Genomic DNA, 71,089 nt, shown 5'->3' with positions numbered 1-71,089 from the left:
TGAGAGACTAGAGAAGGCACATTAGCAAGTGTAACATGAAAAGGAGAAAGAAATCCTTCCGGCTATTAATAACTATTAAGCTCCAATCTCTGAATTTTCTCCCGTTGAACGGATGGGACGAAAATAAGTATAAAAATGTTTGAGGAAAAAAATCCGACAATAATAATTTTAATTTATGGCACACAGATGGTACGTGAAAGTTATCACTTAACTCTACTTTGCTCCCGCAATTGCACATACTTGTGTGCAATATAGCAAAATGCAAAATGAACATGCAAAAGCTCAAACGTATCTCAGTCGATTTTTTCTCTTTCGTCGCAATTTTTAGCGTTCATTTTATTTTTTAATGTTCACATGTTCTCATTTGCATTCCAAAATCAGGACGTACCAACCAGTCTATGTATATGCATGAGTTACTATTATTCTGTGTTTTGAACGCGATTATCAAAACCGACTCGATTTCGTCGTCCCTCTTCCGTGCCCAACTGAATGAAGTAAATAGTTTCAAAATCACGGCGGAAAAAAAATTGTATTGAGGAGATTTCAAACGAAATTTTCAGACACCGGATTCCTGAGCATATTAATTTCGCACCATGCACAGGATTTCCTGCTAGTTTTGCGAGGTTTTTTCCTTCACATTCATTTCACATCATACCATTTACTCGGAGCGTGCACGTGATTTTTTTTTGTAAATTTTTATATATGAAATGGAACACATAAGTAAGAATTATGCTTGAACTTTCTTACAATGGAATCATAAAAATGTATACAGCATTTTGGGTAGAATAGAGTCATTTGTTTTTCACTTGAAATTCGGGTTGTATCAACGAAATCCAGCGGGGAGTCGCTACTATAATTAATACAAAAAATTGTATTTAATTCTTTCGGGGAATCGTCATCCGATACGCAATGCATCAAAATGCATGTGCTTTGGGTTTCGCTTATAAATAACTGAATTTGATGTAAATCATCATACTCACTGTATACTTGAATGTGTCCCATTTTTAGTTGGTGATGTGCAGTGTGAAATATTTTGGATTTTAAGAGAAGAAAAAACAATGCAACATCACATTACACTATCAATTAAAAGCGACGGTGGTAAATAATTGCAATCTGAATTGCGCATTTTCGAGTTTGATTATAAGAAATGCAAGCAGTTGTAATTTCCAAATATGTCTTTCGATTTTCAATACGACATCTGGCAGACATCCCGAGTGAAATTAGACGTTCGGGATAGTGTGTACACGTTCACTCAGACGTTCATTGAACATTTTCTTATCTAGATTTTACTAAAAAGAATTGCTACGCAGAGAGAGAGTGAGAGTATGTGTAAATGTTACCCCGGTTTCTTTCAACTCTATATGTAATGATAATATGCATCTTACCATTATCTTTACGAAATGTCTGAAGACAATTCAAGTCGGTGCGCTGAATATAACACGAAGAACGATTATCTCGTTAATTTTCACAAAGTGATAGTAGTTCAAATTATGTTACCACATGTAAAATTGTTGTATAAGTAAACAAAACTCAAGTATCACGGATATTTTCTCAGTGAAGCAGAAATAACAGGTTAAACATGAACAACAAAATACATTTTATTCCGATTTAAGTGCATGTGAACGTTAGGATGCTTGCTTATGTACTTCATATATTGAGTTAAAATAGTTTTCATTGTTCACATTTGCTTAGTGATTAGCAATATCATTATTTTGCAGCAACATAGAACAAACAATTAACAATAACAAAGAGTGTGCAACTATTAAGATAAAAGGTCGAAACGACCAAGTTGGTGTTGTCTGTAAACTGATGATATGACTTTGAATATTTTGCAAATTCATTTTCATTCATAATCAACAGAAGCACGATTCAATTTATTTAACTCGTTTTGTCATGTTCTTTCAAACATTCAAAATGAGGCTTGTCGGATTTTTGTCTCTGACCATTAAAGGTATCCAAGCATAAGCGCCATTTGTAAGTTTTGATAATTTCGCTAGATAGTTTATGGCAAAAATAAAATATTTTACATCTGTAAGATGAACTTTTCCGCACTGTGATCCAGAACTTGCATTTTATTACATATCTTTTACCGTAAATATGAATTCATGAGAAAACTGAATCAGACATTAGTTTTGCGATACAAATAAATTTGGATACACTTTTCAATGCATGTATGATATCGTAATGACGTGAAACTTTGAACAGGGTATCTTTTTCACAGACAAGTAACATTCTGAAAGATTGAAGAAATTTCAATAGAATTTAGGGGTAATTCCACAAAAAAATTTCATTTTTGAGCGAAATTCAGCCATAATTCAGGCCATTATCACGCTCCAAGATAAATCTGTGGTGGCAAACTTCATTTTTGAGCCGATTTATATGGAAAATCAGTCATTTTTCATATAGAAAAATATCGATATTTCAATGAGCAATTCCGTCGAAATTTTGTACTACGCCCGAAGAGTTAGCAAGCGGGAAATTGAGATTGGACCTTAATTCACCAAATTCAGCCATAATTCAGGCCATTATCACGCTCCAAAATAAATCTGTGGAGGCAAACATCATTTTTAAGCCGATTTATATGGAAAATCAATCACAGCATGCGCGTGAGGTGCATTTGACACAAAAGTCCCAGAGCGGAAAAATCCGACAAGCCTACTCAAAATATTCAATACAATCCAGATTAAAACAAATTTCCTCTATTCATATGCTTTTTGATAATATTATCTTTGGAAGCTTTTATTTATCTCTTCGATTATGTTATCATATTATCAAATAAAAACGCGGGGAAGAAAGTGACAAACACAGTTCCATGCAATCGCCGATAAGTTTTTTTATTGCAATTTACAAACAAAATAAAATTCTTCTTTAATATTAATACAATGAATATTATCTGCTAGTTTCGGTTATATCGCACTAAAGTTGTGGAATTGCTTCACAATGGCAGAATAAAAATTCATACTGATGTTGTGTCTCTAAGCTTATCACCATTTATCACCTGATATTGTTGATTCGATCATTTCATTTTTGTGAATATCGTTTGCTATCGTCACATCTGAATTCATACGTTCAAAATTTCGTGCCATAATTCCAAATATGAACATATCAATGAACATTAAAACGGCAAACATAATGAATTCGTGCGCTTGTGATTCGAAAAGATTCATTTTTGTAATCAAAACAAGAATCAAATTACCCAATGCAAATGTCAAAAACCAAAAAGATTGTGAGACTGATTTCATACTCGCTGGCGCTTGTTCATAAGAAAATGCAAAGCCGGTTACGGAAAACATAATCTCGCCCATTCCCAAAGATACATATTGAGGTACTTGCCACAACATGCTTACGGAATGTTCAGGTGACGAGGCAATCCAGAATTCAACGGATGCTGTGAATAAAAATGCAATTCCAGCAAAAATTCCGCCAATCGTCATTTTTTGAAGTGGCCGTCGAATGCCAAATTTACTTAGCATTGGATAAACTATGATTTCAAATAGTGGAATATGTATAAGAACCAATAATGGATTTAATGCTTGAATTTGGTCCGGTTTTATGATGTAAAACCCAACGTCACCATTCATTTTATTGGCTTGCAGGGTCCAACGACTTCCTTGTTGCTCCGACAACGTTCGATAGAACGACGCTGGCAAATAAAGCACTAACATTCTCTTCATGATCCTTATGTCAGCAACTAACTGAGCACCGTATTCTTGTATGGAGTAATCAAGGAGCCTTTTATGCGATTTAGCTTCCTTTTCGATCCTCTTCGTGGATATGGCATGCTAAAAAATAAGACCAAAGAATATTTAAAATACGCATCATTGCTAAAGAGCAGCGCATCAAATGTTACTGCTACTTCAAAACCATAATTTACTTTTATGCATTTAAATATGCGCACGATCATATTCTCTGATGAGGTTTCAATGTGCGTGTACGATGATTTACCCATAACAACAAGTACTGCAAAATTTATATAAAAAATGAATTACATATCCTTTGTAAATGTGGTTAAAAGAAATTTTACGGATGGAAATAATCAAGAAGACAACAGGAACTCCAAACGCAAGAGAATAGCAATCATTTTCACCAAAACAATGGAAATCTTCTCTTAGAATTGGAGTTAGCCCAGTTGAAATAAGTGGACCAATATTGAATGTGAAATAAAGTATTGAAAAATACTTGACAACGTTGGCTGCTTGTTCAGGTATTTTAAATTGATCAGCACCAAAAGCTGACATGCATGGTTCAATTGCACCTCTACCGATCGCAATCAGAACTAAACCCACAATTACAGTTAGTTTTGGAGAAAAATCAATGACTGGAATTGCACCGATCAAAATGATAATACATCCGACTAAGTAGACCAATGATAAATAAAAAATGGTTTTGAATTTTCCCAGCCATACGTCGGAGATAATACCACCAAATATGTTTGATAAATCTCCCATGAATGTGAACACATGAAACAATACAGCCGCATCATTTTCAGTGTAATCCAATTTGTATTTTAGGTAAAATACCAAAATTGCTACAAAAAAATATTCGGAAATTATAACTGAATAAAATAAAATTAGCGCAGTGCTACCTCTCAAACCATAGTAATTGAAGAAATCACAGAACTGACTTCCAATGATCAGAAATACACGTTTTGGGTATGTTCGTTTTGATGGTACAGCTGTTTCAAAATTTGATGTTTTCGATATATTCTGTGATCCACATGTATCTAGAAATGTGAAACAGACACATTTAACGACATAGGAAAACTCAAGTAGATAAAACAAAAAACTTAGATAAAATTATGTCTTACCATTTACAATTCGTTCCACTGAACTGGACATTTTTTGAAAAAATATTAATATTTCGAAACTTCACAGTGTCTTGTATTTATTCCATTTCAGAATTGAAAACAAAGCGATTGAAAATTAACTATTTTTTCTTTAAAAAAAACGTTTTACTATCGAAGTGGTTCTCACAACCTAATCACATCATCAAAGTGAATGTGCTTGATTTTGTTGTTATCTTGCTTGTCTCGTTTCATCACATCTTCATTTTTCGCTTAATATCGTAAAAAAATGTTTTGAATTAAGAACTGATAAATCCGTTAATTTGATTACACATTATTATAACTGTTTTATACAATTGAAAAGGTTTCTTATAAAATAAGATGATATGTTTTTTGCAACATTGAAAATGTGAAAATACGATTGGATGTTTCCGTTAATTCGTGCGGTCCGTAAGGCAGTCTAACAGCCTAACTGATTAATTATGTTCATTTATCCGTTTAGTCTTGAAGCATACCTTATTGATGTTTATTTGTGACAAAAATCACTAACCCTTCCAAAATAGTACCTAACAATGGACAGACAATACTTTGAATATACGAATCAATTTTTGATGTAATAAATTCATATTTTGAAGAAATAAACCGCACAGATTAACCCAAACTCCCAATAGTACTTAATTTATCTATTCGAATTACTACGTTATCAATTTATCAAAAAAAGCCACAATTGAATGACAGTTTTGTTGAGGAATAAAGTAAGTCGCAAAACATTTCAATTTTTATTGAGCTAAGGCATCATCGATAAGCTTTTTATTCTAGGGGAAGGCACGATTTCTAGTATTACCTATTTCTCCTCATGTCCGTTTAATATTCTCTAATGTTCCATAATATTCTTTAATAAGCTTACAAATACAGTGACGTTTTGCTAATAAATTTCGGTTTTGCATTGACAGTGGAGCAAACTTCACAGCAAACGTCACCAGTTATGTCATTTGGTTTACTCACGACGATAAATTTTCTCATAAAAGGTTTTGACCGAGGTAAAACTAGAACTATAAAATATAGTTACGAAATTAGTTCGTTCTATAAATGGTGCACTAATGTCTCCAACAACCCAAAAGAAACCTCAACGCTATGCGCGTCAAATCGACGTTATTCGACGCTATTCCATGTGTATATAGAATTCTACATTATGTTTTACAGTGCTGTGCAAGCATGCGGCCTTATACACAGTAACACACGAACTCCGTTTATGTGCGCGCGTTGCCTGTTATGTTTTGTGTATTGAATTGCGACTCAATCACAGTAGACGGCGCAGGCACTGTAAAACATAATGTACAATTTCATATATGTATACACATAGAATAGCGTCGAATAACGTCGATTTGACGCGCATAGCGTTAAGGTTTCATATGGGAAGTTCTAATATCTTCCAATAAATCCGGATTTTTAATTCGTGTCTCCCCCCAAGTTTTTATTGCAATTTACAAGTTCTAGTATTTTCTGCTATATACATCGCACTTAGCATCGCACCAAAGCTATTGAAAGCTTTACAATGGATGAATCTAAGTTCATACTGATGTTGTGTCTCAAAATTTATCACCTGATATTGCTGAGTCGATCATTTTTGCTAAGTCCAAGGAAATTTTATGCCATATAGCTGCTCTTTAGTGGTTAAAAAAGTCATATTTATAGTTAACCGTTACAGGTGAAATAGTCATTTTATCTCCAAAAACGCAAAATTCAGTATTTTTTGATAAATTCAGAATATTCGACATTTACGTCGAGATGCTGCTACCCTTTGCGTAAACTAGTGTACTTTCGTTACTCGCCGGTACTGTAAAGATCTCGACTCTACGTTAATATGTATTTCGAGTAAAAAATGTCGAGTAAATGTACAAAGGACCAATTTTTGAAGAAAAATGTTGATTCGCCCGAAAATTAACTTTAGTTTTGAGAGCGACCAAAATGTTGTAATATGATGACTAGTAATTAACTTTTTTCATAACTCCAATTTTTATGTGCCTTTTTTGCTAGACGTACTTTCTGGGTCCTCTTTCACAAATGAAACACAGATAGAGTTATCGCTAAAAATGTTCTGATACAAACTCAACTCACATAAAACGGTTTACTTTGATGGTGAAATTCCTAGTGAAATTCATTTCATTTAAATGAACAAATAGTAGTCTATGTAGCCTAGTGTCGGCAAAATGATATGAAATGCATAACATGCGTTTTTATTGCGTTCGCGAAATACATACAAATTGCATGCCATGTTGCAATTCAAAAACCTTCTGTTCACAAAAACATTGAATGTAAAGTGTATCTGTAAATCAAAAATGATACAAATACCGACAAGCACATGTTCGGACATACCGTTTGCATCGGTCAATTTCGAAATATATGTGTCATACCAACCAATTGCGTCGGTTAATACACGTTTTCGGTTATTTTGGATTTTTTTTTTTCAAGTAGAAAAAAAAGCATACACAATGATTGATTGATTGATTATTATATCACCGTTGTGACTAAAACAAATAATTTTTCATCGCTCCCCCGATGTATTTGACTGGCGTGCATTCTTTCTCCGTCCACTCGGTAGTGTCACTTCTTTTGGTCTCTCTTGTCCACTTTACAAGCGAATACACACAGACATAAACACACCACACGAGTAAACCCCATTGAATTGAAATGTTGACAAGTTATTTCATATTTTATACGGGGGATTTCTTGTCATCCGTTCGTTCAGCGTTGTGTTCGCTCACGTTTCGTTTGCATTTGTGGCATAAATATTTTATTGATTTAGTGTTGTGAATGTTGTTGTTGTTGTTGATATGATTATTTTTTTATTTCTTGTATGTTATTATTTTTGCCAGAAATGCCGATGTTGCAATGCGATGAAGTTACCACTTTGTTTTTGTTTGGTTCTTTTCAATCCATTTCTGTTTGTTGATGTCGTTGTATAGCATTTGCCGCACAATAGCAACAACAACAACGACAACAAATGCGGTTCCTTCTGTCGACTTTTGTTGAGATTTTTGGTAGTACAAAGAACGATACAAATTCACAAAGTTTGGTGGAAAAAAGTGATATGCTCACTTATCGATTCCCAGTTCGTCGTCACCATAAATGACTTGCTATTTGCTGATAAAGAAATTATTTATTTTCATTCTGTTTCTGTGAGCATTTCGATCTTGGTCGCGCGCGCCCTTTCACTTACACCTATATAAATAATACAGATGTTATTTTCTCATTTATTATTCACTTGGAACATTGCCATCTCATTGCGGCCGTAGTCTTGTCATCGTACGAAAACTTTTCTACATTTGAATATTTCACGTGAATAACTTTTTCAAAATTGTACGAATATTCTTTTTACTCCGCTCGTCGATCATTCTACACAGTTTTTGTGTTGATGATGCTGTTCATTGAATGTATTTGAAAGTATTTGCACCATATTCCATTTATTATTTTTTCAAGCTTCTTCATTTCGGCAACTTTCGACACTTTCACAATTCATCTGTATAATTTGCTCGTGCACACGCACACAAACACATACCACATCGTTCACAAAAGAAATAGCATAATTTCAAAAAAATGCTTTTCGTGGTACACACAGAATTGTGAATATTTTATATCATCATGCAGACGACGGCATATATAACTTTATGACGTTGCCATTGAAAATGCTAAAAAAATTAGAAACAACACTTTTTCTATCAACATTAAAACAAGTTGATATTTGCCGATGTGAAGAACTCAAGTGCTTCCATTCAAGACGTAACGATGTCCATCGATGAAAAATCAATGTGAAAGCATTAAATACCATCAATGATATTTCAGAATAAATAAAATATACGAAGAGAAATTCTGCAAATTAGTGATACTTTTTAAAATTTAATGCGATCTGAAATACCAAATTTGTCGAAAAAAGCACTTTTCACTTTCACGTCAGTGGTAAGTGGATTCCGTAATTCGTCAATTAACAATTTGAAATCAATTGCTTTTTCTTGTTAACATGTTATTTCAAATTGCATTATATTGTGGAAGAAGTGTTTATATTTTTTTTTTTTTTATATCAGTTAAGTATAGAGTGGACGAGTTCAAATCAACTGGGCGAGTTCAAATTTCTAGGAAGGTAATTTTAAGAAATCCATGCTATGTAGTGAAGAAAAATTCTCAGAGAAAGTGAAAAGCTAAAAAAGATCTTCACTATTCCAGAGAAAAAACCTAGCAAATCGAAAGATTTTTCAACAACTCCATTCTAATAAGAGGCCTTTTTGATTCCACTCAGATCAAAATTGATTACGTGGGGAAATTTTGCCTAAAAAAACTCTAGCAAATCGAAAGAATTTTCCAAACTTCAGGAATGTAATCCTGAATCAGAATGAAAGTTCTATAAAATGTGTATTCTAAATTTCGAACGTTATTCAGAAAATGTGCGAACTTGAACATCGTACTGATAACCGGTCAGCTAAAGTTTCATTAAATGTCATTTGGAAACGTTTCAAATTGATAAACAAAGTAACAAGTATTGTTGATCAAATTCAATTTTATTTCCAAAGAATGCGGGGGAGATCGGGGAGTAAGATTCATATTCCTAATGGATTTTAAACTTACACTCATTCACGCGTACATTTTCGAAAGAACACTGTTTCGTTCTGTGCTCGCATTCGAATAACTCGAATAAGATTGTTTTGGAAATATTGTGGTTGTTTTGAAAGCACTATGTTATTGGTATTGTTTACGAAAAGATTACGTCGTCATGTTCAGTTATGGAAACTACAAAAAGAGTGTAAATCGGTCGAAAAAAAAGGGCGAAATCGTGTCGAAAAACGTTGACGTATTCCCATTGCTACGTACCACAGAATATTCTGTATATTGAGAATTTCCACTTCGTTTGGCCCAGAACGCATACAAAAGCACCTTGAATTGACGTGAACAAATCGTTTTCATGTCAACTTGGTTTAACATTGATGTCATGACGTAGAAATTAATTTTTTTTTCTCCTTTTCTCGTTTCAAATCGAGACTATGTCAAGTAAACAGTGTCGACTTAATGCAATATGCACCAGCGGAACTAAAGTGAAAGAAATGTGATTTGTTCATATGATTGTACAATAATATCCTTCGGATGTTTTTATTTCATTCCATTTACTTTTTATATTCACATTTTTTTAGCGGTAAAATGTATCGTATTTTCAAACACATTGTAATAAAGTATAGAAACGAACAAAACTTTTATGAAAATATTTAACGTGGAAAGTTATTTTTCTCTAGTTAATTTACAGTGGAGACAAATTCAATGTTTGCAGCGCACCCGTCGTTGAAATCGTAAGATTATTTTAATTCAAAAGCATATATTTCCTATTTTTTATTATTTGGTTCATTCTCATTTGATGAGAAAATACAATACCGAACGACAGTGTTGTATTGTTTAAAACAACAGAAATCCGACAGAGAAATGAATATGAGAACGAATGTGAGTATTGATATTGAAAATAAAAGCAAAGAAATTTGCAAACAAATTCCACAATTCATTGTTTCAGTGGTCAGTTGGAGTGTGTGTGTAAGTGTGCGTGTGCGATGTATGTATTTTCATTCTTTAAGCAAATGATTATGCTCTGCAATTCTTTGCTTTTCTCGTCCACATTCAATTCAATGGGATCATTTCTGTAATGCATTATTTCACCGCGTTGTCAACAGCGTATTTGCACATCCGCTAAAGTATTTGAAATGGGAAGCTAAAATGACAGAGAGGATGGGATCGACCGTATAAAAATACCATACGTGTGGTTGCAGTCTGTCTTCCTTTTAATCTATTCTGAATCCTTTAATGGCTTGCACGAAGTATGTCAGAAGATTAGTGCGGCAAGGGATAATAATCCTTATCTTTTGTACATAAATACGTGAGGCTTTCCACATGACAGTGAGAATAGGATGTCCTTTGGCATAAGAGAGTGCGGATCTGATTCTTTGTGCTTGTTGCGAACGATTCCATTTTCTGTACGATATATTCTCTCATTCAACTCGATGATTTTGTCGAGAGACGAAATATGAGAATTATTCCATTGCATCTTTAAAATTTTACACTCGCACCACCATTTGAATTGATCGCGCATTGTTGTGCTCAAGAGCTTGTCGCATTTACAGTTTGATGCTGCACTCATTTATATATTAACATAAAAAAACGAAATCCCGTCATACAATTCAATGTGTATGTGTATATGCACTTTCCATCCATACCATATTTACATACAACAAAGATTCGAGCGGTTGACAAGAGCACATCGACCGTGATGCAAACAAAGTGTTAACTATGTACATATTATACATATAAATCTCAATTCAAATCAAAAGTGCATTAGACGATTTGATCACTTCAATAATTCTACATACTTATTTTATACTTATTTTGGCATTATCCTCTCAAAATGTAAATGTTATTCATTTTTATTGACTAAAAAAAATACTAAATATTTACTTAAATCATATGCGAAAAAAAAATCGATCTCATTCAAACAAAAAAGAGTGACAGTAGTTTCGATCATTCAGCAACAGTTTACAATCTAATTTTAATCTATTAACCAAACATTTGCCAGAAGCCAATATTTACATTGACTTTTATCGCCTGTAGTGTTTGCATTTTTTGTTACAAAGCCCATTGGATGTGTCAATACTATTGAACAGATTTTGTATGTACCAATGTTTGCGGATAGTTTTTTGTGCTGGTGAACACTTGACAACCGCATCCATTAAAACGAAGCAATCGTTTTGGTAAGAAATGGGTTTCGTTTGCTTTTCATTGTTAATTTAAGGCAGTTAGTTGTAGTTGTTCATCAAATTTGAATGGTAGCAAAAAACCCCGCAATGGTGCAGTTAGTGTGTTGTGATACAATGTAACGAATTCGATTTCGGTCCGAAAAGCATAATTCAAGTGAAACAAAATTGATTTACGATTCTTTTTAATGTAATTGAAAGTTTGAAATTGACCCAAAAAAAAAAATATTGAGCTGGGGTGGGTGGTGAGTTCGAATCAATTTACAAGTTCATACATTACGTACATCCCAGTACAAATATTAAAAAAGATTGTATACCTTTTTGATGGCGTCAGTTTTTTTCTTCTCTCAAACCATTTTTCTGCTTCAAAGCACTGAAAAAGAAATCTGTAAGGCAACACAATATACTTGAATGTACATAAATTGTGTGTGTGTGTGTGAGGGTAGAAAAAAAATCAAAATATATATTTTGGATGGAAAAGTTGTTCTAACGCGTTTATGTCATGGGCTGACTCCTGCTGTGCAATTACTCGAAAAATTGTTTTACTTGCATACATTTAACGATCTCTATTGTACAAAGTACATATATGTGTGACAGCGACAGCGACGACGATAGCGTCGGCGACTATTATTTTTTTAACCTCATTCTTCATATCGTTGCTTTAGCTTTTCTTGCAGTGCCTAGTAGAAGACGCAACGAAAGTCAACAAGAGTGCCGGCACTATAGCTGAATCCAATCTCAAGTCACAAGAACTTGTTGAGCACTTTTCTTCAAATTATATAAACGTATACATACATAATAATTCATCCAACACCATTATCTTGTCACGTCATTACCTTTTCGTTTGGTGTGTGTGCTGCAATCGCTGAGCCATTCAAGCAAAATGAAATGTGAAAGATGAACAAAAAAAGAACTGAAGTGAAAAAAACCGTAACTTTTTAAAGTAATTATTTATATAAACGGAAGCATGAATATGAAAAACCACTTCCTATTCGCACCGTAGAAGAAAGAAAGAGCGAGAGAGAGAGAGAGAGAGTGAAAACAAATCCTGAAGAAGCTAACACATATCCAAACAAGTGAAGGAAAATACTGATATTTAACACATAAAAACAATTTCCAAATTGATAATTTTCAGCAATGTTTTTTTTTCTCTGTTCAGAATTTCATTCGCGCCTTCATCAACATTTTCGATGATATCGGCGACTATGTTTTCCTCTTATATTTTTTTCTCTCTTCCTTCTTCTCATATTAAAAGCGGGACAAGAAAATGACTTGAAACTTTTTCTATTAAAAATGCATTAAAGCAAAGAATACAAATAAAAAACGCAAACATTGTGAGTACGTTTATTTGTTGTCGCATTTTTATTTACTCTCATTCACTTGCCGCTCTCACACAATTTGCCGGACGGTTTACTTAAAGAGTCCCATGCTCACGCTTAAAGCAACGAATAACAACACACACAAAAAAAATGAATACAAAATGACACAACGTCGTGCATTGTCGTGAATTGAAGAATGTGGACGCTCTTTGAAAAGTCAAATGAATCTGTTTTGTTGGTGCCTTTGTATAAAATCTTAATACCACAATACGAAATCAAGTTATATGAACGCCACTGAAATCCATTTAGACTTCAATGAAAAATAGCTTACTTTACTACTACGACATCATCATAATGATAATACGTATTATGTAATGAAATAAAAAAAGGTACTCTCGCTTGCCCCCTTACACAACAATCAACCGCACATGACGACTAAATTTCTACGCATTTACCATGACATCAAGAGCACTAGAGGGAGTTTTTGTCGAATTGAAAAAGTTTTATCTTATTTATTCAAACAAAAAAGAAATGTTCAACCAATTTCTGTCATAATAAATAATTGACAAATCGATTATGTTTTATAATGTCCATCAAAAGATTTAAGCATATTGTAACTGCGTTGCCATTGTCTCCAATTGAGCGAAAGCATTAGTGTCACAATAATAAGACAATAAAAAAAATCCAATTAATTGTGCACGTCATTGGTTGCACAGGCATAATTGTCAAAAGACCTCTTCGAATATTTGACACAATATTGAATTCAATCCCATGTTTCAACTAAGTTCTAGTTTCACATAACTTTTGTGTATCTTAATCAAAAGTGTAATAATCTAATCCAAATGAAGTGTGGAATATAATCATATATTATAAACGAGGATAATTCATTAAAATTCCACGCTTCTTAATTTGTTTATTACTCCCCCATCACAATGTTCAATTTTGTAAAACTTTTGCCATTAACTTAAAACCAAATTACCGCAAAATTGATTATGATTGAAGAGATTTGGTGGGTTCTTTGTGATTAAAATGTGTCCGACATATAACGTTATACTCTCTTAGAATTTTAACAATCTATATTCAAAGATCATTGTTTAAAATAGTTGTTCAACGTTTGCACTCAATATCTTGTACGTTTTCAAACTTGTAACCATTTGCGTGTTTAAGTGGATGTGAGATTTTTTCAGAGGTGGAAAAAAAATTGCAAATTTTAGGCATTTCCGTAAAACGTGTGGACGTTGCTTCGCCAAAAATTTGTATGCATATCACACTTCGTAGAGCTTGTCTTCTCTGTCATTCATTGAGAAGAATTCAAATACAAAAAAAATCAAGAGAGAGAGAGAGAGAGAGAAGAGGAGAGAAAAACAACTAAAGCCATTACTACCAGAAATCACCAGTGTTGATACGATATGCAACTGCGGCGCAATCATAGTACAAGAAGGGTGGTGTGGTTGGTACAAGTCTGACGAGAATGAGGACAACGACAGCACAGCTGAACCATCGCCACAACAACGACAAAACAAAACTAGAAAAATAACTGGAGAATTCTATTAAAAGTTAATGATGTTGACAAACTAAGCAGAATGGAATTTTAATCAAGTTTTGCATTTAAATTGTAGCTATTAATGTTTGAATTGTCAGGACAACCTGTGTGCCTGCACCAGTGCCTGTATGCCATACGTTTTATACGCTATATTCTTCGCCGTTGTTGTTGGTGTTTCTTTTTTTCTCTCCCTCTCCCATTGCACAGTAAATTTGGAACTATGTTCCTTGTACTTTTTGAATTCTCCAATGTTTAACAATTTGGTTGGACTGGTGACATTCTACGCGAATATTTTGCTATACTTTAATTTCTTTATTTGCTTCCATTGTTTTTTATTTTGTTTCCATTTTTGCATTCACTTTGCTTACATTCAGTGTTACCTTTTGATACTTTAACATTCCATCTTTTTCTTTTGTTTACCCGCATGAAAGTTGCAGACATCAGTACCAAATAATCTTTGGCATTGTTTTCAAACAACAAAAAGTACTGTACGTTTACGTCAAAATATTTATATTTACGAGCACATATTGTTATTATTTTCCAAAAAATAAAATAAAAAATAAATGTTCATCAACTTTTGTTGTTTGCAGGGGTTTCTTTTTAAAATGCATTTATTGAATACATTACACACATTGAAACGAAACACTAAATGCAACAAAAGCATTTGAAGAAAGAAAACCACTTAAAATGAAATAGTTGTGTTAAAACACATTTTTCGTATTTCAATCATTTAAAGAGATTTTCCCTTTCTCTTTCCCTTATCGTTGCCCAACTTCTGGAAAATCATGTATATCTAAATAAAAGACCATAGGACCATGTATTGCTAGATTAAATGTATATGTATAGTTAATGTTTCTTTTAAATATATATCTGCACTGGAATCACAATAACGGTGAGTTATCTTCCGTATGGAAAGGCATACGTCACCAAATGTGCTTAGTGCTTCCACATTTGATGGAATTACTTAGAGCTGGGAAATCGAATTAGAGATCACCGTCATAAATGCATAAAACCGATGCGGGACACAATGAATACACAAAGAAATGTTTGAATTCAATTGATTTATCTAAAAATCTCTATGTAAATGCGATTATGTACATAATTCTCCATTAGTTGTGGTGTGTGTGTGTGTGTGATGGTAACCGATTGCTTCACATTCAATATCTAGTCAAGTTCATAGCGACCGATGATCGGTGAATATTTTTGTTGGTATCCACTGTATAATATACCTTGAGGTAATACATCAATATGTGTTCGTCACACGTACACAAATCCAAAAAACACGAAAGCTGCTTTAATATTTTGCGCATAAATGATGAAATCGAAAATCCTATTTGAAATTCAAAAAATGTTCGACTGAATTGATCTGGACGTATATCGCAACTCTTTTTATATTCAATGTGTTTGTGTGTCTATGTGTATGCATGTTCGTTCGCACATACTTTGATGCAGTCATACATAATGTTATTACCGTACATGAACCAAAATGGATTTTTCTCATTTTCAACCATTGTCAGCAGGCAAATGGCATCACAATGCTGAAGAAAAGAAACTGCTTTCCACAAACCGTGTCCAATATTCCAAACGTGTTCACATTGATAAGTTTTTGTAAATCAAAGAATGTCGCTTTTTCAATTCGACTTTTTAAATCAATAATACTTAAATCTAAAAAGAAGGTGAAGAATGAAGTGAATTTTTTTTCCTTGCTTACCATTCCGGCTGCCATCATTTTTGTTGTAAAATATTAAAAGAAGTAATAATCGAGCTTCCTTTAAAATTCGAAAACAACAGATTCAAAATGAAAATGTGCCGAATGCCATTAATATAAATTAAGTTCCGTTTCCTTACCAATTCAAAACAGAGACTATTGAACCAAATCAAATCGAACAAATGATAACATTTGTTATAAATTGACGAGAATACGGAAACGAACTGTATTTTTCATCTGATTCTTTGAAAATTGAATAAAACAGATATAAAATTCAATTATTATTACTTTGTATGAAAAAAAAATTGGTTGTGATCCGTTGAGAATAAAATTGAGTGACGTAATTGGCTCATGAAGAAAAAAAAATTCCATCCAAATCTATGAGCGAAGCGTATACATAAGTATGCCGGCGGGCAAGGCGTTTTCCGACTGCAAAACGAAACAAAAATAACAATTTATTAGTTTATGTTTTGTGCCATGAAAGGGCGCATTATAAGAAAATTCATCAGAAAATGCAGTCTGATGAATGAATTCAAAATCATTTATATCTGTATTTTGTATTCAAATTTTAAGATGAAATGGAAAAGAAACAATCCCAGTGACTGCAATTTACCGTTTAATTTAGTTCAGCTTTCATGGTATCGATAAATATGGAGACAAATTGACTTCAAATGGACATCAGGCCCAAAAAAGATCCTAATGACGCAAACAGTACATAATATACAATTTAAATGAAATAAGAAGTGTATAGTTGCTGCCGCCTAGTCTTAACAGACTAAGCTTCATAAAAACATGTACACAGAAAAATGATTGAGAAAAGGACAACGGCAAATTTACATAGAAAAACACTTATTATTGCCAGAGAGCAGCACATCGACAGCACGCAACGTGTTATTAGGGTTTGAAAAAAAAACACGATATGTCAACACATCATCCATCACCAACACCGCCATCGAATCGCAGGAACACAAAATCATATTGACATTTCCGCTTTTTAGCATGGCATTCCAGCATTATTTTCGGTTTGTAGATATTGAAGCAACCAGAACAACATGACAACTTAGTATCTATAGCATTTTATTTGAATCGTAATCAATTTGTCAAGTGCAGCAAATATCGTTTATTTTCCATTGAATTCGAATCGCTTTTAGACAATTTGTCATGTCAAATTACCATAGATTTGTTCCATAATTTCATTTCGATTTCAATGCAATATTTTTTTCGCATCGCCACGTTTCATTTTTGTTGCTTTTTTTGAATAACTCAATATTTCATTCGTAAAGTAACATTAATTTTTTCAATTAAAACAATATCGATTATGAATTTGAAGCAGACTCTAGATTTGAAACAAAAAAAGTGCGCATTGAATACACTCTTGTTTTATATTTTATTGTTAATTTGTTTGCCGATCACTCAGACACTGTGTGTGGTGGATGAGGCATAAATTACGTTGAACATTGACACGTAGGTTTTCAAATGTTTTACATTTGAATCGATTATTTTTAACTTCTGTGTGAAATCGAAATGAAAATAGTTTCAAATTGCAATAACTTTTAGCATTCGAATTATGTTCTCTCTCTCTCTTTCTTTCTTACTTTTGGTCACATCATTGGAAATTCTAATATGAATTTTCCATTTGAATTCAACCAATATGCTGAACTAAATGACGTTTTCCACATAAATTGAGGATTTTTAGCGCGCATTTAATCCACAATGTTAGATGAAAATGTTGTAACCAATTAAAATGCTTTTAATGTGTTGGCTGTTTTTGCTAACTTTCAAGTTAACAACAATTCACTGTCGATTACCATACCGGTGTATTCATTATGCATTGATTGCTCTCAAAACACTATTGAAACTTTTTAGCGATTTTACCAATCCGGTGCAAATGAATTAAATCGAAAACCACTGCATAAAAGTTTTATAAATTGGTTTTGCTGATTTAAAAAAAAGAGAAAAAGAACATTATTGTACGATCAGTGTTGCAAGTGTTGAAAATCAATGTATATGACTTGAATGACACTGTGGGTCTGCAATTGGTTTGGTCCCAAATTCAAATATTGAAGTAACTTTGAAAATTGAAAATGATTCGTTTCATGGCCTTTTTGTGATTTTGCTATCTGTACCACTATTTTGTTTTTGTTTTATTTTTTTCATTGCAGTTAGTGCACATGCGAAGGTCATCATGCACACCATAAATTACTGAATACCTTATGCTGAATGGGAATAGCCATTCTTATAGAGGATACACCGTCTTATTTACGTATTGCGCTAAAACCATGAAAATAACAACCATATTTCTCATTTAATTTACGAATATAAAATAAAATTATTATAACGTGACGTAAATTAAATGATGTTGGCACCATTAAAAGCAGAACAACAAATACGCTTATTGGGTCTCTTTATAATAAAAGAAGAATAGCGTGAAAAAAAAGAGCATGCTGTTCAATGAAAAGCAGCAAATAAGAAAACGAAAGCAAAATACGAGAGAGAGAGAGAGAGCAAGAGAGAAAGAAAAATTCCGTTTACAGGAAATTAAACATTTGCTCACAGTCTATCGTATTTTTTCCCATTACGGTACGTTTACGGTTGCCTTAACCACACATTAGTTTTAAAAAGGAGACCAGCATACGCTCTCTTTCTTTCTTTCTATTTTTTTCTGTTCGTATTTCTGTCGTTTGGCCGTTTTAATTCTTGCAAGTAATGGACTTGAGCTTATTTTCATGTCATTCTTTTTAATAAGTGAAAATATGCTGCAACTATTCTTTGCTGTTATAAGTAAATTACGTGCAAGTTGCGGTTCTGTCTACAGTTCACTCATTAATATTGCCCAAAAGTTGTTTATTTTTTTTTCGTTCAATTTTTTCCCCTGTGTGTTTGTTTGTTTTTCATACGCAAAGATTTTGCTTACTCTTAATTGTAAATGACACGAGTTGATGAATTTTCCGTTGCAACACACATTTTTTCCCATAACGATTGTATTCTTCGGTGAATTCATTTCCATTTAACTGAAACTCAATTTTATTTTATTTTTTCCCAAGCTCATCAACGAGCTCATATCCAACGTGTTTGGCCTTCTGGTCATTTAACTCAAGAAACTGTTCGGTGCATTTCGTCTTAACGGCACTGGAAAAGCAAATAGCAGTGTAATTCAATTTGGAAGCATAACACAAAATAGCATGTGATTTTTATTCCATGGTTTTGGTTGTTGTTGTTGTGGTTGTGCATTGTGTGCAATCCGGCTGAAAGCCATAAAACATATGTGTATGCAACCGAAATAACAGCCATCGAACAACAACAAAACGACACACCATAAAAAATATTCCATAAACTTGGTTCAAATGACATAGACGCACACATAATAATATATTGAAATTCCATTTGCACGAAAGGAGATCTACACCAAATTGGGAAGCAAAGCGATAAGAAGCTAAGGATACAACAATACAAAGAAAAGCGGAACAAATGGTGACAAAAAAAGGAGAATGTCTCATGTGACAGCCAAATCGATCTGTATATGTCACCTTAAACGTCTTTTATATGGTAATCGAAACGTAAAATAAAAACGTCTTACATGGTTGTCATGTCGCGTGTTGCGACTACGAAGTCAGACGACTGCTATAGCTAGAAAATGTTCGGGTATGGTGTGACGTTGGATTGAAATTCTCCCCGTAAAGTATGCAATTGCCGTTATAATATCGTATATATGCTATATGTTTACAAATTTTCTTGGTTTGTTACTCTTCAACCACCACGCAATTCGATTGGGATGGAATCATTTTTGTGCTTACATCATACGCCACTTTCATGTAAATCTAATAAAATACACTCCTCTCACTTCCGCAATCCCCATTCTGCTTTGCATTAGGCATTTTATACTGAAATTCAATACGTCACTCCTTAAATATAACAATGACGGCGCTTTTAATACAAACCACAGCTCAATAAGTTTGGGCACAGGCATTTTTCACTTCGTTCTCCATATCAATGCACATTAAAGTTGTGCACTTAATGTGTGAATTGATGTAAAAAAAAATAAAATGAAAAATAAAAATGATGAATAAATAGACGAGAGAAACACATTTCTTATTGAGCCGAGCCTTGTACACTTAAACGTGATCGATGTTCGTAACTGCTACAGATTGGCAGTTGCCGTTAACTAGTATTGGCAGGCATTCGATATTTCTTTTTTTTATTAAATACACTTAACGTCATCTGTAATTGACGCGCTTTTTTTTTACACAGACATACATCCAAATTCCAAACAAATATTTGTTGTCAATTTCAAATTGACGCGATTTTGCTACTCAAAACCAATAAATGTGTATTCGATAAATATTTGAAACGTTGCAACGCTTATCAAATTCCGTGTGATAATAAATATCATATTGAATTGTAAACAAATCGAGTTTTTAAAATGTGGGCTATGGTAAATGCAATCATCTCATTGGAGAGAGCGAGAGAGATAAAGGGAAGAAAATACACAGAGAGAGACAGAGACAGAGAGAAGGCACCATGTTGATGTCCATTGCTCATGCCCATGTCTATCATGTTCTTTTGTTTTTGATGCTCGACAAGGAAATATTGAAAATCGTGAATACGACGGAAGTGTACATACATTGTTGCACTTGCAACTCAAACATCATATTGGATTTGATTTTACCGGCGAAAAATCAAAGTTAGCATACATTTGAATATAATGGATTTTACCGCTTTTAGTTTGCATTGTACGTCATTCGTTAGTGTATGTTGGCTTTTTCTCCATTCGATTCTCTTTGTCGCTCTCTTTCTCTCTCTCTTTTTCAGTCAATTTTCAAAACGAAACTCAAACTCCCTTTGATGCACCCGGGCTTATCGATGAAAGTGGAAATGCCATCCAATAGAGAATAACAAAAAAAGAAAACAGAGACACAAACATTGCAATGCGCCTTCGTCTTCGCGCTCGTTTATTGTGCATGTGAAACAAAATTTCCGAACTGTTTATTATTCATAAGGTTTTGATAACATTTTCTTAAAGGTTTTTTTTCTCTTCTTCTTCGTTTCACTTCATGTGTTTCCGTTCATTGTCAGCTGAAGTGTTTTCCAGCGCTTACAATCGACAGATAGATACGGCAATGCTTTTAGATTGCATAATTATATTGGCGTGGGGCGTCTCTCTCTGTATGTGTGTTTGCGTGTAACACAACGTACGTATGTGTCGGTGTAATGAAATTTGAAATTGAAAAGGAAATATGTTGCGCGATTGCAATGAATACAAATGCATCGTTATTTTCTATCGCATGTGGCATGTATGTGGGTGTGGGTGTGTGTGTGTGTGCTTCAAAACGGCGAATGGCATTGGTTTTTAATCAATTGTTTATGACATCGATGTGCACATTTCGTACAGAAGTGATCGTAAATTTTTTGCGTGCACAATCTTTTCCTTCGTCAACTTTTTGGTATTTGATATTTGCTTTTAACACATTCATGCTCATGACATACTATAACTTTTTCAACTGTGTGATGTGGGGGAGAGAAAAACGAAGTGGGAAAATTGTTCATATTCATATTATATTGCCATTATCATTGATTACCATAAACAACAGCATATGAGCCTATAATTGTGTAATGCTTTTCTCATCTCCTGTGCGAATTTGTGGAATGTGAAGCTTTTCCATTTATTACCATCCAAATTTCGATTCCTTACCACCCCTTACTCTATGCCCACGTTAAAATAAATCAGAGAACAAATGAAAGAAAAACCATATGATCGCACGCTAAGTGTTAAAAAATGTTCGTGCAATTTAAATTAAGTGCCATTAAATTTTTACATGTACAATCGCATAGTGCTTCATTTTTGCTTAAAATAAAACACAAAATTTCTCTCTTTCGAAAAAAAAACACACACACACACACACACACATTGAATGTTTTAAGTGAATTTTCGTAGATTAACACCATATTCTCAACGAATAAATGCACACCAATGGAATGGAAATTGAGAAAAATTGTAAATAATAACAATCAAATCACATGGGATGTGCTTCCTTTTTCGTTTGCATAAATATTTATTTTTTCTCAACACACAGACAAACAGACACACAGTATTTAAAATAGAATAGTTGATTGGTTTATTGAAGTTTGTTGTGTCGGGGTCAGTTGTTTTTGCAAAAGCAATTGAATGATTGAATTTTCAATTTTAGTGATTGAAGAATATTTGTGTAAAATCGTTCAATTGTTAATTGTCGTAGAATCGTTGGGGAAAATTGTACTCATGGGATATGATTACTGGTGAGGAAAATCACTTGATGTACAAACACAAGATGGCTTTGTATTTTATATTGCCATGTTGATTGCTTACAGCGACAGGCTTTTATATTTAGTGTACGGAATGAAATGTACCAATAAATGCGATTTATATGCTCGGCATGCAAATTTAACATCGCTTCTCCATTTCAAACGCTTTGGAATCTGTAACGTGTTTGTCTTCTGTCGCCTTTTACGTTTCAAAACAGACGTTTTTGCCATTCAACATTGCACGTAATTTGACATAGATTTTCCTTCCAGACTCAACATTTTCTTCTCCATTTTGTGTATATGTTTGTGTGTGCATTCGCCTTCATGCCCTCCGTAATCAATGCTTGCATAATTTGCAAAACAAAAGTTTAAAAGATTGTACATCTTAGCTTCAACAGTTTGTGCAGTTTTTGCCATGTCGATGTGCATTCAGGTCGGATGGAAATGTTCAACGTGTCTACGGTTTTGCTTGGCATGTGTTGGTTGTTGATGATTTTTGCTGCAAGCAAAAGCACAACAAAGTGGTCTTATATGCACATGGCAACGAGGAATCTATTTCACATAAATATCGTCATTTTGTTGTGATTTTTCTGTACGATGTTTATATTTGCTTTGGTGTGTGCATGTGTATGTATCTGCTTCGAAAAATTGAACAATTGAATTGAATCGTTTTTGAACATAAACTTAATATCTAATGCTTATCGGCTTCAAATTAAAAACAACAAAGAATGATTTAGCTTTTATCACTGATTCCATTATCAATGTACTCACGTAGTACATACAAATAAATGTTCAACGATTGAAAACACATCTTCTTTCTTCTTAGTGAATTGCCGTATCAACGACCAACATGATTCCATTTACAACGCATTTTCCACCCTCGACGTTTGAATTTTTTTTTTTTTTTTGTTTGTTCGCCAAGCTATTCGCATACATTCACAACATCACAACTCAACTTTCAACTAATCGTTTCTTTTTCGTAAAATTCCCCTTTAAGAGTTTGATCGCATTAGCGATAATAGAAAAGGAACGACATATACACACAAGTAAGAAAAAAGCGAGAACGAAAAAGAAAATCCTCTTTCAGCATTGGACATGATTAAACTATTCAAGTGAACAACTGCATTCCATTTTTCTTGATTGTTCATTTCTTTTCGATTTTTTTTTTGTCACTTGCCTTGTTGGCTCATTCTTATTGATATCCGTTCGTGTGTGTGTGTATGCTGTATGTTCTCTACATTTCTTATTTGTGATACAAATTTACTTCGTTTGTTGTACTTGGCACTTAATTTTCTTCACTTCAGAGTTCAAAGTACAAACTTTTTACCCACTTTTCGCACCGTTTTTTCCTTTAACGACTTTGATTCATCTTCTTGTTTTCACATTGTAATTGTTTGTGTATCAGCGATTGCACTTTTCCATTCACAGTTATGGATGTTTTTGTTTTCTCTCATGCTAACAGAATCACTGTTGAAATTCGTAAGTTTTCTTCATTGAAATCGTTTTTTTGTTTTTTGCCTTTTTGCACTTTACCGCCGAAATTTATTGACTTTACGTGCTCATATGTATTAGGGCAGATTTTCATTCTAAAGAAGAAAAAAAATCAATATTACTACAAAAATAAATAAGAATAACAAAGACGTAAAATTTTGGTCGATTTAAAGGTATTCTGATAAATTGCGTAACGAATGAACGTCGATTCAATTTCTATCAAAAAAAATTAAAGTGATAAACATTTCCTATTATCTATTCAATTTTTGAAACTAAACGAATTCAATGAAAAGTATTGAACGAATACACTTGGTTGCTATAGCCAACGTACGGTGTTTATTCGATAGTTCTGTTGATATTCATTGTATTTAAAAGTTTTGAGTTAAGGCTTGAGCTGTGATCGTACTTTTTTTTTGGTGTGTGGATCAAACAAGTTATAGTAATGAGTTCCGACGTTCCAGAGATTATAAAAAGTTTGAATCATTTTTCCTTGTTTGTCGTCTATTGAATCAACATTTTTCATTGTGCCATTTCATTTCGATTCTCTATTTTTAGCCATTACTCGTAAACGATATGTAAAAGAAAAACTTTTTAATCAAATGCTCAGTGAATTATGTGCACGAGAATGTGAGAAGCAGAGCACTGTTATCGGTGAAAATACCGAATATTCGGACCAATTTGGCAGAAGAGGCGGTAAGGATAATGATCGGCAGGTAGGTGAATGCATATGTCATTCCAAATATAAATGACCGACAACGAGGGTGAAACTTGACAAACAAATTTCAAACTACATATTTATATGGAGTGGTTGCATTCCAGTGCAATATTTTTTTGTCATTTCTCACATTCATTCTCAGGTATTTCATATATTTAAATGAGTTTTACATGGTATCCATCCAAAAGTAATGTTTTTTTTTCTTCTTCTCAAATAAAAAATAAATAAATTATAATTTACCAGACAATTGCGAATAACAACTTTAAATTGTATGGCGAAAATTCGAATGCAATCAGCTTTTGGAATACAGCAATCCATAATGGACGAGGTCATTTCAAGCAATATCATCCGCTGACAAAGTTGAACAGTGAATGTCTTGACGAACCGTGGAGATAGTGTACTACATCAATTTATTCGGTGGTACATTATAAGTTTATGATGTGAAATGTGATTACAACTAAGTTGATTGTATCGAAATTCATTTCGTTTCTAAATAGATTATTCTCATCGTTCAACTTTATATTTGGTAAAATGGGTCTCACATATCTTTTTTTTTCTGCGCGCTCCCATAGCAAATCATATTTCGTTACTGCTATAAATCATATATGTCGAAGGGGATAAAAACTAGTATGACTATTGTCAATACAATACAAGCGGACACAATAAAAATCTATATATATAGACAATTCTGCTGAAGCGTATAATGAAAACTCAATCATTTGTTAAGTTTTAACAAGCGCATGGTTTCAACCGCACCATAAATGTAAGACAAAAACCAATTCGTCCCCCTCTTCATAACATCGATAACATAAAATAGCACGAAGATTTCTACTGCAATGTTGGCGTTTCTCTCATAAGAAGATAAATAGATATTTCTGATTAAACCTGAGAATTGGCCTTGTAAGATAGATTACAAATGAGATTTGATATAATAAAAAGAAACTATTCATATCCAAGGAAATAAAATTGTTCGAGATCATAAAAAAATCTTCGTCTTATTTAATTTTGTATCGAAAACACAATTTCATTCTTCATTTCTTTCCATTTACTCTGACGGCAAACATGGTACCATAGCTTCAGTGTTGCATCACACATGCACCACAAGAGCAATCAACAACCAATTTGAAGCCAATTGACTTACGCATTCATCTGCAATCGCATTAAATATTGTATCACAATTTCTCATGAAAATCGAATAAAATAAAATGAGGTAAAAAAAATGAAAAATATCTAACCATTGGTTAGAGGTGTCGGAGACTGCTTGTTGTCCGGTTCTATTTTTTTTTTGTATTCTTGTCAAAACTTAAATGTTAAATCAGAGCGTAGACGAATATGAAAAGATATTGTACAAATGAAATGTTAATGTTGTCGCGCAATGTGTGTTTGTCGTCAGCATCGGCAGAATCGCAAACATCAACTGAATTGGTTTGGGCGAAGTAATGACGATGGTACACGAGAAAGTGAATAAAAGCGCATGATTTGGCGCTTACGAAAGAAAGGGGAATGTTCGGTTTCCAGTCGTCGACGAATCGGCACGCATCCACATAACAGGGGCAAGAATTCGTTGATATGGCATTGAATAATGTGCACGAAATCGAAAGAAAAAGAAAGTTAACAAAAAATTGTTGTTTTTCCCTTCTGGAGATGTTTATTATCTTGATAACAAATAAGAGTGTCTTGAAGGTGGAGCCAATATTGTTTATAAAATAAATGAGTCGCTTTTCGTGTGGAGGTCGTTCTGTGAAACATACGAACAAAAACAAAATTACTGCGTTAAAAAATAAAAAATAAAAATGTACCATGAAATAATCACAGCTGAGAAAAATCATAGCATTTGTTTTCTTTGAAATGCAAAGAATTCATTTGCATTCTCTTCAAATTAATAGTATAACATCAGTTTCATCAACACTCAAGCGATGATAAAACAGAGTGATAATTGTACCGATTTGTCTCTTTTATGTGTCAACAAACTATTATTATTATTATTATTTTATGGTAGCTAATTAGAGTGCAAATAGAAAATCGACACACAATTTGTTAATAGATAAATTGATTCATTGTATCAAAGGCTATTTTAAATGTTTGAAAATTTTAATATCATTAATTGAATCGGGTAGCTTTTTTTGCTTGAACATTTCAGGCAAGAAAACTATCATAACGGCCGATGAGGATGCAAAACCGCTGAATAGATAAGTTGGTAACATTTCCATCACGGTTATCTACGTTATAAATGAGATAAAATAAATCAATTAAATCTTACGGAGCGGTGTCAATGAATTCTTCATTTATTCATACCAGCAATGGTACAAGCGGCGCTAATAGCATTCCAATTCGTCCAATCATCGAGCAAAAACCTTAAAAACAAATAAATCAATCAACTCTCAATTTTTTACAAAATGGTTTATACCCATTATTCGATGTTTTAAAACTGTTGGCCATAATTCGTTTGTGTAAACATAAAGATAAGTAAATGCATGATTTACGAAGAGTTTTTCTTCAAAGAAGAGTATCAACAATATTGTCGGATTTCCGGCCATCGTCTGCTCATGTACTTCAACATTAGATATGTGAGCAAAAGACCAGGAATGCCACCAAATGAAACAACCATAAAATTTATATACTTATCACTTTGCATGGAAACCGAAATAATCGATACACCGTATGTTACAAAAACACAACAAATCCAAAGACATGCAAGTATAATTAGACATGTAAGCAAACTAAAACTCGAAATGATATCGATGAACGATCCGGAACTATCTGAATTTGTTGCTTCATCATCATTTTCGTTTTCACATTTCATTGCGACTATTTGATATGTCTCTGGTGAAACAGTTACACCATTCACTTTAGCCGCATGCTAGATCGTTTTGATGGTTCGATCATATTTTCGATTTGCCATTAACCATCGCAAACTTTCGGGCAGTATCCAGATATACGGGAATGTTACAAAACCAAAAGCACTTATTACACGAAGTAACCATTTGTAATCATGGAGATATGAAGCGATCAGTGCGGTGACAATTTGACCGAGCGGATAAAAAAAAAATAAGACAATTCACAAGAGTGCTGTATTCAGTTGTTGCATACTTCATTCCACAAATTAGCGCAGTTGGGTAAATGGCGCTAAAATCAGTAGAAAAGAATTAATAATAATAAGAAAAAACAAAATATGAATTTCTTATTCTTTTCGTAAAGATTTTTTTTTTAAATACCCATTAATACCGGCGTTCAACATTTCCAGAACCACAAATAAATTGTAGCTAAGGGAAAAACTTTTAAGCACTTTTACAACGGAGCTGACTAGTGTTGAAGAAATAAGTGCATATTTTCGTCCAATTCTAATGAAAAAAAAAAAACAAACATTCAATATGGACGAAAGTTCATTGTCATCAATATTCGCTTAATTTACCGGTCGCTAAGATATCCTATAATCGGCAAGAAGATAAGTCTTCCCACTGAACTAAAAGTTCCGACCATTGCGATTTCCCATCGATTTTCATCACAAAACAAATTAAACTATAGAAAAAAAACATATCGGCCCATTTAATATGAATAATATAAATGTAATTGTTGTGATTGAAAGAACCTCATTGACAATGGAAAGTTCATCAGTGCTGAATATCATCGATCCGTTGGCACAATTCGTAATGATCGAGCGATTGAATGAATTGACATCACAACTGCTGCCATTTGGGTCTTTATCATAAACGGTTCCATATCGATGACAACTATCCGGATGTCCATTTTTAAATGGTGTCGAGCATAATAACCAATCGGGTTGAAACGTTAATTTTTCTGATTGATCACATTCGCTTATTTTGCACCTAATTGAAAATAAATTAAAATCAATGGAATCGTTTACAGAGTCGAAGATGTAGAGTCCACTTTACATTAAATAGTTATAGATTTGAAATTTACCAAATGCACCACCGATGTCGTTAAGAATAAATTGGACATCATTTTTTTCTTCATTCACTTCTTTTCGTGGTGAGTTTGCCATTTTTTACTTGAAAAATGATTCAAATCTCGCTGAAGATTCAATAACTGACTACGAGTTGAGTTCACTTTAAAATTCAATTTATCATGAATTTGGATCATTTATTATTGTTTAAGTTTCAGATTAAATATGATTAATTCCATAAACGTTGATATCAAACGAATGATCCGTAGAACATAAAAAGTCTGTGCTGAAATGAATGAATGATATTTGGATGCGAAATCATTTGAGACTCGTGCTTTCTAACCTTTTCAATTTATACGATCTGGATTATAAACTTTTCCGTTTACACATCCTCCAATTCATTCATAAATGTCCTGCAATAAAATTATGATGACATTTGCTCATTTGAAATATGGGAATATTCCATCCAGATCAATTATAATCAAAATTATTTCCAAAAATATTTTATTTTCACCTTATTTTTATGCATTTTCAATTGAAAATCGATAGAAAAAAAAGAATATTGCAAATAAAATAGTTTAGTACGATTTAACCGACCGTACACCTTCAAATCAATTTCGAATAGCCCTTACGTAAATGTCATTAGACGCACTTTTCAATTCAGTTTTGTGATGAACGTCGCCATACTTTCTCATTTTGACAGCAAACGCATTCTATTTAGAATAGAGGTCTTTCATTGTAATTTTTTGTGTCTGGACTGACACCATACAAGAAAATTAATTTCTTCCCTTAAATTTGTTATTTGGCAACGGTATCAATATATAACAAAAGTTTTTCGTAGATAGGATACATCAATCAAAAAGACAGAGTCATTTTCAACTTTAAACATTTTATTTAGCTCGATATAGTGTAAGTAATCCATTCAAAATTTCTCTCTCTCTCCATTTTCATCTCTATCTCGCTCGCTCTAATTCTATCATCTATGTAACTGTGTATGTTCACGATACACGATTTGTGGTGTATTTGTGAATATATATATATTTAAAAAAAAGAATCTTATTTATGTCCGTGCACACGAAATTATTGGAGACATTTTGAAATAAAAAAGGCGTCTAGATATACATTGTCAATTTGTTTTCGATTTGTAAATTTTTCTTCTCGTTTGCTGTGCACATTCCATATTCAAATTGAGTTTTGTATGTTTAATGTAATCAAAGCCAAATGAATGCGATTATGAATAATTATGAAAAACTTGATTCGTCTGAATTGAAATTTCATTAATTTTATTTTCTTGTCATGTTTTCTATAAAAATTTGCATGTTATTGTGTGAAATATAGAAGGCAAGAGAGAAAATTCATTTTTGGTTATGTTTTCAAGTTCGTTTGATTGATTTTCATTTTATGTACTAAGTCTAATATGAATTTGTATACACTTTATTTTAAGGTGGATTCGCAGAACATTTTTTCAATATGGTGATAAATTTACGAGTGAAAACATTGGATTCACAGGATCATGAATTCTCGGTTGAAGATGACGTAAGTTTTTATTCATTCTGTTTATTTCTCGAATTTTCTATACACAAACAAAATACTCTTATATATAATGCCAAGCAAATGAACCAAAAACAACAAAAACGTTGAAAATTCTTTACACAAACTTCAAATATGATCATAAAAGAGTCGATTGACTAACAATTTTTGTGCAAATGTTTTCACACAAATAGATTACTGTTAGACAACTCAAAGAGCGTATTCATGAAAAGACCAATGTGGAAATTGATCTGCAACGGCTTATTTATTGTGGACGAGTCATGAACGATGATCATCCATTAAGCGATTACAGTGAGTTTTTATTACACGTATTTTTATTATCGTTATGACCCGTGTATTTACATCACACAAATGATTGATGGCAATTTGAACATTTCCTTCCTCTAGATGTTAATGGAAAGGTTATACATTTGGTTCAGCGTCCACCACCTGGTACAACGCGAGCCAGCAGCAGTAGTAATACAGAATCCGCTTCAACTGATCGTCATCGTAATACTGACGGTGGCCGAAATAATGTGCCATTCATCCATGTTTTGGATGGTACCGTCCTGGGCGCAATGGCAATTCCCATGAATACAAATAGTGGTGTAAGTAAATCAATCACAAATAAACGATTTTTCATGAATTCAACGGTTTTTCAATTTTTAAATTTTTTCCCATTCAAGACCACACAATCAATTACACATTCAATGAATCCATCATCAACATTGTGCATGAACAGAATCACTGTGGCTCGACACATGTTGAATTGTGTTAACAATATAGCCAATTACCTGGAAAATCCTGAACGGGTATGTGTCATTTGTAAAATTGGCCACATTTTGGTGGTTTCGTCACCCGTCGAATGAATAAATAAAATGGTGTCTGTTTTTTTGTGTGTTGCAGGGTTTAAATAATACTGACATGGACATTTTGGCCCAACAAACAATGGAATCGACAGTATTTGAAGTTGGCATATCAGCCGTAAGCGATCCTGATGTGCCGCAACAAGATGTTCAAAATGTTGTTCAACTATTCCAAGGAGCTGTTTCAGCTGCCTTCCAACAGGTAACAAATACAAGACATAAAGAGAAAAATATGAATTCTTTCAAAATCAACAATGTTATTTTCTTGCATTTAGAATGGTTTGCCAAATATAACAGTTGACTCTGTTAACGGAACCACGCAGGCAACAATTCCGTTAGTTTTCGGCGCAACTGCAGCGCCTGCTATTGAAATGAATGCAGCAACACTGGGTAATCCAACAGTCCGTGTTATTGGCGTTAGTCAAAATCCGAATGGCACAAATTCCCAATCAGCATCGTCGAGTAGTACATCGTCCAATTCAACAACGAGCTCCTCAAGTTCGACTTCCACCAATCAAACTCGATCATCTGATCAAAACACGAGTGATTCAAGCGATGAGGCTTCTTCAAATTCGTAAGCGACTTTTTCATATTTGAAAAAAGATAGCTTTTTTTACATTTGTCCTATGCTTACTTTCATTATTGTAGGCAACAAACAACTAGCCCACAAACATTAGCTGAAGTTGTTCAACAGATGCGTACAGTTCAAACGCGCCTTGAACCATTTATACAACAGTACTACGATATTTTACAAAATGAACCGACGTTTGAAGAAAATGTAGGATTTAAAACTATTGTGTTTTTTGTGAATAATCAAGAAATGGCTTTCCATAAACGATATATGATTCTTTTTCTTTCTTTTTTTTAGGATACAAGCGCACGCGAAAGTGCACAGCGTATCTTTGATCGTGTTTCTGAAGCTCTTCATTACTTTTCGCATGCTCAACATGCCATCAGTGATTTGATGTTAGATTTATCATCAAATACACCAAGACATCTATGTTGTCGCCCAATATTGGTCGAACAATCTGCTTTTGTTAGCTCTGGTTTCGCCATACCGAGCATGATTCATCATATACCACGCCGAACTGATGCAAATGGAAACAATAACACAAATAACAACAACAATAATAATACTAATAATAACAACAATAACAACGCTACGGCCAACAATAATGCTTCGCAAAATACAAATGATGGGGCTGCTGTAACCGAATCAACTGCAACACGTCGAACCAACGTATCCAGCGATACCATTTCGCAATCATTGCGCTCAGGTAGCAAATGATTTTTTTTTTTCAAATCAAACAGACAAGTGTCGGTTTGATTTTCTTCATTGTTTGATTTCGATTCGTTTTAATTTATTTTTACAGCTGCAACTCAATTTCCAGTGGCACGTTTGATTCAAGCCGTTATGGATTCGGTGCCTGCAAATGCAGATGTTCATGTTGAAATCAATCAAAATACACCCGTTGGATTTGAATCACAGATTGAGATTCAACCACAACAACAACAGTCAGCAAATTCAACAAGTTCAACAACGACAAACACCAATTCCGAAACAGGTAATTCAATTTTCATATCACGATGCTGGCATTCATTGAGCCTCTATAACAAATTAACATACTATTTTTTTCGGCTCCAGAAGGCAGCCAATTCAGAGTAACAACAGCTACGCATCCAACAACCTCAACTCAAACACGGTCTACTGCACGACCACATGCCACCACTGGTATACCAGTTGGTCAAATTCGAAATTTGCGACCAGCAATGCAACTCTCGTCATTCGACCGTTACTTACCGTGCAATAGTCATCATATTCACGAGCCAGAAAATCAGCAGCAACAACAACAGCAACAACAACGACAATCCCAGCAACAGTCGCAACAACAACCACAACCACGCGCCAATCGTATAAACATTCAACGCACACCACAAGTTCATATTCAACGTTCTGTTCCGAATTCGGTTCGATTTGCAAATTTCCTTAGCAATCACCTACAAAACCAATTGCAACAACGATCGACTGCAGCACCAGCAGCTGTGTCTAGTGCACCCACAACGCCTCTACAAACATCGGCACCATCAAATGCATCATTGTCATCAAATAGTTTGAACGATTCCCAATTGAATACAGTCATCCCAATATTTGGTTCGAATGAAATTCAATTGCAGATCCGCGATTTGGTCAATGTATCACCCACCCCAACAACATTGAATCGCATTCGAAGTGAACTGCGTGAATTTTTGATGGTGAAACTATCGTTAAACTCAAGTCCGAGCGAAGAAAATGTTGCACTGGTAATTAGATCAAAATATTCTCTCTCTCTCTCTTTCCTGTGTATTTGTAAAATTACAAATTTTATTTAATTTTCTTTTTTTGAAGGCGGTAAACCATGTGATTTCACTTTTGAATCAATTCTTTTTGATGTTGCCGGAATTGAGCATTCCCGACTATGATGCAAGAGCTTCAATTGAAAATTTAATGCGTCGAACATTGCCAGTTATGATCCGTTTAATTCGAGATGATGAATCAGTTGAGTTTGGTACTCAGATGCTGCATGAAATTTCCGAATTTTCGAAAAAATTCATTGTAATTTTGTTGCATTCAATTGGCCGCCCCAGTGCTCAAGACTATCTGAAAAATGTGGTCGAAGCCATCTTCACAAGTATATTTGCAAGCGCTGGTAATTTAATTAAATCTGATTTGTTAGTGTCCTTCGTTTTCAATCAATTGCATTTTTGTTCATCTATAGCAAATGAAGATACGTCACGGGTCGCCTTGCAGTGGTTACGGCGCCATATAAATGATGAAATTTTACGCCGATTCCAAGATATTCGATTGGATTCAATAGATGTGATTGAGTTTTTGGTCATTCGTCGACCGCCACCACCGACGCCAACAGATCAACGTCCAGGCGATTTAATGGAAACAGATGCCGATGATGAAACAAACAACGAAACAATGAACGCCGAAGCAAATGAACCAGCCGAAGATGTCGAACCATTGCCCACAATTACATTCGGTTCAGAAAGTTGGCACAGTAATTTTCCAGCTCCTTGGTTACCAATCATTACACGTGATATATCACGTCAACGACGGCAGGTACTTATTGAATCATACTCAAATTAATTAAACAATTTTCAATAAAATAACGTCTTTTTTTGTAAAAAAATAAATTTTCCGAATCCACAGAGCCCACAAAGACCATTCAGTGATGCATATCTTTCGGGAATGTCATCAAAACGTCGCAAATTAATAAACAACTCAAAACCAGCAGCAGCTGAGCCAAATAACATTTTGCCTCAATCAGTGCGTCACGTGTTGCAATCACGCATATCACATGGTTCGAGCGGTGCATCTACATCATCGGCATCCGTTGCAAGTACAGCAGCTTCAATAGACGATGCTATTTCCACAAATCAACACATTAACGAGCCATACGGATCATACGAAACGGCCATTTTAAGTCATGTTCAAAATCGAATTCGAACCGACACCAATTTCACGCCCGAACGTTTTCCAAACTGTTCCAAATGGATTAATAAAAATAAATAGGAATAATATAATGTCTGATTTAAGTCCGCTGACAAGAATAATCCACTTCAATAATGAAACTGACAACATTAGATGACAAATCTCACAACTATTACCAAATACTATTAAAACGATGAAAATTAACAAAAAAACAAAAAAAAAAAAAAAAAAAAAAAAAACAAATAAAAAAACGATAGCAACACCATTCCTTGGTGGTCGCTAACCTCATTCAGGCAGTGGCTTTATCAGCGGACGAAATTTAACTACTTTATCATATAAAATATTTATGATATAGAAATTTGTTTATCGTTTTAAATTCTTGTGAAAATTCGCAACAAATTATTAATTTGCAAATGCATAAAGCAAAAAAAGGGACAATTGATTGATTTATTTCGTTAACTTAATTCGAAAAAATAGAACATTTAAAATTTAAAACTAAAGATTAAGACCAACGAAATGTGAACCGCAACAAATTAAATGCAAAAATATTTAGCAACAATAAAACCGTCTTTCTTAGGTTGTATTTTTTTAAATTTTTCAGATTTTCATGCATCATTATTACTACCAACTATGAAATAATTGTACATATACGATAATTTGCATTTGGCCCACTCAGCGATTTATTTAAGTTTCAATACATTCAACAAGGAACAAGGACAAGAGAGAAAGAGAAAGAGAAAACTTTACCCATTTATTTGTTGATCGTAAATTTCGGTTCAATGTTGTTAAATATTAAAATATTGTAATTAATTTTCAACTAATTGTTCAGCGATACAACATAGTGATTATATGGGAATTCTTTCTAAAACGCAACTTAAAAACTCCTAACACAAGAAAAAATCGTTATCGACGTACTTGGTGCTTCCAAGTTTTCTTCATCGTGAGGTTGTACGTTTAAACATTTTGGACCAAATTGGGAACGATTGAAAAGCAGCTCCTCTTGGCAATGTTCTTGAGGATTTTTTGACTCGAAATATTAAAATTTTCACTTGGCTCGTGAAACGAATGGCTAACAAGTGCTATGTCACTGTAGAGAATTCAGTAGCAACAAAGTATTAGAGCAAAAATTGATTTTTTACTTCTATTGATAGCTGCTGTTCATCTGCAACTGAAGAATTTGTGGCACACACAACAACGTTGATTGAACAATTTTGAGCCAAAGTCTGAATAACGGTGATTGAATATGATTTTCTTTAGTTTTTGTTTTCATCCAATCCAATCCTCTTGCACGCAACACGAACCACCTGCATATGATCAGTTGCAGCATCAGCGTCATCAATATTAAATAAATAGTACAGCTTGATCTAAATTTACACTCTGTACATAAAATCTAATAATTACATTTCCGTTGAAAAGAATATTAATCAGTTTGTTTTGTTTTAATCTAGTTTCTATTTTTTTTAACATGAATTTTTATTTTTAATTATATATATTTCATTTGAAATGGTCTATGTAGCAGAAACGGCATCATTCGGTATTTGGTATTTCTGGTGGTTCCGATAGAACTAAGTGCTCATTTCGTTGAAGTGACGTATCAATATTGACCTGCGAAAATGTTTCATATATGTAGTTATCTGATTCTGGGCTTTTTGAAACCGAATTTGATTCCATTTCACCCAAAACAATTTCAGCTATTGATGGTGATGGTGATGTAGATGGCACGGATGTTTCTAAAAACTCTGTAGTTTGTGGTATAGATGATTTGAGGTCGGGTGACTCTAATACTGTCATATTTTCCAATTTATTATTTAGATTCACTGAACTGGAATCGGTGTCATTTACAGCATTTAATGGTTCTGTAGCTGGTTCGGTTGCTTTGTTCACGGTATTCGATTCAATCGAATCATTTGAACTTTCCACATGAGTAACAACGATGTCAACATTATTCTCGTCGGGATTTGGAGCAACGATTTCAGTTGTTGTTACTAACGTTTCTTTGATCGGCTCTTCACTTGTTGCAGATGCTGCATTTTTGAGTGAAGACAAAATCAAGGACGGCACATCACTAGCGGGTATCACATGTTTTTTATCGCTGTTAATCTGTGTCTCATCTCTCATATGTTCTGGCGTTTGTTCTGGCGATTTATGTAATATGGATGGTTCTGGATTTTGTTCATTAATATTGTCATTTTCTGGTGTTAATTCGGGAGTTAATTCGGGCGTCAATTCTGGCGTTAGCAATTCTTCATTTGGCGGAACGAAAACCGATTCAATAATTGGAAATTCTTCTTCTTTTGGAACGATACAATGTGCAATGCCCAACAATCGCGTTTCCTGAACTTCCATCAATGCGAATAACTTTGACAGTTCGTCCATGCACAGAATTGGATTTTCTAATTTTAAGTTTGAAAAAAAAAAAAAACAAACAAAAACAACAACAACAATATCATTTATTTGAACACATTGAACGTAAAAAGTGTCATGACACAAACCTTGTAGCAATATCTCCAATTTGTTGATAACTCCATGGCTATTGCAATGTGTTTTAGCAACAAGCTCCGGAGATATGTGTGTTATATGATTATTTGATAGATCAGCAAAGCATAAGCCAGGCAAACCATGAAAATCGCGCTCCAGTTTAGATATATTATTATATGAGCAATATAGTCTCTCCAATTTCGGAAGGAATGCCTATTAATTATCAACAAAATTAAGTAAAAAGATTATTGTAAAGAAGAAAAAACAAGATAAAACTTTTATACCATAGATGTGTCTTCCAGTGTCTGCAAATAGTTGTGTGAAATGTCCAATGATTCCAAATCATCTAAACCGATCAAATCGTTCTGGGATATCCATTTCAGTTTGTTATATGATAAATCGAGTGTCTTTAATCGATTCAGATTTAACGTAGCACCGTCCAATGTCTTCAAGAGATTGTGATCCAGACGCAATTCGATGAAATAAAGATCTTGATCAACGACATTCTCCAAGCGACCGCTCAATCTTTCGATATGATTGTGTGATAAATCGACCACTTGTAGTTCGGTCAAGCCACGAAATTCGTTCAGTGAAATTTCCTCAATGTGATTCCGTGAAAAGTTACAGATACGCATTTTTTTCAATGACAGCAACGAATTGTTCAGATTTCGAATAAAATTGTTGGCCAAATCAAGCTCTTGTAAATCCATTGTGTAGAGAAATTCATCGTTAGCTAAGTGATCAATTTTATTGTTGTGAGCCGACAATGTTTGAATATATGAAGCATTTTTAAATACACCATTTAAGCTTTTCAATTCGTTATCGGATACATACATTGCGTCTAAATACAAAAATTTCGTTAAATCTTGTGGTAGATTTTGCAATTTATTATGATGAGCAACCAATGATTTAAATGATGTTGATTTTATGGGCAATTCACCATCCAGAGTTTCCAAATTGTTTTCATTTAAAAATAAAACGTCCATGCATTCAATATCGCGTAATGTTCCATTTAAAGATGTTAAATTATTTCGGCCCAAATGTAAAAATCTCACCGTTTTTGGAATCGACTCTTTTTCGAGAAGCTTTAGGTTATTGTTGACCAAAATCAAATATCGAATTTCATTCAAATTTCGAAAATCATCGCTGAATATTGTTTTTATACGTCCATGTCCCAGATCCATCGTGACGATCTTTGGCATATGCGCAAATATGTGTCGCGGTATCTCTTCCAAATGATTATCGGATAAACTAAAGTAACCCAAATTGCTCAAATTTCGAAATGATGACTCTGGAAGTGTTCTAAAATTTAGAAAGAAAAAAGGACATTTTTTTAAAAAAATAAATTGATTAAACGTATACATTAATGCTGTTTAATTAAAACTAATATTATCTATAATGTATATTGCAAATCATTGCAATCGATTGAAACGCAAAAAGTGAGTCATGAATCATGACACTTCCTTAATTCTATTCAACGTGTTATTTTGCTTTATCAATCCATCGACATGTGTATCAAATTATTTGAGTAATAAAGTCAGCATCGGGTCGTTTACATTTAAATATTTTCAAGATCATAAAATAATTCTACTCATTGGCTAGTACCCAATAATGCAATTATTGTTCGGCGAATTATGGCATCAATTTGATTCGGAATACCTATTCCCAGAAAATTCAATTCCTAGAAATGTGAATTAATTTGTAAAATACTGTCTCTATATGACGTACATTTTAGATGATTGATACAAAAACAAAAGTATTCTTCATTTTTTCTCCCTCTTCACATAAACGTCTAATATTTGAATTAGTTTAAAATATTTGTAACGTCATACTTTCATTATTACGATTCTGAATGAAATAATCGAAAACTGGGCTACACATGTTTGTAGTGATGAAAATAGTAGAAAAAATCTACTATTAAAAAAAATGAAATATGGAAAAATGAATACACTGTTCGAAAGTGTGTATGTGTGTGTGTGTGTATTTGTACATAGCTGATAAGCGATAAAGAATAATCAATTATCTAGCACTGAGCTGAGAGCAATAATAACAAATTTGAATACAAAAAAAAAGTGTCGCCCGACAAGTCACCATTCTAGACGCCATTTGATTGCTTAGGTCACACACTCTCAGTCTACGGACACTACACATTGCTCGCAACCAGCATCCGTTTACAAATCTATCACATAAAACGGTACAACACATGCAATCGATTTGAAATCATTTTGAATTATCTCCTTTTGTTTTCTTTTGGATTCAATTAAGAAAATCTACATTGTTTATGTACAAAACTGAAGTGAGAGCGAAAAAAAACACGCACACACACACACAAATTAATTATAGGGAAACCAAATGCCACCACAGATCATATTCGATGAAGAATAAACAATTAATGTATTTAAGCAGCGGACAAGACTTGGCAAACTGAAAATATATAAACCATTCGCAGCAGGCATATGTAATTGATTTAATTCTTAAATGCATTGAATAAATAAACAACATGAATTGGTATGTAACAAATCAAAACGAAATTATTCACACATTCAGTGTGTACTCCTTTTTTTTCTCTTAGGTGTCACAGATGCAAAGTAAAGAGGACTCATTCAGTCGAAGGAAATAAACAATAGATTTTATTTTCTCGATATTTACTATTTAGTTTATTGGACACACGCAATTACGCGTATGATGTTTATTTGTCAAATAAACAGAGATCACGCTGTGTATGGGTGCTTGTTTGTCTGTGTTGTTTGCATGTTTTTGCATGAAGTCATGATTAAAGCTAAAGTCGCACACAATTTATATTTCATCACCGTGACTTTGTGGCGAAGGGATATTGCAACAGATCAAAATATTCAAAATTACAAACAAAACAATGTGTAATGAGCCGCAGAAACTAAGGATGGTCGCTTAATAGCAAAAAGCATAGAACCCCATTGAAATGGTTGGAAATTTAATTATTTCGGCAAAGAACGATTTCATCGCGCTGGTGCTGGTGGATGAAGGACACACAACCATAATCGAACATCCAATGCACAGTCAGCTGTCAATTGACTCATAATGAGAATATTGTTCGAAAATCAAACGTCAATAATAAATGAACTTGATAGTATGAAGAGATTTTTATATGAGCAAATATTCATATATCTGTATATCTATAACAGTATTGAATATTATCTCACTGTACATACGTAAAAGCAAAAGAGTTATAGGTGCGCTATCAATATGTAGTTTGAAATATTATATCGTACACATATATACATATTGATAGGTATATCGTATATAGATATATAAATATAATTTGTCACACGACCTATTTGATCTATGACCTCGTTGACAACAATTGATCCCCATTTAAGCTATGTACCATTAAAGAGACAGCGGTGTGCGTCTGTGGTTAATGTTCAATATACGTACATATTTGCGTTCGTGTGTGATGAAATAATATGTTCATTTGAACTGATTGTGCGAACGAATATTTGCACTGAATCAAATATAGATTTTTACTTGCTTTTTTCCCTCTTAATCAAGCATCTCATCAGACTGTAATTATTTTTATGCAAAAATTCATTGCAAACATAGTTCAAAAAAATATAAATATTTTCCAACAAACGTACATGGACGTTATTTTTTTGAATGTTAATTATTATTTTCATAAATAAATAAAAGCAGACATTTTATCAGACAACATATGTTCGTGTGTGAATGTATGTGTGTGTGTATTTCGTGTGGCGCCAAAATTTGTTACGCAAATAAAACTGACCACTTCTGGTCAACGAAACTTCATTGCATCGACAATGAATGAAAATGATTTAATTAACTAAGATGTGTGTCTCTGTGTGTGTGTTCAATTTTAAGCCTAGGTTTAAAATTGTTTTGATGTTGTTTTGTTTTTAATTTTTTTTTTTTATTTGCTTTTGTCATAGTTCAAATAACGCATTGTCATGACAGATGTGCAATTATATCAGAATTTATATATTGTAACATCAAATCCGTTTACATATTCATACCACAGGTTGTAATTGAATTGTAAAAACTATCGATAGTTTGTCTTGAATATGCACTTGCAGTGTGAACAACAATGCCTGTTCGCAAGAGTTTCTTCACTTAACCTTTTTTAGAAAACTGAAGTCAACCATAACATAGTTGCACATCATAGATGATAACACTTATCAAGTATTAATAATTCCAAGTATAAAGTTCAAAAGAGAATCAACACCAATAGCGACAGTAACAATAGCCAATGCGCACTAAGATTATATTAGCATAATCGTTTGGAAATGATGCTTGAAGTATTTATTGAATATATCGGACGATTTAAATGACAATAATGCTGCAAAAGAGAAAATGTGTGAAATTTATGTGTGGATTACCTTAAGTCATCGTAGTTGAGAAATAATTTTGTGATGTTCATATTCATATCCTTGAAATTCCTTGTCTCCAAATCATCAAGCTGTGACTTGGTGATCTTTAACCAGATATTATCTTTGTTGCTAAATTTATTTTGCAAAGAGTCAAATACTTGATTGAAGGAGGTCAATCCTTCGCATGTAACATGTATGGTGTTGTTGTATGTCTCATGGGGTGCGCACGAACAAGGCGAAATTTCCGGTCGCATGGAACAATGAAGGGATGCCACTTGAACCATCGACACCAGTGTGTACACCAATGATCCCATATTTCGTTAAATTCGATTTTTTTTCGTCGATTTTATAATTAAATAATTGTTATTCCGATTTCATGAAATCCGTTTTGTCGTTGCGTCGTGTTGTTCGTTAAAATTTGATATTTTTTTTAAGTCAATTTTAAATATTTTTTTTTAATCGATAGAATTTATTTTCGTTTTCATTCTGTATCAAGTATTTCACGAAAATTATGTTCTTTCAAAACACCAGATCTCTTTTTCGAACCAAATACGGTGATCTTCATTTAAATAACACACAAAATACAAATAATTCTCAAATGATAATAAAAAAAAAATTAAATAATCGTTTAAAACTTCATAAAAATTTAATTGAAAAAATAAAAACTTGTTTGACTTTATTTTTTTGGCTTTTTCTTGGAATTCTGCGCAATCTTTATTATCCGATCACACCAATTTGTATCGACATTTCTGACTGAGAATAGAAAAGCATCTAACAATTAACGGAGACTGACTAAAAAATCACTCAAATTAAATATTAAGTAAAAGAATTCTCCTTTGAATGTGTCTACATCACGACGTGTTCACGAACTGACTAAATATTGATACTGTATTTCCATTGGGATATAATACGAAGAGTGTGTAATACATACGACACATCGTACAGTACACACATACATTCGGTTCGGGCTCATCTGTAATAACGTTCGAGACGAAAAATATTTTCTTCTGGTTAAGGCGACAATAACAACAACAGCATTTGCAGTTACTAAATCAGTACATTACCACCACCAATAGCCGATAGTAAAAATCCCGTCTTAGAACTTTCCAATCATTTTTTTTTTTTTTCATATTTCGTTCGTTCGTACGTAACGAAGATAAGTGAAACCATTAGATCTGATGTGCTCTCTTCATGTAATAAACATAACCAAACTATAAAGAGGCACAGTCACACATGCAGGAACTGTATAGTTAGATACATTTGCACGATCTTCAATTGAAATAAAACATCCAGGGTTTTTCCAATGTTTGTTGTTGTCCATTTAATTATTTAAAGTTGTAGTCTTCCCCCCATTCTAGCCCCCATTGATGATGTTATATCATTAATTCGTTTCACTTATTTTCACGCACTGTTTTTTGAACTCATTAAAGAAGGAAATACAGATGATAAATATTTGCTAAAAAAAATTTGGGAAAAATGCGGAAAAAATGAGCCGAAATTGAAGAAAAGAGCATTGTAAATCAAAAATCCTACGCAACATGCCTACGTCAACAAACAATGAAAATTCGATTTAAATACAATTTCTTTTCCGATCCAATGTTGACTTGCGTTCACATGATTAATGACAAGAAGACATTATTTTTTTCTATTGCTGTGTTTCAATATTGTTTGCATCATGTTTTAATAATGTACCGTTATTTGCTTGAATCAATTTCATCGATACATAAAATAAAAATTTCTTCGTGTTTTATGAGCACAAACATTACGAGAACAATCAACATTATTCTTCTCACATTATATATGCAGCTTGAACGCATAGCGCCACATTGTCAATACATATAACGGTTTCAGAAAGAAGGATTCACAAGAACAAAGTATAGCATCCTTGGAATGTGAGCGCCAGCTATTCGCATTTTTTAATTTATAAAAAAAGCAGACATTTTTCAATTATAAAACAACAATGTGGCTTCTTTAAAAATAGATAGGTATATCATTGGAATGTATAAAATGAATCCGTTAATATGACATCAAAACATTTCTTCTATGAAGTCATTTTATTTTCTTTTTCGAATTGTGTTTGTTGATATCCCATTCGTTTGTTGATGAAAAACGAAAACGGGCAGTATTTAATATGCGCTTCGATGAAAAAATACAGAAAGAGAGAGAGAGGGAGCGAGAGCATGCAGCGAAATGAAGAACAATTTATGATGAGAAAAGTCTTGGAATATAGCGGGAGCAAAAACAGAGAGCATCATACAAATGAGTCAAGAGAAATAAAATTACAGTCCATCGACTCACCAAGAGGAAGATTGGCCAAGAAACAAATAATAAATACATTCAGTGTCACAAATATATGGCAACTTGACATGTTTAACCACATTATTGGATATTCACAAAAACTGTAAAATGAGAGTCATTATTATTATTATGCCAACTGAATGTCTCAGGCTAGGCGCCACTATCAATCTCTTTTGCGCAATATAATTTCTTTGCGTCTTCTTTCTTTCCTCCTCTTCGCTTATTGTACTATTTTGTTTCATTGAAATCCAAAAGTCCAAGTAGACAACAAAAAACTTGATGAGCAAATATTACAACAAAATAAATACATCATCAACAACGACAAGAACAAGAAGAAAAAAATCAACTGAGAAAAGACTCATTCAATTGGTCTTATTTATGAATTACTGAAACGATCTTTCACGAAACAAAAGGAAAAATGCAGTTTATCTTAATCATTTCAGCGAGGACAAATATAAACATTTAGTAAATCAAATTGTATCATTTTGTAGAGTCATAATTAAAATGCCAGCCACATTTCACCGGCAAGCGAAAAATGAATAAAATATACTCATTAATTTGTGCTGCGTACAAGAAAGGCCACATAGAAAAACTAATCTCTCTTTTTATCGTCTCTTTATATGTCGACGAAAACGATCACATTATTACGCATGGACCTCATGAAATCGACTAATGGACGTTAGAACAATTTATATGTATACAGAGTGTCATTTTTCTCGCATTGCATTGTGATGCAGAAGAAAACTTGATATATCGCCATAAATTTCAGAATGAATTTTCGTTTTCGAACAAAAAAAAAACACTGAATAATCAAGTCTTTTGACTAAATAGTTTTTAAAATTGTCCAAAATCTGCGAAAGTGTCTCGCGTCAAAGAGAGGACTTTTTTGCTATTAAAATCTCATTCTGTCTAGTGTAAATCCACTCAAGAGGTCTTGATGGGTAATTTTCTTGGTCAAAATTTATGCCTTCAACATTTCGTAATTGTCAGATTTCTAGAGGCGATGAAATATTGTTTCAAAATCTCATTCAACGTAGTGTTAAATTCTCGAATTCTGGCCAAAAAACCAACGAGAAATCCATATAATTTTTCAAAATCTATGAGGATGAAGCTCAAATCTAAAGTAATGAATTTTTTAATTTCTTCTGGTCACCTTAAGTTTTCACGACACAATATTATCTGTATATGTGTGAAAATTAACTGACCAATCTGTAGTTTTCTTCTCGAATCGAATAAAAAATATATTACCAAAAAAGAGCCAAACGGCGTAAATGAAGTTTGTAAAGGAGGAACGCGATGCACATTTAACTAGTAGAAGGACGCTGTTGTAGTATTTTTAATTCCTCTGGTAAATTCATTTACATTTTTCAAGAAAATAATAGTGAGTTTAAAAAGTTGAATATCAATTATGATAATCCGGCTTTTTCGTATAGCCGAGTACTATATGTAAATGTAAAAGATTCCGGATGATTTTTCGTTCTAATTTTTGTAAATTTTTCTATTTGTGAGGAAGACGTGGTTGTATTATTTAGCCATATTGGTGGCCATCAAGATTTAAAATTGTTTTCGGGTAGTTTATTTGTACCACGCATAACTCAAGCAAGGTATCAGCCATCAACTTGAAACCGATTGATATTGATTGAAGACAATGAATTTCTGTGTATTTTCGTGAATTTTTAGACGAAAGTCGATTTTTTCTTTTGCGATATGAGATTTTTTAAATCACCTCCAGAATTTTTTTTACGTTTATGCATATTCTGAAAACATGACTTTTTTTCTATTCACAAATATTTCATCGAGTAAAATAGAATAAGATAATTCGCTTGAAACTTTGTTTTCTTCTGTAAAAAAATTGAAATTTTGCATGTAACAGTGACATTGCTGGAGCCGTATTTAATTTGATATATGTTTACTACATCGGTTTTGACACTTGACTTGTCCGCGTCATTTTTTTACTCCAATAAAATGTTATTCAGGACTACTTAAAATGCAGATACGTTACTTTATTAAACGAATTGATTTATTTGTTTAATGATAAATTCATCGGTCGGCGATGTGTTCATAAGTAAGTATGAGATGAAAAATCATTCGGAAGTTTTAAGGAAATTGTCAATGACTTCGAGACAAAGGCATTGATAAACAATAAACATGTTACGTAGCAGATACATGCGATGCCGATGAGTGTTAAACCAAAGCTATCTAGAAACGTCTAATTCTAGCTATTTAAATGAATGCACGAGAATTTGTTGAGAGTAAAATTGTCTTTTTTGCTTACGTCTTTGGCGCCACATGGATCAAACAATATGCGATTTTATCAGCATCTTATCGAACGTTTGGATGCCAGACATAACGATAAAATGCCACAAAGGAATATTTTTAAATATTTTTCATATGGTTACCATCAATAAATAATATGATTTATGCCTATGGATAGAACAAGCAATTACTTAAGTTTGTTTGAATTTAAATTGAACTTTCATAGTGACGTTGAAGCAGCAATTCCAATTTAGTCATTTGACGTCATTTTCATGTGTTCGCCGGAATTTTAGTAAACAAAGCACTTCAGAATTATAACGTTAATTTGTTGCGGGCAAAAAAAATCACATTCCACAGCAAATGGTGTTTTTTTTTTCCTCGTTCTACGAACATTAAAAATCATTCAAAACAAATCTCTGATGAAAAGAGACACATAGACGAAGCACTTCGTTTTGAGTAAAATTTATTCCACAAAAAAAAATCCTCAAACTTAATCATAATTTAATAAATATATCTTATGGAAATTAACTGAGTCCATTTTCGCGCTTTGCATCAATATATTTGAAATAATATTATTTTGTTTTGGTTATTGACGCAATTTCGGTAGCGTTAACAAATTACAAGTAGTTGTTGTGAAACGTGCCTCACTTCTAAATAAAAATTGTTCGGTCTTTCTTTCGCAATCAAATGAAACATTTTATGAATTAAGTTAACAAAATTGCTTGAGTTGTATTTTAACAAATCGAAGACGTTTAGATATTTTAAATATTTATTCAAAAAAAAAAATGTTAGCGTTAATTCAAAAAAAAAAATGCAAATAATTTTGCAATTCGCTGCATAGAAAAGTGAAACATTATTTACAAAAGCAAGCCGTTGAAACCAAAAACGAGAAAAGGATTTTTTTTTATTCATTTTCCGCTAAACATTTATATGTACATGGCCATAGGCGAAAAAAGGAATTACATGACATACAGCTCCCATCTAAATTTAATTTTTTTTGTTTTGTTTCAAATGAAACTTCATAAACGGTAGTGTGACATTTTTCGAAAGGAGACGATTTTGTTTGATGGGATTTAAATGATTTCACGTAAATTTTGAACATGTTCTTATGAACATGTTCTCAGTTTTAATGAGAAAAAAAAACAAGAGAAATACAGCTGATGTAATTTCAAATTGTGACATGATTTTAGTATTTGAATAAAGTTGATGTGATGAGTGTCAGGTTTTGTTCTCCTTTTTTAGCCTAACTCTACGGAAATATGAAAATAAATTATTCAATCTTCTTTTTTTACGTACAATCCTATTTAAACTGAGATAAAACCTACTGGATCTCTTAATATCTATTGCGATACTTTGAAATTTTTAAGAAATAGACAAAATGTATAAAGGGCTTTTGCTTAATTTGTCGTACGTCTCCCGTTCATATTTTCACAGTATCACCCATCAAGTTGCATCGATTCGGTATTCTTGTTCTGTTCGCAATTTTTTATGACCATTTCGGCAAGTGCTTTTATTTTATCATTGGGCCTCTCATGCTTCATCAATTCTTTTAGTAGTTCTAGACCGTGCTCTTCTTCAACCAATTTGCAATACTTTGATGGATAAACCTGTGACAAACAGAAGAAGAAATGAAAAACAATTGTTAATATTGGATTTGCGAATTGAAGTAAATGGATTTTGTTTACGAACTTTTGTGAGATTTGCCAAAGCCCAGACTGCCCAATGTTGACATTCAGGTGTTTCATAGCAACGAACTAAACCTAGTATTGGTTCAAAACTTCTATAGTTGATGTTACGTTCCGTATTCAAATTCCATCGTTCGATTGCTTTTGACATTCGATTTAAGACCTCATCCCTGCTTGGTGTATCAATTGTCCAATCTAATGGACCATCGGATGCAATGTGCGCTAATACCCCGGCCGCATTATAGCTCACCTGTACAATTCGTAGATTCAAAAATTATAACATTTTGCAATGCACCGTGCAGGCACCATACGGCAATCGATGCCAAAACATACCTCAATTCCATCACTATCTGAGTCAAGTAGATTGGAGAAAACGGTTATGAATTCTGATTTCATTAAGCGATTTCGCAAATGCTTCACTTCAGCAACATTTCCCACCAGACCCATCATGTTCCGAAGGAGTTCTTCTTTGTCATTGAAACACTAAGCAAAATTTAAAATCGATTTTAATTGATTTGTTTGTTGTTGCCATTGCTTTTTAGATTAATAAAACACATACTTGCAAGCATTCCAGAAAGTATTCCATTCCTCGTCCATCAAGAAAACGTTCGCAATTAATAGCCGTTTCATCGGTCACATTCCACATTGTTGACCAAGCCACCTCCATAACGTCATCAAATACTTGACGTGTTAAACGGTCATATATTAAGGTTAACATGGTCTAAATTCAATGTTAAATATTGAAATGTATTAGAGTTTTCGGTGTTTATTTTAATTTATTATTTCAATCAATTTAATAATACTAACGCCAATCGCCCCGAGATCACCGAGAAATAGCTTCTGTTTTCCATCAACCAAACAAGCTAACGAATTAAGTAAGTAAATGGCTATTCTTTGAACGAATCCTTCTTGTTCTGTGTCCGAAACGGCATGCAGTAGAATTTTAACCAAACGCTCGTATTCAAATAACTTGGAAGAAACGAGAGAGAGAGAGACAAAGACAGTTCATATTTATTGATGTTGATTGATTGATTTTATTGATTGCAGTGGCATGAAAATAATGATGTAAACTTACGACGTCATTCGGAATTGAAAATTGGCAAAGTGTAAGGCAACCGTTTCGCATCATAGTCTACGTAAATAAAATTTAATATAATATTATAGAAAAGTTGGCCTTTGCTGACTGTGAAAATGGATATATTGAAACTAAGTTTGTGTAAAAATGTTGGTTTTCATAAATAAAAATGAAAAAAAAAAAACCATACAATGATTTTTAGATAGGATAGATGCGAAAGATCTCCGCAAGATCCAGATCCAAGCGTGCGTACGCTGCCGCATGATGCATACATATTTGGTGGTTCAATAAGTCTTTGGCCTGACAACCAGGTCGTGTCACTAATAAAAAATCTCTTTATTTTTTAAAAGTACCATCTGTCTCTAGACTACTGGAAAAATTTCAGACGAATCCGTTCACGGACCTATAAGTTACAGCGCTTGAAAGAGACCAACCTCTAGTTTTTATCGAAAAATGGAAAAAAAGGAATTCGATTTTTTAAATCAACAACAATTTTTGTAAGACAAATCTATCAGCAAAGCTTAAACTAAGCTTGGTGATATTGTTAAGAACTCTCTTCTATCTACTGGAGCTAGTAAGAAGTTCTATATTACTTTTGCATGTGGTAATACAGGCAACGGAAAACAACTACCCCAAAAATGTCTCTTTTTGAAGAAATGATTAAAAAAATCCAAGATCTTGCTTTGAGGGTCTGCAATATCCTAGTGAATAATCCAGAATAGATCCGAAGCATCACGTGGAACAGAACATTTCGATATATCAGTCCAACATTTGTGCAAGAAAACTTCACTTGAACGGAGGCTGCCGCATTTGTTCACAATGGTTTTGAATGGTAGTTTTATTGCGATGTTTTAAGCATTCTATGCACAAATAATGTAAATATTTTTGTTAATAATTAATTAGCAGTATCCTACAGAACCTATTCAATCCATTTTGGGATAAGGTATAGTCTACACGGTCATCAAAAACCGATATGTCCGCAAAAAGCCATATAATCCCTTTTTTTGTTCGAGCTCGCGTTTTGTGGGACCGTGTCTTCGAAAATATTGTTTTATCAACTGAAATAAGTTGGAACGGTGCCAAATGATTAATTTATGTCATTTTTAAATTTTTTGAATCAAAAAATTACTGTCTTGAGAGACAAAAAATATATTTCAAAATTTTCACAACCTGGTGTCTCTCAAAGCCAAACAGGTGATATTAATTTTCTATGACTTTGATAACGAATCGCTTTGTTATTTCCGATGTGGCTTGGTGGGACCTCTATCTATGCTCTGAGTGGAATAATAGTGCAATATAATTCCTTCCCTTCCGAATAAAGTAATAAAATATTGAAATAAGGTGTATTTTGAGGTTGGTCTCTTTCAAGCGCTGTAACTCATAGGTCCGTGAACGGACTCGTCTGAAGTTTTTCCAGTAGTCTGGAGACAGATGGTACTTGTACAAAATAAAGAGATATTTTATTCGTGACACGACCTGGTTGTCAGGCCAAAGACTTATTGAACCACCAAATATATAATACGCACGCAAATTCGTTATTCTTATTTCCCCTTCTTTGATTCGCATGCCATAGCATTAGGAGTAAGGAATGTATGTATCATGCGGCTACGTACGCACGCTTGGATCCGGATCTTGCGGAGATCTTACGGATCTATTCTATCCAAAAATCATTGTATGAAAAAACACAATATTGACATTGCTCAGTCCAACATTTTCTGTTCACCGTCCATAACATTTGCAGTGTCTAAAAATCAAGCGAAACAACTAACCTCGTCTGTTATATGAGTTGACATGCCATTCAACAAGGTACGTATTATGTGATTCTTAAATGGTGTACCATATTTGTGTTTATCTCTTCCTTTGATTATATAATAAAGTGTCGCACTGTAATGGAGGAAATAAACAGATAAATTACAGAAAAACCATCGATCTTTGTTTCAATTAATGACGATTAATTAAAAACATTACCTTCCAGATATTTGCATATGTTTAACGCGCAAATGTCTGTCCATTGCTGACAAAACTACTTCAAAAGCTCTATGAATTGATTTACAAGTTTCAAAACGCAGCAAATGATATAAATCGTTTAAAACCTGATACAGAAAAAAAACGACAAACATTATTATATCAATTTTTAATCAAACCCGAGTGGAAAAAAAGTGACTAAGTTACTATTGACTGTAAGTGACTAAAGTTAGCTATATTCATGAATTTTAAAATTTTGTATGGAAAACAATCGACTATAGTTACTCAGTCAGTCAGGCGATTATTTTGGGACGTTTCGACTATCGGGTGACTATGATTATTGTCAACTATAGTTAGCTGTTGCAATTAACCATAGCTTACTTTAATTGATTGAAGTTAACTAAATTTAACTAAGGTTGCTTGTTTTTACAGTCAATAGTCAGTCAGTTTGTCCCAAAATAGTCAGTCACTTTTTTTGTACACGGGAATGTTTCGTAGACACCAGAGGTTGTCGATCAGGGCTTCGAATTGTTTCGGGTCTGGCAGGATTCGCTCTGGGTGCCCGGATTTTATTCTTGGATATTTCGAGCGTTCGGTATCATTGGCGCCTACTAGACAACACACAATAGTTATCAAAATTCAATAAATTTACCTTTGTTAACATAATGGGGCGATCTCTGTAAACTGAGGCGGACGTTAAGATTTGCTCCTCATTTGCATCGCCAGAAATCTATAATTAATGGTGGTATATTATGAATGAGATTCGGAGATTTCATTGTATTTATTGGTTAACTACGATCAAAAATCTTACATGACGTGCTGGAATATCATGACGACGACAAGCTGAATGAGCTGTATTATAAAGACCTAAGAATTCCAATGGTCTGTTGGCTCGACTTACTAAACCCGGAATATCTGAACGCACTTGTTCTTTTGCTTCAAATTGAGCGACACCGTTTCCAGCCAAATTTGTTCCCGATATATCGAGATGTGTGAGGTGTGGCAAACTTTCAACAATTTCCGCCAATGTCTAAATAAAGCAATTTAATTAATCATTTGTTTTTTTTTTGTTCTTCAAAAATAATATTCCATTGCGAATTAAATAATTGTTTATCAATTTATTCACCTCATTGGGATTCTTGAATGTTCCATAGCTATTTGTATTGAAATAGCCTGTTGATATGTCAAGTTTTTGCAATGATTTCATTTTGCATATCGTTGGTAATTCGGTTTCCAATGGCCACACATTGAATAGGATAAGAGTTGTTAAATTTGGAAGATTGACTATCGCTTCCAATGTGAATTCGTTATGAAATGTGCATTGTGTCAAGTCCAAATAGCTAAGTTGTTGCAAATGGCTAAAATTTACAGTTGGCTGTAGCACAACACCAGTTAAAATAAGTTTTCTTATGTGTGGCAAGTCGAGTGTAAAGTCAAGCGGTGTCTTTTCATTTGGTTCGCATAATTTTAGCATATCAACATAACGACCGAGTTCCAAATATTCTAAATTTTGACCATGTTCGATTAATACTTTCCATGATTTATACGTAACCATGTCACAATACCACAGCGATAATGAAACCAAATCATGATTTAAAAGTATGGCCATTCCATCATCCGTAATTGAACAGTTTCGTAGAGCAATATGTTTTAACGGTGTCTTATGTTTATCACGGAAAATGTTTACAAATACGTCGTTTATATCTTCACTGCAGTCTTGGCGATATTTAAAAAATCTATCGAAATGCAAAGAAATGAGACGAGAAACGAGAAAAAACAACAACAACATATGATAAAATTCAAAGCCATAACATCGAGTTAATCAATGTGACAATATTGTATTATATATATATACCGTGAATAAATCAAATTCACTTTTCTTCATACATTGCGAAACAACAGATTAATACACAGCGATTGGATAGTTTAAAAGAGCGTCAAAATTTGAATAATTCATTTCGTATACATGGAGCTAGTGGTTTTTGGGTTAAGGTCACTCATCCATGTATATAACATCAATGATTTTTCCCAAAAACCAACGAAATGAATCCATTGTCAATATAAACCAAACACAAAACAAAATTTTCGATTTCTTCTTTATTTTTGATAATAAAATTAAATTCCGCATTAATTGTTGCGGAGAACAATTTTTTTTCCTCATCGTTTGACAGTTAAACTGCGATTGATAATGATTCCAAGCAAATTAATTGCACTCTCAACTGAAACCGATGGTATAATCTGTTGTACAAAATGTATGCGTAGAGAAAGATATGTTTAACACAAACCTATCACAAATTTCGTTCGGAATCACTATCTCCTCTCTAAGAGTGATTTCATTGCTAAACTCATTCTCCGTATAGAGCAAGTATAAATTTTTCGACAAACATTTGAAAACATTTTCGAGCAATGTTGGCAGGTCTTCGTCAAGAATTCCGTTTTCTTTAAGACTGACTTGTCCACTCATTGTTTTCAAAAATGTTTTGATAAATTTTTATTGTTGCTTCTTTGTTGTTGTTTCACTATCACGTTTTTTTTTCTTCTGCACTTTGTATGTGTTTTTGTTGCATGTACTTGTTTATCTGTCATCCAGCTGCTCGATCCGAATAAAAATCATGTTGCACAAATGAACAGTGGTTTTCCAACTAGAATTCAGGCCACTTTTTTTATTCCATTTTTTCAATTGATCAGAGTTGTTCGTTCTTTTTCTTTCTTTCTTTTTTGCCAATAAAATTCCCAGCTACCACCGAAACAATAAACTCAAAAGCGAATTGATAATAAACACAAACACTAAATTGATAGACACTCTGTATGTGATGAATGGCTATGAAGTAAATTTATTAAATGTTCGTGTGCTGCAATCAAATTTCTTAGATCATTTGCTATATACCACCATAGCAAAGTCGCACTTTTCACCAAATTTTATTCGTGAATTTTTTACATATTGCAAGTTTACGATACTTTTTAATTTTATAATCACAAACGATTCACGGTTAAAATGTTTTTTAACACAACATTCGATTCAATGCCAAAAAAAAAGTGATTGAAAACAAAAGATGAATATCAAAAGAAAATATTTATATTGAATCAATTGATGTTGACGGGGATCCCATCAAAATACCAGATGATTTGTCGCGCAAAATCGTTTTTATTCCAAGATAAATGGATGTTCTGCAAAAATTTTCGTAAATTTTGAACTTTTTAGCAGCACAGTGGAAAAAATAATATTACGTTCAATAAAAATTCAAAATTTCTTAATAATTCTTTTGACAGAAGTCATTAGATATAAATATAGTATATGCTTATATATACGCATTTATGTATGCTCTTTCTTTTCTTGTTGTTATTGTGCTTTTGTTTCGTTCAATTTATTTCGTGCACGTTCAACAAAACGTCAAACAATAATTCACCACGCTCATGTAACCTTGCTGCTGTCAAAATACAATCGAAATTTTTAAAACGTCTTGCAACATTCGATTATCATTTATCGCCCATTTTGCACCCCTTTTCTGTATTCATTTCGCAAAAAAAAATGTGTTTTTTTTTCTCTCCAAAATTATGAGATTGAAAAAAATTCAATAAATAAATTTCTCAAATGAAAAACTGTCACGGTTGAATTGAATTTAATTGAAATATTCACCACTCTGGCTCATAATATTTGACATAACCAAATCCAAGGAATGTGCGATAATAGTGTTCGAATGGGAACGATAATTCACATAAGAGGAAAAATTGGACTGGATTAATTTTTGTTTTTAATTATATGTTCTACAAATAGGAAGATTGAGAGCCGAAAAAATCTAGAAAATGTTATCTAGGTGTATTTCACGTGGTCCGATACAATCGGGTCGATTGTTTAAATCGGTGAATGTAAATCAATTTGGTTTATAAATTCAAGCTAAAAATCTTTCTTATTCTTAACCTAAAAAAAGTTGTGAATTAATTCAAAATTTTCTTTTAATTCCGACTCAAAATGAATCGGTTCAGTTGTTCACCAGAGACCATCATGTTATTGCTTGTGCTTCGACCTCTTCCACTGGCACAGAGAAACCCGCAAACAAATCACATAAAACATTTTTAAATAAAGTTGTTTTGAATCGAATGTAAGTGCTGCATGACTAAATGAGATGTAGATGATTGAGAATAAATTCCATAAAATTTTATAGATCGGTGCCATATTTTGGATCAAAACGAAACTTCAGCCTAACGCCCACCATATCGGCCAGTGCTGTGGCAACTGCAGAGACTAATACATCATTACAAATACCAGATGTTCCATCAACGCCTACTGCACCTCTTGAGGAAACTGTTGTACAAGCATTAGCTGCAAATGGTGAACCAACTTTCGCTTCACTTGGCTTAGGCGGTTACTCACCAATTGGCCTTTTACAAAATGCGTTGGAATACTTACATGTCTCCATGGATTTACCCTGGTATATTCACTTTTTCCTTGCTGTTGTAATCGCCTATGTTTTTCTATTGATTTATTCAAATTTTCTATATAATTGCATTTTATTCTGATCACATTAGGTATGTCACAATTGCATTGAGTACAATCATAATACGTACAATTCTGACACCAGTAGTGGTTATAACACAACGAAATGCAGCGACGATGCGTAATGTGATGCCGGAAATGCAAGAAATTCAAAATAAAATAACAGAAGCCCGTCAAATGGGCAATTCGGTTGAATACGCCCAATGTAACCAAGAGTTGATGCAATTGATGAAATCAAAGGGTTTCAATCCAATGAAAAATATGCTAGTACCAATTGCTCAGGCGCCAATATTTATCTCATACTTTATTGGTATCAGACGAATGGTAAATGCACCCGTTTGTTTTTCGATTATTTTAAATTAATTCTATTCTTCTCTTTTGTGATTCTCCCCTTAGGTAAATGCACCCGTTGAATCGATGCAAACCGGAGGTGCTTTGTGGTTCACAGATTTAACAATGGCCGATCCATACTTTTTACTACCGTTAATTACATGCGGCACACTCGCGTTGACCATTCACTTAGGCACAGATGGTGCAAATGTATCTGGCCAGTCAAGTCCAATCATAAATTATATTATAAAGGGAATACCAGTCATTATCTTCCCATTCATAATGAATTTCCCATCCGCCATGGTTGTTTATTGGGCATCGAGCAATTTTTGCTCATTAATACAGGTACATTGAAATGGACATAAATTGTGCCCAAAATCAGTATAGTTAATAATATTTCGGTTATTTGTGATTAAAGGGCGCTATCTTTAGAATTCCAAGAGTGAGAACATTTTTCAATATTCCACAACTTATTAAATACAATTTGCCACCAAAAAAGAAACAAAGTGTGGTCCAAAATGTTAAAGGAGGTAAGAGCGTTCATTTCATATGATAATGATACCAAAAACGGAAAGAGCAAAAATAAAGTATGCATAATTTTATCGTTTTAGCTTGGTCGAATTTGAAATTGTCCAGAGAAATCGAAGATCGTCGACGATTAGATCAAATTAATTTCGAAAAAGCTGGCACCGGACCATTAGTACGCACCTATAAATTTGATCCGACAAAAATGAAAAATTAATTCATTTCAAATTGGACTTATTATAGTGTTAAATATTTTAAAAGCTAAACAAAAAAAAATGATTAAACGAATAAAATGTATTTGTCTCTTATGTTTTTAATTTATTGAACTAAATTTGTGTAGAAAATTATGCTACACAACAATAAACTGTAGCCGAATAACAAAATTGTTAAAATATTTCTCAAATGAATAAATTATATTTGATGTAATCAGATGGCAATGCACTGATTGATAACATTTATAAGATTACTATTCTCCAATGCGGCCGCAACTCGTTCTTTATCAGCCAATTGCTTGTTCACAGCCAACTCTGACGAATGTGTACCGGGTGTTATTTCGACGGTTACTTTGAATCTGGGCGGTAATGATCGTAACAATTTCACTCGAATTGATAGTCCGATAAGCGTGGCCATGCTGCAGTGCGGAATGGTCGGTGTAAAATTGACGAATACTTCATTATTTTTATTATCAACTTTAATAAGACTTTGTTGAACAACATGCAATTCCTCCAACGTCAATGGATGCTCCGGATCATTAATGAGGCGAATTAGATCTGTTTACAAAATACATATATTGCATTCATCAGTCATATTGCATTTTATTCCGTTTTTGTTTTCTATTGAACATAATGCTTACCAAATATTTCACGTTCATCAAATGGGTCGTCTATATTGTCATCCCAATCAGCTGCAACCGATTTTCTGTCATCTGATTTTTTATAAACATTTGGATTGAGATTTTCGAGTTCCATGGCTCAAATTTATAAACAGTGAGCGTACAACGCAATTTCCAATGCAAATGAGCTGTGTTGGAATTGACAGTAAGACAAAAAAAAAACTACCACGGTTATGTTAATCACCAAAGTGGTAAGTGTCATTTCTTAAGTACGGCTCACACGTTCGATTCATTCTTACGATTTAATAGTTGAACATTTTTTTAACTTTTTTTATTAATTACACTTCGAAAAAACATAAAAAAATTCAGAATTCACTTCTATTTGTATTTTCATTTCACCAAATGCACATGAGAACAAAATAATTGGACGATATAAAATATAAAATTATGCATTTTAAAATCATATAAATGTGAACGACACACTACTCCCATATACAGATGTTTTGACGATGGATAAACAATAAAAAATAAAGAAATGTTTCGTTCAGTGAATACGTTTGTGTGTGCACTGAGCATATTCACTTTACGTGTGTGTTTGTGTGTATGTATGCATATAGTGTTGCTGTGAAGTAGACGCTTTCCCGAGAAATACACTTGCTTCAGTAAACATCGTTCAATGTACATCTGAACAACGTTTATTGGGCTTGTCGCCGCACTGAAAATGTAAACGAATTCTGTGGAGTATGCAGACTACATACAGACAGTTAAAATGTGCCATTTTCAAAAAACACAAATTCTGTTCGACTCAATATTTCCGAAAGAGATTTTTGAATTAAAACCAAATTAAAGACAACATTTGACGACATTTAAATTAAAGACAACTTCAATAAATGCTTTCGTTTGCATTTAAAAGTTCTTTTCCAACGCCAAGCGCTTATGTTTGAATTGTTTACGTTAACGTATCAATTGGTCTATTTTTTTTTGTTCTTCATGGAACCGTAGAAAGGAGGACTAAAAAACTTAAAAATTTATAACTGATTGAATAAAAAATCATTACATTCATAATAAATTCATAGATCGTTAAGAAATTGAATGGTACGAAATGAATGTCGTTCGTCCAGCCAAATGAGGTGGTGTCAGCAAAGCCGATATAAGGTTGAAAGAGGAAAACATTTAAACTTGATGATACTAAATTATATGAGGTATGTTTTTCACATTATAAATTATAAATTTTCCAATAACTGTCACAAATTGTAATAACACATTGGACCGGTTTTTTTGTCAAGTGTAAAAAAAAGTGTTTTGTATTCGGATAAATAAAAAGTGTGACTGATTATTGTTGCGGCATCATATGAATACCATTTAATCAACATACCAAATTATTTTGTCAAAGCATATACCATTTTGTATCGGACGTTGTATATAATTTATGTCAACGTCGATCGTCTTTGACTAACTAATTAGCACATATTGCAATAAAATGAATCTGTAAAAGGTAACGCAGTGAAATCACTTAAAACTGTATTCGTCAAATAGATGAAATCACAATTTGCATGAATTTGCAAGCAAGTAATCGAGCACTGATGCTATAAATGGATTCATTGTGCGTATGCAACAGTTTTACAAATATAAACAAAAATAAAAATTCGAACGGAAAGCACGTTTTCACACCGTTCAATCTTTAACCGGCTTCGTTACAATGATTGACAACCACATTTCAATACCCATAAAAAAAAACCAGAATCAAGCGAATCGAATAGAGAAATGTTTAAATAATACAAGAAACTGTTTACTGATTCATTCAACGAACGTGAAAACAATATTGACGATAAATCATGAGATTGTGATTTTCGAGCAGAAAACAAACCAAAAGATAAATGTTTTAATTAGTTTTGTTGACAGTTTTCTGAACATAAATCCGTCTTCACTCAGCTTTTTTTCACACATAAAAAGTATTTTGTTTCGACGTAGAAAAGTTAAATGAACCGATATTGATTGGTATACGCATTGTCATTGGATATTTTTGTGCATAATTTAAAGAAATTTACCAAATTAGTGAATAGAATGACGTTAGAGTTATGAATATTGTGCTATTGGTAAATTTAAATTAAAACTTATTACGCTTTATTTTCGACATTATTGATAACATAGTCATGAAAGTGTTCTACATTTAAAATATAGATTGGTTGAGGCTTGTGTGATAACAAACTGCGATTAATTTTGATCTCTCTCTCTCTCTCATTCTTAAATTTTATTGGAATTTAAATTGTACATGTTATATGTGAATGATTGAGAAATTTGGCAATATTTATTTAATAAATATTCATCGCCTGATCCCAGACTGAAACATAATTTGAATTCAGTTAACGAAAACTCAAAAGACACTTGTTTTCAAGTTCATCAATGCAAAACCAACTGTATTTTAAGTGAATTGAACGTGAAACGTATACAAGCATACATTGCTAGAGAGATATACAGACTAGTTGTTATATTGTTCCCTTTTCAAGACACAGAGAAAATCACTCAAATAGAGGATGAAATTATTGTTCTCGCGCAGTACCTATATGCATACGGTTGCCGTATGGTTTGGTGTTTTTTTTTTATTGATTTGACGTTCAATGAAATATAGAACTTCAATTAAACTCCCATTGTCAAACGAAAAATAATGAAGAAAAAGACATGAAGAGCAGAAGAATGCTAAGAAGAAAGGAGTATTTTTTTTTTTCAAAAAGAAATTTCCTAAAAATTATTCGAAATGGTAAAATGTGTGTCCTCGATGTTCACAAGTGTTCAATGGAAATATGTGATTTGAAATAATAATGTTTGTGAGACGAATAATGAAAAATAAATAACAAAACTGATTTAATTTGATTGAATTGGTTTGAGTGCGATATTATAAAAACATTCCATTTTGACAAAATAAACATCTCGATTAGCATCTTGAAAATAATATGCATAACAACGATATGTATTCATTGATGGTAAATATCTGTTTTATTGTTTCAAAAAAAGTAGTTTCTTCTTGAATTGTCAAAATATCTCCTTAAAAATGAAGTATAAAAAAAGATTGTGTTCCAATTAGTTTCGATGAAAAGGCAATCTATTTGCTCTTCAACGATGTCTCTAACACTTTACGTAAGTAGTTGTATAACGTAAACATTGAAAAATTTCACAATTGCCAAACGAAGAACCGGAGATATAACTTCCATAAAAAGTGTAACACGTGATTGGTAAACCAAAAGAAAAAAAAATTGCTTGATTGTTCGTTAAGCACGTGAATAAAGTTTTTTTTTCTACATTTTTGATGCTTAAGCTTAACTCAAACTCACAAAGTGAGAGGTTGCAGTTTTGATGTTAAACGACTAATGCACGCAACTAAAATATGAACAACAACAAAAAAATCTATCGAATATTTCATTTCAAAGTATCAGCGATTTGAAAATGAATTACCACCTGGGTTTAATTCACCCAGGTTTCAATTTACATATTCCTTAGCCAATCGAATGTTAAATATTTTATTTTTATCGATTTTTTTTCGGATTTTCATGTAAACTCTCTTCTTATACGCTATTCAACTAACTTTGTAAAATGTATTTTTATCTAGTATGATATAGGATATATGCATTTATAATTGTGTGAACGCTAGCACATGCCGTTGATAGTATTTAGTACACCACACAAATCGAAGATGAATACGAATGTTCGCAATAATAAGGAACGACACCGATATGAAACACTATACACTATCCATTCAATAAACCATTTTAGAGTCGTGTTTTGAAGTAGTAATCACTGAAAAGTGTAGCACACACACACACAATGAATTAAAATGCTGATAATTCAGTTTTGCATGATTTGCCAGCGTTGTTATGTGGCACTGGTTCATGTAGTTGAGCAGCACATTCTTTTTTTTATAAATATCATAGAGTGCAGTTCATTGATTTTGGTCCACTCATGCGATAATTTTTATGCTTGCCGTTTCGCTATGTCCACTATGCGAAGAAGATTTCTCTTTTTCATGGAGAGTTTCGAGTTAACACGAAATTGTATCGATTTGTTGAACTCTTTTGAGCGCATCAGATATTAAAAAAAAACCAGACTGATTGATTTTGAATGTTTGATAGTGGTTTTGTTTCGAAGGTCAGGGTCGTTGGAAGTGAGATTTGTTATGATTCTGTCAGAGATAGACATTGATTAAATTTATGCACGTGGGAGGTCATTATTTTTTTCGGTTCTTTTTTGTATGCCAAAATTATAGTTAATCGGGTTTTGAAATACACAAAAAAAGGTGTAGAACGTAAACTATTTTTTTCTCTCTCATAAATTCGAAGTTAATTTCATAATGAATACTGTGGGTCTAGATGGAAAACCCCGTAATGAAATGTAAGCAATTTTTTTTGTTGAAAAAGGGCAAACATTTCATTTAATATATTTCAAACACCTGAAAGTGCAAAAAAAAAAACGAACTACGAGTATAAATATATATTTGTAGTGGTATTTGAATGGTTTTTTTTATTATGGAACAACTTTGTATTGTGACGTCTAGCCAAACAACAATAGGCAATCTGTTTAGCGAACAAGCAGCCACTCATTATTTACCATTTTTATCATTTGATCACACATAACACGAATTTCGAACACAGAACGAGTCGATCACATGCAATTCATTAATTCAATCACTAATCACATTTACATGACCCATATATGATTCTTACTCTTTCTAATTTGTCGCGCGCGTAATTGGTTCACTCTTTCTCTCTCTATCTCCCTTTCTTTCTATCGTTATAAATTGTTCTTAACTTATTCTTGTATCAATTAACGTTTGAGCTTCCAAAAATGCAAAGCAAAAGTCAACACTAACATGATGGGCGTTTTTTTTTTAAATGAATTTAAAGAGCATCAAAATGCAATTAATTTAGATCATGTCAAATGAGACACTTGAAAAACTGAAACATATTATCAAATTAGTTGTGAGCGTCAATTGAACCGAACAGAGGACCAATTATACCTATTCAATAATAGAATATGCCAAAGTAATTCAGACAATTTTGACGATTACGATCTGTACACGATGGCAATCGTACATCATTTACTCAAAATTGCATATTATACGTGAATTATGATTGAGGTGCCATTAAATTCTTCTAGTCGACCAATTCAATAAAAACCAAATTCAATATATGGATGAGAGTCAAAATAGCTTTTGTTTATCGAGATCAAAAATACTCTAGCCAATCGAAGATTGTTTTTTATAAGTGAAAGTGATAAATATTTCGCAGTACAAACAAAAAATGTACGTATTTCTCTATATTTAAATAACAATCCGCATACATGTCACATTAATACAAAAATTCGTATTATTTCCAAAACTTAACATTTACCACCGTCAAACGTAGCATTGAAACGACAATAACAAGTATTTTCAATGGTAAATTTTGATGTCAGAGTGCCCCAACATTGGTGATTGTATTTTGAGACACACTTTGTAAGCCACTTTTATTGTATATATTCGCTATAGCATATTCGTTCTAGTTCACATTGACGGTTGCAAATATTCTTCAAATCGTTTATCGCACGACTTCGTATTTACTTTCTGTTACATGTACGTTATAATGTACAAGTATATCCATGATGAAATCATCGAATAAATTTAAAAATACTTCCACTGGTGTTACCATCTGGCTCTTTGTAAGGATTTCATTGCGTCGTTGTTTTTTCCATTGATTTATCTTTCATCGTTTTGTTGTTTATGGACTAACATATGATTTCATTATTGAAATGATTTGAAAACAAAAAAAGATCCTTCCCCAAAAAAATGCCATCAATTTTCAACATATGGTGCTTTGCATCTCACCAACAGAATTAATATTTTTTTGCTAAACAAAACGTAACTGAATGCCATTCTATCGAAATCATACCCGTATATGATAGCTGACAGAAAACTAAAGTTCTGATGTTTATTGTTCAATTGACTCCGAAACATTCCGTTGATAACCGCCTGAATCATCAGATCATCACGAATTGAAGATCTTTTATTGATTGTTTATTTCTATACATCGTTCCGATGTTAAATTACTGAAATCGTGGTACGTTATTCAATTAAATTTACACTTTTGCATTCTTTACATTTTAAAATTTAAATTTTTGAAATTTGATTGGATTAAGAATAAACAAGAATATTTACGAAATTTATTGTTTGGAAGATTGATATTATAAAACTTTCTTTATCAACATACAACAATTAAACAATATAAACAAAGAACATTAATCATTTTCATTAATTTATCAACAAAGGCTATTTTAAGAAACGGTGAAAACTTATCCCCTGATGGAAATAAATGTTCCGTCATGAATACTTTTTTTCCTTTTCATTAATTATTCAAAAAAAAAATAACCATTTACTGTATGAAACATTTGTTTTTTTTTTTAATTCAGACTGTTCGCCAATTCCCATCGCTTTTGTTGACAAAATTAATTAAATTATGAAATAAATGTGAAACTTGAGCACTGTTGTTTTTGGTGTGGCAAAACCACTTCTTATTATTACGTTCATCCATTAACAATTGTGAATACTTTTGTATTTTAGCAAAAGTCAGAGTGTATTGATTACATCTTCGTGATTACATTCTAAAAGGAATTGTCACATATTTTTTTTTTCTTTTAATTTTTGTTTTGCATAACATTACATCAAAATGGTAGGCAAGGAGCGCCGTATGAAAACTATATGCGGTCAAGGTGATGGGAATGATAGATATCATCAAGACAAGAATCTAATTTTTGCATAGCTGATACAAAATCCATAAAAAAAAATAGCGTTTGAAAAATTAGTCATGGTGGTAGTGAAACTAGTTCGATTAAAATAATGAATTTTTAACTCTATGATTGAAAAGAGGGTGATTTTTTTCATCATAATCAAGCATACGTAGTGGTTCTTAACGGTTCTATCTAGATATGTATGTTACTTTTCATGCCGTACAATAAGCAAAATTCTGACTCAACGCCACATTTTACACGCACATTACTAATAGACCGTAAATGAAAGTATATTATGGCTATCGTGTGCATTCGACGCAAACACAAATTTACTAGTAATATTACGAAGAAACCGTCGATAAGTTTTGAATGAGAATATAGAGGTAATCGTGTATTTTACCGGCATTTGTTGCTTTGCGTGCAACATGCCTAACATACCCAAATTGCGAGCTACACAAACTGTATTTATGAGTCAAATAAATGGCTCTTCAAATTGCGTTAGGACCACTCTACGCGAAATATTTGTTGTATATAAAATTCTTTGCGTTTTTTTCCATCATGCTACCACGCATTCATTCACGTTGGCCTGAAAAAAGTTCCGAATTATCAGAAGTTTATTTTCATTTGAAATTTTCTTATGGAACAAAATACGATGTATTGAATATAATTTTATTCTTGAAGAGAATGAATCATTAATTTTTTATGTATTGTTTATGGTCGGGTATATTTAAACTTGGTCAATTTTACCATTTTACATGAAATAGTCTGATATTTAAAGGTCTTTTTTAAATAAAATTTATCGATTGACTGATTTGAGGTAATAATATCTCTTTTACTTGCGATTGTAAGAATCAAGACCAAATGCATATTTAAAGATGACAATAATAAAGCCAGGTTACACATAACATGTGTTTCATATTCCAAAAAAAATGTATTTTTTGTTTCATGAATACACTTCTAGATTTGTTCCAATGTAATCAACACACAATTACGTAACATATTTTATACTCGACACTAAAAAAATACGTTCAACTCTATGTATTAGAAAAACAGACTTTTCAACCGGTTCCACTTGATATACATAACTTGAATACGGCGAATAAATAAAGTCAACATTTAATGTAAATTCTCTGAATTTTTTACGATGTTTGAATTTTATTTTCATATCAAGTATTGTGAAACGTAAACCATTTTCGAATATATTTTTTGAAATATCACCAGTTTGATATAATCTGTGTCATTCTAACAGGTATTCTTTTTTTTTATCGAAATTATCATCACTGGAGTAATGCCAAAATATTGAAATGAATATGTCGATGATAGATATACATACGTAAAAATCAGCTGGAATGGTCACTGTTACTTCAAAGTCTATATGAAAATGTGTTTTTGGTTCTTTTTGAAGTATCTATGCCGCCAACACAATATTATTGCAAACATTGCAAATAAAAAAGTGTGGTTTAAAAAGTATAGTCGACTCAAAAAAAGAAATTCATTCTTCTGTCAATTGGTTGACGTAAACAAACGTGACTGAATTAAAACACATCAAACCTGTTACAGTTGATCTCCATAACGGCTGATGATCTTAAGTCGAAAAGTTACAGAAAAATGACACGGTTACTACTTTTTTCATTTGAGATATTTTGACGAATCAAATGGTTTTATTGTGCTGCAGTTATAATTATACACAAAATAAGTTTATTTGAGGCTTTATATGACAAACTACACAGTACGTTGCATTGTGGGTAGAACCGAATTGTGATCAATGAAGAAAAAAACGCAAAAAGTTAATCGCAAAATTTGTAAAGCAAAATGCAATATGTTTTTGAGTAAAGATTAAATTTTATTTTTCTAAAAGCAGAAGAAAATGTGAAAATTACAAAATGTGAAAATTACAAAATGAGAATAAATTGTATGAAATACTGTGGAAAAAGAAAGAAAATATAAGAAGCAAACGGGGACACAAAATAATAATAAAGAAATTTAATTCAATGACCGCCAGAATTCAGCCTCCCAATCAGATAGCTGAGTGTAGTCGATCTCATTTTGATGCATCTCTTCGATCGGAATGATGTCCTCAATGTCTAAATCATGCATTGCTGCATTGTCGGTTAGATCAATTATGAAATTTTCTGTATTTGGTGTTAAAACAATTGTCTCGGACGGATTTAAATCACATGACTTTGCTGCCACATCCGATAGTATCAGATCGTTTGTTGCATAGTTAAACGTTTCTATACCGTTGTAGGTATCGGAGCCATCGATAACGACCCTTTTGGTTACGTTATTGACAACTTCATCTGTTTTGGTGTCGATTTGTTTTTGTATCACTTTACTGGATTGTTCAGTTGTTTTCTCTTCCGATAGAATCTCTATTTCTAACTTTTTTAATTCAGTTTTTTTCTGGTATTTTCTTTTCGGTATAGCATCAATCACATCTTTTGTTTTATGTTTTAGAGGTACCGATGGTTTAAATTTTAGATTCTCCTTTCCGCAACATACATGTGGATCAGACTCGAAATGTTCGAATTTTGCAGAACCTCGGTACATTTGGAATTGATACAATTGGACGTTGTTCAGCAAATATTCGAAAGGCTTTCCGGGATACCGTTTCACACGCCCCAAAAATACATGGCATTCCCCGCAATGAATGATGTCGTTTGTATCGATATACGCATTCATGTTTACATGCGGAATCACAATTATGCCTGTAATAACAAGATTCTCTTGTCAATAACTTCAATATTCTGACAAAAAAAAATTATGATTTCATTGATGAGAACAAGTTACTTTTCACTGGCACTTGTGCTGGTTGTCACATTTCACTTTTTTCTCTAATTTTCCTAATTTACACTTAATACCTACCTCCTTCTACTCTTCGCGTAACGTGCTCTAGTTTTACTATTTGTTTTCGACAGCCATATTTTACACCGGCTCCACAACAATAAGCGTCCATGGTTGTATAATAGTATGCTTCTGAAATCATTTCAGTTGTCTTGAAAAAACTTTCTTCCACTATCCACTTCTTACTAATCCAAAAGTCAAAATTGAACTGAACATATTGTTCTTTCTTTGCGACGTCATAAACTCGCATTTTAGTTAAGTCCTTTGCCATTTAACCAAAGAATAAGAATCGAGATTATTAGAAATACATTTCCCATTAAATTGCGCTCATTCCTAACCATCTGATAGATTAAATTATATAAATTACTCTAATGTGGCTCAATACTCTGACTACTAAAATCATCAAAAACGCATCTAAATCGAGCACCGCGAAAGTTCGGATACTTTTCCTGTAAGTGTCTCTCTTTCTTGTATTCAGGTGCGGCACTTAAAAAGCACCTCTTTGGTGCCAATACAGTTGTGATTGAGTTTGTTGAAGACCGATTTTTATGCAAAATTAAAATAAGTCGAAACATTTGTCCGTTCAAACCATGTTTAGAATTATACTAAAATTGATTGAAGCAAATTATTTAATTTTTTAAATATTGTTGCTATTCGATTGTAAAGCAGTTGATATATTTCACATTTCTAAAAATTAGATAAAATACTAAATGATAGCATGGCCAATGTTGCAATTTATAATATCCATTATTCATTTTAATGCATTTTCAAATTAAATAGTCATTAATAAAAAAATAAAATGATTTAATACTTATTTAAATGCAATGAAGTCGTGAAAGAAGTTTTATTGAATTTACATTAGCACAGTATCATAAAACAAAAAAAAAACCAATTTAACCATAAATCCATTTTATATTTTTATTTCATTTCATTTTTTCTAGAATGGGACGAGAATTGTGTGTGTGATATAACTGACATGTCGGAGCGCCGTTCTATTTTCATACTGTTTATTGGGCTTATGCTATGCATATCATTATGGATATCGCTACAGGATATACAAGAATTGCATACAGAATACACATCTTATGACCCGTTGGAATTGCTGAATAGTGTAAATAATAGCACAACGTCATTGAACCTGATAAGCAATACAACAGCGTCATCTGAATGGGCGTTTAAAAATGATACAACCACGTTGATCGACCTGAAAAATTTCGAATATTTAATTAATCAAGCGCCTTGTAGTGATGATTTTAAATGGCATGGTGATATGAATACGATTAATAAGTTACCAATTGTACTGGTTTTAATACATTCAGCACCACGAAATTGGCACAAAAGAAATGTTATACGCGAGACATGGGGCTATAAAGATCGTAGAGCACGAATATTTTTTCTTTTGGGCGCTGTAAAATCAACGCAAACTCAAATACGACTTAAGCAGGAAAATGATATGTTTCAAGATTTGATTCAGGGTAACTTTTTTGATGCCTATCGTAACATGACATACAAACATACAATGGCTCTAAAGTGGTTTGTTTACAATTGTCCAAAACTGAAATATCTGATTAAAACCGATGACGATGTGTTTGTCAATACGCCGGCCGTATACGATTTACTTGAGGCGGGCTTCAACAACGAGAACTTAATATTTTGCTATCGGATTGAAGATGCACGTATCAAACGAACATACAGATCTAAATGGCGGGTTAGCACCAAAGAGTTTTCTGGCCGGTAATTTATTTTCATACAAATTTTAATATTTTTACGGAATATATTAAATAATTTTTTTTTTTTTACAAATTCAAATGAAATTTAATCATTGAGACTGGTATTTTAATTGAACATAATTTTTATTACAGATACTATCCAAACTATTGTCCTGGATTTTCGATAATTTATTCAAGCGATGTGGTTTTGCGATTGTACAAAGAAGCGCAACAAACACCATACTTTTGGATCGATGATGTACATATTACAGGGACGTTGGCACAACATTTGAATCTCAACATAACCACACTTGGAAAATATTACCTTAATTCAATCCAGCTCAATGATTTGATTACTGACAAACTCCATTTATCCAGCATCGAACCAATGTTCTTATTTGCAGAACCAAATATACACGAAGAGCAAATTCGTGCGCTATGGAATACAGTGAACAACTCGTACAGATAGTTTAAGACAGCATGAATTTAATTTAAAAAATATTTTAAGCCAAATACAAATATTGAATGTAACAAAAATAATGTTAGCTAGAATGAGCCCATTTTTTGTTATTTAAAAGATGGGGTAATCAAAACGTTGAAAGTGCTGTACTTAAAAACCGATTTATATTCGTTATTGTTCGTAGACTGAAAACTTAGCCGACTGCAATGTAACATTCCACTATTTTTCTTTTATTAAAAAAAATAAAATCAATAAGGGAACGATGTTACCTTGCTGTAATGCACTCTCATCTGGCTACAGTTTTTAGTAGGACCAAAATGAAATGTGGCCGCAGTATGATTTTGAAAAAGAAAAAGAAATCTACTTACAATGTGTCAATTATATTATGTTGACTGTTGAGTAGTTTTTGAATGTATTTTAAAATTTATGGTGACATTTTATGAATCCAAGCCTTATTTGTAACACACATTTTGTGTAAAACAAATTAGAAATTGATAGGTATAATACACAATCAGAATACGTGGTACACCGAAAAAATACGGCCTTCATTCTTTAAAGTACACATATATAAGTGCGGTGTGTCTGTAATTCTAAAATGTCATTGTGTTCAGTCCCTGCTGGTAACACACAAATATTTCGATTCAAGAGAAAAAAAAGAAGCATTTGCAATAAACTAAAATTAATAAATATTTACTGAATAGTAATTACGCCTTTAAAAATACGCCTCATAACATAGTAACAAATAAGACATAAGATGAAAAACGACATAAATCATATTTATAGGATGTACTAAAAAAATGTTGAATATTTTAATAACATTTCTCTTCTTTATCTCATGGTGAGCAATACAGAAAAGAGATTATCCTGGTAACTTTTTTTCAATTCAATTGAGAGATAATGCATATGATTTAGTTTTTTTTTTTGTAAATTTTGGGCTGGTGCATTTATACAAACCGAATTCGGAGAATATTTTTATTTGTAGAAAAAATGGAAATCGTATGACATTCAAATGAACTAAATTTAATTATAATGTTACAACTATCCAATATGTTGACTTACTTCAATTTATTAGTCTGTTCAAGCCAAATAAAATGTAAAATGTATTTGAAATTTATTTCAACCAAAGTTCAATGTCAAATTGTACCTCATAATTGATCACTATATTCAACAAGCGTCTGGAATATTACAAGGAATATATCAATCAAATGCTAAAAGAAATCTCTTAAAACTTGATCAACAAATATTCCCTCTGCAATATAATAAAAAAAATCATAATTAAATAAAAATATTTTTAAAAAATACACAACGAATAGATGATCAACAGATGATGAACAGAAAATCAAAATTGAGAAACATTTGTACAATGCTATTTGATTTCGGACGGAGAATGAAAATGAGAATAGCCGTAAATAAAACTTTGCCAAAGACGCACTATAGCTAGAACCCACGTAAAAATACGAAGAATTTTATCGCATTATTGTCTATTCTCAATGTCAACCATTAGTTTGTTCGAGAACGAATTGCAATCTCATTTTTTTTAATTTGCTGACTTAAATGTTGATGTCAATTATACATTTAAATAAATATGGCATACATTTGAATACTAAATAAGCCATAACTCACATATTATAATATCAACATCGCAAGTAAACAAAAACCTAGATGAAATGGATGAGAACGTTCAAAATTGACTGTGACTGTTATAATTATGAATTTACATGTAAGCGAATTAAGCATTTCGAAGAAAATGTTTGGTGATATAATAAACTAATATATAAAGCTACTCCGTATTATTACGTATATTGCATACCATAAATTGAACACTTTAATTGTAATTCGAATTTGAATCATGGGTGCAATATTTTTGCCACTTGAAACATAATATGCAAGAATTTCACAAAAATGTCTAAATTGACACAGTTGAGAAGTATGTTTATTTTCAAATTGTATTTCGTTATTATTGAGCTTAATTTACTCGAAAAAATATATATCAAATAATATGAATAAAAATGACAAAATATTTACATTGCTACGTCTTTTACTGATGTATTCAAAAATTGATGTCCTTTTTTATTACTTTTCCGCACACATAGTGTAAGGTGAAGAGTATTGTAATCGGTCAAAATTTTGAAAACTTCAGAAACATGTTTTCTGGACGTTTCTGAGGTCAGAGAACCCGAATCAGGCCGTTTTGAGCATGGTTTATGTTAATCTGTACGTCGTACGTTGTACGTCGTACGCAAAATTTGTTAGCAAGATTGCGCTCATCGTAGAAACTTAATTCAAAATCTGACTTAACAGGATGATTGGGGGTCCCGAGGAATAGAAATCATTAGCTTTTGAGCGACTTTGGTTGATGGAAAAAAATGTCATGCCTGTAGTGATACCTATGAAAAAGAGTCCAATTTTCGTCCAAAAGTCATACTTAATGTAGACTTAAACACTCAAAAATATGTATTGGGGAGTTTTTGGCACGAGAAAACCAAATCCGAGGTTAGTTTTGTGATACAATCAATTTTTGATACAGTTTCCTTGAAAAAATCACAAAAAAATTGAATTTTTGTATGGGAGCCATGCCTGTATGCTACCTTAATGGTGTGAAACTTTGCACAGTCTATTTTTTACACA

At 32.8% G+C, this 71,089-nt stretch overlaps 8 protein-coding genes and 1 long non-coding RNA gene across 17 annotated transcripts; 4 read left to right on the top strand and 5 right to left on the bottom strand.

Moving 5' to 3' along the window:
• Positions 1-2,920: 2,920 nt before the first annotated feature.
• LOC116338824 (peptide transporter family 1-like) lies at positions 2,921-4,900 on the bottom strand. Of its 2 annotated transcripts, XM_031764320.1 has the most exons (5): positions 4,808-4,900; positions 4,586-4,723; positions 4,025-4,528; positions 3,875-3,960; positions 2,921-3,782 (listed from the first exon to the last, which is right to left on the bottom strand). In XM_031764320.1, exons 1-5 carry the CDS (start codon positions 4,836-4,838, stop codon positions 2,985-2,987), a joined length of 1,557 nt encoding a protein of 518 aa, XP_031620180.1. In that variant the 5' UTR covers positions 4,839-4,900; the 3' UTR covers positions 2,921-2,984. The 2 variants fall into 2 exon arrangements, with proteins under 2 accessions (XP_031620180.1, XP_031620182.1); XM_031764322.1 differs by lacking the exon at positions 4,025-4,528.
• Positions 4,901-24,266: 19,366 nt separating this feature from the next.
• LOC116338822 lies at positions 24,267-25,568 on the top strand. The gene is made up of 4 exons (XR_004200927.1): positions 24,267-24,375; positions 24,458-24,615; positions 24,861-25,037; positions 25,115-25,568. It is a non-coding gene; the product is annotated as an uncharacterized LOC116338822 (long non-coding RNA).
• Positions 25,569-27,212: 1,644 nt separating this feature from the next.
• Positions 27,213-28,620, bottom strand: LOC116338682 (solute carrier family 22 member 6-like). The gene is made up of 5 exons (XM_031764093.1): positions 28,511-28,620; positions 28,207-28,444; positions 28,030-28,136; positions 27,833-27,958; positions 27,213-27,743 (listed from the first exon to the last, which is right to left on the bottom strand). The coding sequence occupies exons 1-5, from the start codon at positions 28,618-28,620 to the stop codon at positions 27,608-27,610; spliced, it is 717 nt and encodes a 238-aa protein (XP_031619953.1). The 3' UTR covers positions 27,213-27,607.
• Positions 28,621-29,251: 631 nt separating this feature from the next.
• LOC116338914 (large proline-rich protein BAG6) lies at positions 29,252-34,634 on the top strand. 2 transcript variants are annotated; one of them, XM_031764478.1, is made up of 14 exons: positions 29,252-29,430; positions 29,966-30,057; positions 30,246-30,363; positions 30,460-30,659; positions 30,738-30,863; positions 30,958-31,119; positions 31,193-31,491; positions 31,566-31,695; positions 31,786-32,194; positions 32,291-32,482; positions 32,569-33,218; positions 33,304-33,604; positions 33,674-34,023; positions 34,114-34,634. In XM_031764478.1, exons 2-14 carry the CDS (start codon positions 29,992-29,994, stop codon positions 34,474-34,476), a joined length of 3,366 nt encoding a protein of 1,121 aa, XP_031620338.1. In that variant the 5' UTR covers positions 29,252-29,430; positions 29,966-29,991; the 3' UTR covers positions 34,477-34,634. The 2 variants fall into 2 exon arrangements, with proteins under 2 accessions (XP_031620338.1, XP_031620337.1); XM_031764477.1 differs by having other exon boundaries at positions 29,253-29,430; positions 32,563-33,218.
• A 413-nt stretch (positions 34,635-35,047) lies between these two features.
• LOC116338915 (insulin-like growth factor-binding protein complex acid labile subunit) lies at positions 35,048-42,111 on the bottom strand. Its single transcript, XM_031764479.1, has 4 exons — positions 41,244-42,111; positions 37,158-38,175; positions 36,888-37,086; positions 35,048-36,788 (listed from the first exon to the last, which is right to left on the bottom strand). Exons 1-4 carry the CDS (start codon positions 41,546-41,548, stop codon positions 35,923-35,925), a joined length of 2,388 nt encoding a protein of 795 aa, XP_031620339.1. The 5' UTR covers positions 41,549-42,111; the 3' UTR covers positions 35,048-35,922.
• Positions 42,112-46,308: 4,197 nt separating this feature from the next.
• LOC116338509 (protein zer-1 homolog) lies at positions 46,309-53,660 on the bottom strand. The gene is made up of 12 exons (XM_031763826.1): positions 52,799-53,660; positions 51,640-52,249; positions 51,325-51,543; positions 51,166-51,243; positions 50,517-50,641; positions 50,318-50,432; positions 48,549-48,605; positions 48,281-48,442; positions 48,033-48,194; positions 47,807-47,956; positions 47,478-47,723; positions 46,309-47,395 (listed from the first exon to the last, which is right to left on the bottom strand). The coding sequence occupies exons 1-12, from the start codon at positions 52,975-52,977 to the stop codon at positions 47,225-47,227; spliced, it is 2,274 nt and encodes a 757-aa protein (XP_031619686.1). The 5' UTR covers positions 52,978-53,660; the 3' UTR covers positions 46,309-47,224.
• Positions 53,661-54,164: 504 nt separating this feature from the next.
• Positions 54,165-56,160, top strand: LOC116338510 (mitochondrial inner membrane protein OXA1L). 2 transcript variants are annotated; one of them, XM_031763828.1, is made up of 7 exons: positions 54,165-54,374; positions 54,498-54,613; positions 54,677-54,943; positions 55,041-55,332; positions 55,405-55,683; positions 55,757-55,868; positions 55,950-56,160. In XM_031763828.1, the coding sequence occupies exons 1-7, from the start codon at positions 54,318-54,320 to the stop codon at positions 56,078-56,080; spliced, it is 1,254 nt and encodes a 417-aa protein (XP_031619688.1). In that variant the 5' UTR covers positions 54,165-54,317; the 3' UTR covers positions 56,081-56,160. The 2 variants fall into 2 exon arrangements, with proteins under 2 accessions (XP_031619688.1, XP_031619687.1); XM_031763827.1 differs by having other exon boundaries at positions 54,168-54,380.
• LOC116338512 (MIP18 family protein galla-2) lies at positions 56,143-56,918 on the bottom strand. The gene is made up of 2 exons (XM_031763829.1): positions 56,717-56,918; positions 56,143-56,633 (listed from the first exon to the last, which is right to left on the bottom strand). Exons 1-2 carry the CDS (start codon positions 56,829-56,831, stop codon positions 56,290-56,292), a joined length of 459 nt encoding a protein of 152 aa, XP_031619689.1. The 5' UTR covers positions 56,832-56,918; the 3' UTR covers positions 56,143-56,289.
• A 436-nt stretch (positions 56,919-57,354) lies between these two features.
• LOC116338713 (beta-1,3-galactosyltransferase 5) lies at positions 57,355-70,485 on the top strand. 6 transcript variants are annotated; one of them, XM_031764141.1, is made up of 4 exons: positions 59,270-59,676; positions 59,778-59,830; positions 67,234-68,026; positions 68,155-70,485. In XM_031764141.1, the coding sequence occupies exons 3-4, from the start codon at positions 67,269-67,271 to the stop codon at positions 68,468-68,470; spliced, it is 1,074 nt and encodes a 357-aa protein (XP_031620001.1). In that variant the 5' UTR covers positions 59,270-59,676; positions 59,778-59,830; positions 67,234-67,268; the 3' UTR covers positions 68,471-70,485. The 6 variants fall into 6 exon arrangements, with proteins under 6 accessions (XP_031619998.1, XP_031620001.1, XP_031619999.1 ...); XM_031764138.1 differs by lacking the exons at positions 59,270-59,676; positions 59,778-59,830 and adding an exon at positions 57,355-57,897 and having other exon boundaries at positions 68,155-70,481; XM_031764139.1 differs by lacking the exon at positions 59,778-59,830.
• Positions 70,486-71,089: the final 604 nt, after the last annotated feature.

The sequence above is a fragment of the Contarinia nasturtii genome, unplaced genomic scaffold, assembly GCF_009176525.2.
Source record: "Contarinia nasturtii isolate CC-2019 unplaced genomic scaffold, AAFC_CNas_1.1 Cnas_scaffold_414, whole genome shotgun sequence".
Lineage (NCBI taxonomy): Eukaryota > Metazoa > Arthropoda > Insecta > Diptera > Cecidomyiidae > Contarinia > Contarinia nasturtii.
The sequence above is the reverse complement of the archived record's forward strand: the minus strand, read 5'-3'. Positions and strand labels throughout refer to the sequence as shown.

Excerpts from the sequence above, each read along its gene's own strand:
- LOC116338824 (XM_031764320.1), bottom strand. The coding sequence starts at position 4,838 with ATGTCCAGTTCAGTGGAACGAATTGTAAATG. Across the intron at positions 3,961-4,024 it reads CTTCTTGATTATTTCCATCC|TACTTGTTGTTATGGGTAAA; the intron begins GTAAAATTTCTT and ends TAAATTTTGCAG. Across the intron at positions 3,783-3,874 it reads GCATATTTAAATGCATAAAA|CATGCCATATCCACGAAGAG; the intron begins GTAAATTATGGT and ends CTTATTTTTTAG.
- LOC116338682 (XM_031764093.1), bottom strand. The coding sequence starts at position 28,620 with ATGGCAAACTCACCACGAAAAGAAGTGAATGAAGAAAAAAATGATGTC. Across the intron at positions 28,137-28,206 it reads AACTTTCCATTGTCAATGAG|TTTAATTTGTTTTGTGATGA; the intron begins GTTCTTTCAATC and ends TTTTTTCTATAG. Across the intron at positions 27,959-28,029 it reads ATAGGATATCTTAGCGACCG|AATTGGACGAAAATATGCAC; the intron begins GTAAATTAAGCG and ends TTTTTTCATTAG.
- LOC116338914 (XM_031764477.1), top strand. The coding sequence starts at position 29,992 with ATGGTGATAAATTTACGAGTGAAAACATTGGATTCACAGGATCATGAA. Across the intron at positions 31,696-31,785 it reads AACCGACGTTTGAAGAAAAT|GATACAAGCGCACGCGAAAG; the intron begins GTAGGATTTAAA and ends TCTTTTTTTTAG. Across the intron at positions 33,219-33,303 it reads GCGAAGAAAATGTTGCACTG|GCGGTAAACCATGTGATTTC; the intron begins GTAATTAGATCA and ends CTTTTTTTGAAG.
- LOC116338915 (XM_031764479.1), bottom strand. The coding sequence starts at position 41,548 with ATGGGATCATTGGTGTACACACTGGTGTCGATGGTTCAAGTGGCATCC. Across the intron at positions 38,176-41,243 it reads CTCAACTACGATGACTTAAG|AACACTTCCAGAGTCATCAT; the intron begins GTAATCCACACA and ends TCTAAATTTTAG. Across the intron at positions 37,087-37,157 it reads CACTGGAAGACACATCTATG|GCATTCCTTCCGAAATTGGA; the intron begins GTATAAAAGTTT and ends GATAATTAATAG.
- LOC116338509 (XM_031763826.1), bottom strand. The coding sequence starts at position 52,977 with ATGAGTGGACAAGTCAGTCTTAAAGAAAACGGAATTCTTGACGAAGAC. Across the intron at positions 48,443-48,548 it reads TTTCAATTCCGAATGACGTC|TTATTTGAATACGAGCGTTT; the intron begins GTAAGTTTACAT and ends GTTTCTTCCAAG. Across the intron at positions 47,957-48,032 it reads ACTTTCTGGAATGCTTGCAA|TGTTTCAATGACAAAGAAGA; the intron begins GTATGTGTTTTA and ends AATTTTGCTTAG.
- LOC116338510 (XM_031763827.1), top strand. The coding sequence starts at position 54,318 with ATGTTATCTAGGTGTATTTCACGTGGTCCGATACAATCGGGTCGATTG. Across the intron at positions 54,614-54,676 it reads AAAGTTGTTTTGAATCGAAT|ATCGGTGCCATATTTTGGAT; the intron begins GTAAGTGCTGCA and ends AAAATTTTATAG. Across the intron at positions 55,869-55,949 it reads GGTCCAAAATGTTAAAGGAG|CTTGGTCGAATTTGAAATTG; the intron begins GTAAGAGCGTTC and ends TTATCGTTTTAG.
- LOC116338512 (XM_031763829.1), bottom strand. The coding sequence starts at position 56,831 with ATGGAACTCGAAAATCTCAATCCAAATGTTTATAAAAAATCAGATGAC. Across the intron at positions 56,634-56,716 it reads TGATGAACGTGAAATATTTG|ATCTAATTCGCCTCATTAAT; the intron begins GTAAGCATTATG and ends TTTTGTAAACAG.
- LOC116338713 (XM_031764137.1), top strand. Across the intron at positions 68,027-68,154 it reads ACCAAAGAGTTTTCTGGCCG|ATACTATCCAAACTATTGTC; the intron begins GTAATTTATTTT and ends TTTTTATTACAG.